The 72,089-nt window shown below is 44.8% G+C and overlaps 2 protein-coding genes and 1 pseudogene across 2 annotated transcripts in view; all 3 read left to right on the top strand.

Moving 5' to 3' along the window:
• Positions 1-17,800: 17,800 nt before the first annotated feature.
• LOC136484265 (calcium-dependent protein kinase 8) lies at positions 17,801-22,248 on the top strand. Its single transcript, XM_066481532.1, has 8 exons — positions 17,801-18,803; positions 19,312-19,435; positions 19,655-19,798; positions 19,885-20,037; positions 20,408-20,523; positions 20,901-21,068; positions 21,153-21,383; positions 21,875-22,248. Exons 1-8 carry the CDS (start codon positions 18,291-18,293, stop codon positions 22,022-22,024), a joined length of 1,599 nt encoding a protein of 532 aa, XP_066337629.1. The 5' UTR covers positions 17,801-18,290; the 3' UTR covers positions 22,025-22,248.
• Positions 22,249-23,753: 1,505 nt separating this feature from the next.
• LOC136454832 (tRNA (guanine(26)-N(2))-dimethyltransferase 1-like) lies at positions 23,754-29,793 on the top strand (annotated as a pseudogene).
• Positions 29,794-67,868: 38,075 nt separating this feature from the next.
• Positions 67,869-72,089, top strand: part of LOC136484195 (probable galactinol--sucrose galactosyltransferase 2) — an 11,947-nt gene continuing 7,726 nt past the window's right edge. The window contains 3 exon segments of the mRNA XM_066481438.1: positions 67,869-68,484; positions 68,742-68,998; positions 69,173-69,263. Of these exon segments, the coding sequence (XP_066337535.1) occupies positions 68,294-68,484; positions 68,742-68,998; positions 69,173-69,263 (539 nt within the window). The 5' untranslated portion in view covers positions 67,869-68,293.

Below are 72,089 nucleotides of genomic sequence, written 5' to 3'. Positions count from 1 at the left end.
GTGATGATCATTTTGTTTTTAATCTGAGACCGAGCGGAACCTTGGCTTACGTCAAGTTTGAGGCTTGACGTAGTGACCCCGTCTGTGTCGATTGAGGACCGTTCGTTGTAGGCCTATGTGTGGTTGAGATATTATAGTACTGGCCACATACTCCGGTAAGCCCGACACTCGGCTATTCCTTTATGAGAAAAGACAACTGTGCACTGGGAGTGTGGAGATGATGAGAGTAGCATATACCCATACTGAGTATCCACCAGTTGTGGCATAGGGAGGTGGAGTATTGTGCTCTCAAGTAGCGCAGACCATTTCATGTTTTGAAGGATCTGAGTAAGGGTTGATATATTTAGGTTTGGGTCTGGGCCTAGACCTGCATGTGTCGTGTGGTAAGGAAACCCCAGCTGGGCCAAATTGATTCGAATCGTCGTGCTTCTCGGAGAAGAAGACTCAATCCTCTGACCATACAACGTAGTTAATAACTGAAACCTTGGTACTTATGATCACTTTTTGAGACGGTTTAAGAAGTGTTTGGTTTAGAACAGGTGCTGATGAGAGACTTCTAATTATGTAACTTGAGCTAAAACTTTGAAAGTAAGGATCAACTATTAGTAAGTTTTTTCTGCAAAAGTTAATCTAGATTCTTGCTACAGACTTACCTTGATTCCCCTCTAGCCTGCATATCATTGGAGTCTTTCCTTTTCAATGGTTAAGTCTTGTTGAGTACCTTTGTACTCAAAGTTTGTTGAACCCTTGTTGCAGGAGGAGAGCCAGCAGTAGAAGAGTTTGTTGTGCACCCTTGGGCAGGGTGAACCTACCTTATGTGCTACTAGTGGTACCTGTCATGCTACCCTACTACCTTATTAGCAAAAGTTCATAGTTTGTAATAACATAATGAAAGATTATAAACTTGTGGTTATAAGTCTTTCGATATTTACTCTGATGTACTATTTTTTACAAACTATTGTAATACTATGATGTTATCTGTAATGGATCCGGCTCGAAAGAAAAATGTGGATAATTTGGGGTTCTCCGAGGACACCCGACAGACTATCGGAGTTGTCTGTCTCGCATGTGCTGCTATCAGAAGTCTAAAAGACAATGGTAGGTACATGTGGGCCTTATAACTTGGGCGGTTCTGCCACAGCTGGTATCAGAGCATGTTATTACAGAAGTATTGTAGTATTTTCTTAGAAAACTTCAAAATGAAATATGCAAATTAAAGTTTAAAAACTTTTGGGTCCAAAAGTTGCTTCTAACTCATCCTCTGCTTGATCAAATGTCTCACGGAAAGCTAATTGTTGTGACTCGGGCTAAAGGCACGGAAGGTTTTCCATCTCTTCTTTGAGAGATGATGTGGCGTGCCAATTTCTCCTACCAACAAGAGTACTTTGTCTATGCTCATCCTCTAGGTCCAGGCCTAGATGAGTGTTTGGCAAAGGTTGTTCTAACTCCTCGACTTGTTGAAGGGCCACCTAAAAGACCATTCTAGTATCATGGGGTGGGGAGTTATCCAGAAGCCGCCATCCAAGATGCTGCATGTCAGGCTATGGCAGGACTTAGGGTGCGATGTTTTGAGTTGCAGACTTCTTATGCTTTTGCCTACTTTCCTCGAAGGATTATGGGTCCTATTAATGGGATTTGTTATCCAAATCATGTTCACCCTGTCACCAACAAGATGCAGCGAGAGATTGAGCTAGTGAGAGGCTTAGATTGGGCTATTCGGTGCACTCGACAAGAGATACTTGAGAATCATCATGCTCTCAGGATGGTGCAGTCTGAGATCTAGAGTATTGAGGCTCTACATCCTGAGTCTGATGAAAATAGAGAGGAGTCTAGGATAGCCCCTGTGCATATCCTGCAGGCGTCACTTAGGTTTCCCTCCTTGGTTGGACAGGTTGTGCGTCCACCTAGATAGGAGTGTACCCGTTTCACTAGAGCTAGGGTAGGTACGATGCTTGGAAGGCCAATTCAGTTGTCTCATGTTTAGGCTCCAGGTGACAATGGGACACCTTCGTTCTAGAATCTGTCTTCCTTTCCGTCTGGTTTTATTAGGCAGCTGTATCGTGAGGATGGTGATACGATAGTGTACTGGTGTATAAGAGTGAGATAACATGTTTTAATATCGCACTATGATGTCTTGATGATTTGAATACCTTGCCGATGTGATATTGAGGTGGGACCAAATCTATTTGAAAGCTTATCAAATAAACTCTCCATGAAGTGCTCATGAACCTCAAACTTACTTCAGATGAAAGAGTTATGGCCTTCCCAAAGGAGTATTGTCGAGCTGCCGATGACCTAAAAGTTCAACTTTGATGGACTTACACTTTGAGACACCTTTGTACCTATAATCAAATAATGACATGTTGAAAGGTCCTAATTGTCTAGAGGAAGGGTGAATAGCCTAATTTGAAATCTACAAATTCACTTAGGCAAACTTATTAGATAAATATGAGGCGATAAAGATTTTTGCACTAGCTTCTAACAAGTGTTGCAAGCCACCTATCCCAATAATTCTAGTTGCTATAGTCTCAAACTCACACAAAGGCTAAGTCACTACTTTTACACTAGTGAGTAAGAGACAAGCTAAGCAACTACACAAGCTATAAGAACAAATACACAAGATGAAGCAACTAATGCAAGGTAGAGAGGTAATCTTTATACCGCCGTGTAGAGGACGTGAACCAATGAATCAACGAACGATATGATGGAGAACCAATCTCCAGGAGAATATCAACGGGCAACAGGTAATCAATTTTTCTCCCAAGGTTCACGTGCTTGCCGATATGCTAGTCCTCGTTGTGTCGACCAACACCTCGTGGTTTGGCGGCTAATCGGTAATCCAAAACCAAGCTCTCTCAAACAACACCGCAAGAACCTACCGCAAGTGTGGTAGCTCAATGACACGCGCAATCCACTAGAGTTGCCTTTGGCTCTCCGCTAGAGAAGCCACAAGAACCCCTCACAAATCACTAGAGCCAGCCATGAACAATCATCAACACGTGTCGGACCTCCACAAGTGCCACTAAATGCAATCTCACAAGCAAATGCACTAGGATCCACTTCCAATCTCACAAAGATGATGAATCAATGATGGAGATGAGTAGGGGTGTTTGCTTAGGCTCACAAGGATGTCAAGTGTGTCAAAATGCCAAGAGAGCTCACTTGGAGCCGGCCACAAACTATTTATAGGCGCCCCAAATAAATAAAGCAGTTGGCTCTCTACTTTCACTGAAATCAGGGGGATCGAACGCTCACGTTGAGCCGACCGGACGTAGCTTGAGCGTCCGGTCGCTACCTACCAAGCGCCCGGATGGACGCCATGCGTCCCCTATCAATCCTAAGTCGTTCGTCCACAATGATCACTTCGCTTAGCACTCGCATGGTTAAGTGGTGACCAGACGTGACGCTCTAACGCACCGAACACTGAGCTCGCGGCGTTCAGTCATGAACAGAGAGGTTCCAAAGAGGGATTTTGCTGATTGGACGCATATGGTTGGTGGTGACCGGACCCAGACAACGTTTGATTAGTTCATCTCGCCACAGCTCGCCTCTGCGCCATGCTGACATCACGTGTCCAATCCCCTAGGTCCAGTCAGCGCCAGGAAGTGACCGGACGTGCAGGTGCTTCGCTACTACTGTGCACGCCACAACTAACACTGACCGGATGCTCAGCCAGCGTTGTAAGGTCGAGATGGCGACTAGAGGGGGGGTTGAATAGTCCTTTTTAAAATTTAATCATGTTGGCTAACCGAAACAAGTGCGGAATTAAAACTATCGGTCTAGCCAAAATTATACCCCTCTATCTATGTTCTTTAGCACCTTTCAAAGATACTAATCAAGCAACAAAGGTGCCGGGCTAGCTAGAGCTCTCCTAACCAATTCTAGAAGCAAGATCACACAAACCTATGCCACTAGTACTTTAAGCAACAAGGGAGCTCCTATACATGCTAGTAAGCAAAAGCACAAAGCCAACTAAGCACACTAGCAATGCTCAATAACAAGGCAACCAATGCCAAATTAGAGAGCGCAATTACTTAGCTACACAAACTAATAATGTGACTAACAAGGTTACACAAACCAAATTAGCCACGCAAGGGAGCTACTTCTATGCTACACAAGCATGAAGGTAACTAGCAAGCTACACAAGCTAACTAATTACAAAAGCAACAACACAAGCTTAATATATATGAAAGTAAATGCAAGCTTGTGTAACGGGGATGCAAACCAATGGGAAGAACAAGGTTGACACGATAATTTTTCTCCCGAGGTTCACGTGTTTGCCAACACGCTAGTCCCCGTTGTGTCGACCGCTCACTTGGTGGTTCGGCGGCTAATTAGTCATCACCCGCTAAGCCCGCACGTCGGGCGCCGCAAGAACCTATCCCTTGAGTGAGGGTAGCTCAATGACACGCTTTACTAAAGTTGCTCTTCGAGACTCCCACGGGGCGAGCACAATGCCCCTCACAAGCTCTTCTCCGGAGCACCGCACAAGCTTCTTGCGGGCTTCGACGGAGACCACCACCAAGCCATCTAGGAGGTGGCAACCTCCAAGAGTAACAAGCACCACCGGCTTGCAACTCGATCACCTAGTGCCACTCGATGCAACCTCATGATGCAATCGCACTAGAATCGCTCACTCACACAATCAGATGATCACTATCAAGTATGTGTGAGATGGAGGGCTCCTAAGCACTCTCAAGCATGGACACAAAGTCCCCCTGAGGTGCTCAGCACCAGCCATGGCCGAAGGCCACTTCTATTTATAGCCCCAAGGGCTAAACTAGCCGTTACTCCTTTTACTGGGCAACTGTCGGGTTGATCGGACGCTCTGGTCATGTTGACCGGATGCTGGTCCTCAGCGTCCGGTCGCCCGATGACAACCACGTGTCACCTGCGTTCAACGGCATTCTTCCGATCTCAATGGTCATCTTCTGACCGGATACAGTAGCTTCAACTTGATCGGGCGCTGGACTTCAGTGTCCGGTCGTTTACAGTAAGTACCGACCTTGACTGGACGCGTCTGGTCACACGTGATCGGACGCAGCCTAGCGTCCGGTCACACTCTAGCTCCTACGTCACCATGCGTCAGCCTGACCAGACGCGCCCTGCCAGTGTCCGGTCACTTCCAATGCCAGCGTCCGATGCGCTCTATGAGACCATGTCTTTTCTGTGTAGGGCGCCGGTGGCATCGTCGGACTTCCGCACTCTATGGGCGGACACTCCGCCGGTGGAGTTTCTTCACCAAGTTGATCCACATCAACTCCAACTCCATCTCCTTTGTAAATGTGCCAACACCACCAAGTGTACACCACCATGTGTATGTGTGTTAGCTTTTCACAATCATTTCCCAAAGGATGTTAGCCACTCAACTTGCCACGCCACTCGATCCTAGCGACGATGCAAAGTTAGATCACTCGAGTGGCACTAGATGACCGATATGCAAACAAGTTTGCTCCTCTTGATAGTACGGCCATCTATCCTAAACCCGGTCATAAACTTCTCTACACACCTATGACCGATGAAATGAAATGCCCTAGGTTATACCTTTGCCTTGCGCATTCCATTCCATCTCCTCCAACGTCGATGCAACACATGCACCAACACGATCAACAATGATATGATCCACTTCATATCATCACGTGATCATATTGGTTCATCGATCTTGACTTCACTTGCTTTTCACCGTTGCCATTCGTCCATCGGCGCCAAGTCTTGCTCAAGCTTCACCGCCACGCGGTCCATCGCTCCAAAGCCTTCGACTTGCCCTTCACGCTTGCAACTGGTCCATCAAGCCAAGTCTTGTCTTGATCTTCTCCACCTTGATCACATGACTCAATGTCATGTCTCATGTGCAATTAGCTCCTTCATCATCACATGTGTGAGCTTTGCAACATCTCCAAGCCATTTTCACCTTCATGGCATATGTTGCTCACACACATGTACCTATGGACTAATCACCTGTGTATCTCACATAAACACAATTAGTCCACCTAGGTTGTCACTCAATTACCAAAACCAAACAAGGACCTTTCAATCTCCCCCTTTTTGGTAATTGATGACAACTCTACAAAGATATGGAAATTAAGCTCTTTTGGATTCATGTTGCTTGCCCAAGCAATTTTACCATGTGAAAATGATTTTGGACAAGTACCACAAACCTCGAAATGGTAGTATTAGCTCCCCCTACATATGTGCTAGAGTATTTAATTTGAAGCTTGCACATATGCATAGATTGAAATTATGGGAGAGTAATTACTACCGAATGATGCTAAGGTGTATAGAATAAACCTTTGAAGTGTGATACCAATCGGAGTTGCACCTTTAACTTCATCCTTAGCACCATGGTTAGCTAGATGTCACTTGGAAATAAAATCACTAGATACCTTGTGAGATCAACATTAAAAGCAAGGTACTAGCATTACTTGTAAAGCATACCAAGTGTCTAGCTATCATCCTATGTGTGCTAGTTATCAAATCATCGTTCAAGTTATACAACTAGCATACACCACACAAGCATGCATATTTGAATTTGAAAACTTATGCAATGCAAGCAAGCACATGAATATGCACATATCAAATGCAATCAATCAAAGTTCATGAGCTTGCTCCCCCTACTTGTGTGCTTCTCTTGTCCAAGAATTTTGATCCATCTCTTTTCCTTCAATGTTGCTCCCTCTTTGTCCATGTCCTAACCTCTATTTCTTTTATATCTCATCTCTCCCATTGTACAATCTCTCCCACATTCAATCAAGCTTTCATATCTTTGTACAATCTCTCCCCCTTTGTCATCAATTTCCATAAAAGGTGTGCTTCTCATTGATGCAAAGGTATGCATTTAGGGGTAGATGGTTGAGGCTTGAATCTTGCATTTTTTATGGACATCACTTGATTGTTGGAATGACACCATTTGTAAATACCACTTGTAGCTTGTACCACTTGTATCTTGTGTAGGGCTTCTTGAGATACGACACATAAGAGTTTTGATCTTGTGATCAATTTGTGGGACACCTCCCCCTATGTGATAGCATGGGTCATCCTATTTGATACACTTGAGCTCTTGTAGGTGAGGGATGCATTCTTCATTTGATGATCACTTAAAGTTGAGGATCACTTGTGGAACCATCGTCTTTCATGGTTGATACTATGTATAGATACCACTTGTAGGAAGTGAATACTATTTGAAAGAATCTTCTAGTATGGAACCACTTGTTTGATTTATCAATAAAGACCATTTCTTGAACATTTGCTATCTTCATGAGTACCACTTATAGGATATCACTTGTGAGTTGATCTAGACATCACTTATGAAATTCTTGATAAAATACTTGAGTCTAGATACCATTTGAAACAAACTAGATATCCATTTGCATTGTTGTCTTGTGCTTGTACTCTTATCACTATCATGAGCTTCTATGATTGACTTGAACTAAAATGATTTGCCTAAGCTTCCAAGTTCGGTTTGAACCAATGACAAGCTTCTTCACACCTCTTGCAAGGGTTATCTTGCCAATGTTGTACTTGTCACTTGTTAGCAATCCAAATTAGATCAAGTACTTGGGATTCACTAGCTCATGAACAAATTCATATACTAACCACTAGATCAAGTAATCATTCAAACAATAGTGGTAGGCTATGAATTAAACATTTCATTTGTTATGCATGATCCTATGAAGCATGTACTATATGCACTAACCGCATACTAGTAAGGGATGAAATGATCATGCACATTACAATGATACCTTTGCTATGTTGGAGTAGAGGATAGTCACATAGATTCCAATTCATTACTCCAATAGCAATGTGAAAGTCCAATTATAAGCTTGGTGAAGACCAATAGATACCATATTGAATTTATTCTTCACCCATATGAAGTGAATACCACTTATGATCAAGTGCACTTTCTTGTTGTGGTTGACTTGCTTTATCTTTTGATCTTTGCTTGCATGAGAGCATCAATTTGAGAATACCACTTGAAATATCATGATTAGCTCTCTTTTGGGTGTTGCTTGCTTTTCTTGATCAACCCTTTTGATTGCTTCAACTAAGCATCTTAAATGTTCCTCGGATCACCACTTCCATGTTAGCCTTCCAAGTACCACACTTGGTTTACCTACACATAGGCGGCAAGCCCCTACACTAGGGAGAAGTGACCTCTTTCCAAGAACCATTGTTGATACTCACTTGAAATAACTTGATTGATTGATCCAAGTGATGGACTTAACTTGATGAGTGAACTTGATTCCTTCTTTAAGTCCTTTTCTTTCTTCTTGTTTAAGTTCTTTTCTTTCTACCAAATGATTTCCAATAGTCACTAGAACTTAACCTTTCAACTTCATCTTGAGTTTGATCTTGATCTTTCAATTTGAGTACCGAATGTGTGCAAAGTACACTTCACAATCAAATGGCCTTGTACTCATATCTTGTCATGCTTCTAGATCATCTCAAAACCAAACTTAGGTACCTCAAACACTTGTAAACATGTTTCCAACTTGAGGACCTTTCAATCAAGGTGACTCTAGATCAATCCAACATTTGTCACTTTTCTGACAGATTTTGTACCCTTCAAAGAAATAAGCATATCTCCCAAAGTACAAATCCAAATACCACGAAATTTGGTGGAGGTGTGCAATTACTAAGTTATCTTAGCAGCTGTAAAAATTTGAGCTCATTTGACTTCTAGATTGCTGCCATATTTTAATTCTTCCACCACTGCTACATGCTGAAAACTGCTGCACTATAGCTGACAAGATCCACTCCAAAACTGAAGCATTTCTTATCCAATTCTTATGAAAATTTTACAGCATCTTATACCATAAGTCTAGAGCATGTACACCAATTTTCATGCCAATCCAATAAGTTTTGATTTCTCAAACATGGCTAAGTTCACAGCTAGCTCAGATTTTGCAATATAGGATAGATTTCAACAATTGAGCTATACTTCATCAAATATGAATCAAACTTGATACTAACTTGTTTGAATACTTCCATAAGACATATATCCATTCAAACCACTTACTAAAAGTCATCTCATGAATTTATCCAACACAAATCAATCCAAACTTGATTACTAAGCAATTATCCATTCAAACATCTCATAGCAAGCAACATTGCATATTTATCCAATTCAATCAACTCATATGCACCCAAATGAAATGATCAACAAGAGATATACCTTGGTTAGCTCATGATCATCCAACTAGCAAGCTTCAACTCAATTATTTGCAAGTCATCAAATATTCCAATAAATCACCACAACTTGAATATGACACTTGTATGTTGTAGCACTTGGACTTCATTCAATTTTCATTTAGCATTGGGTTAGATATGCACTAAGCTTCAATGCTTGATTCAACATATGATGATTAATATGAACACAATTGAATCAAGTCTCCAATGCCGATGGTACCTACAATCAATCATCCACTTTTTGATGGTACCCAAACAAGTTTGGGTCCTCTCAAGTTAGGAGCAACATACTTAGGCATAGCCTTAGTATGAATAGCGGGATGTTTTGCAATTAGCAACCAATGAGGTACCATTGCCATCCTTTCTAAGCACATTATTATCAACAATTGAAGTAGGCTTAGAAATATCACCTAGGGGACTATGAATGTGCCATGTGTCCCCTTTCCCGGCATGAGTAGCACTTTCTCTTTGCTTGAGCCTTCTCTTCTTTGCTCATGTGGTGCTTCTCATTGCCTTGCCTCTCATGGATTGCTTGAGCCTTCTTCTCAAGCTTGGTAGGACACTTAGAGGCAAAGTGTCCCATACTTCCACACTTGAAGCACTTGATGTGAGCATAATCTTTCTTCTCATCTTCATTCTTGCTCATCATCTTGGCATCTTGAGTTTGTATTGGATGCCTTGCCTTTCCACTCCTTCTTGTTTTCTTCTTCTTTATCATCAAATCACAATCTTCATGATTGATCTTGATTTGCTCTTGGGGTGTCTTCTCTCGCTCAACTTGTGGCTTTGGTTGAGGCTTCACTTGTTGCTTCACCAATTGCTTGGTTGGGCACATTGAGGTAAGATGACCCCAAGTATGGCACTTGAAGCACTTGACATGCTTTAGCCTCTCTTCTTCTTTTATATTCTTGAGCTTCTCAATGTTTGGGCAACCATTTGCAAGGTGTCCCGCTTCATGACACCTGGTAGCACATGGTATGAGAGAGCTTTCTTTGTTGTAGCTTCTTCATCTTCTTTCTCTCTTTCTTTCGCCCTTTGTCATCTTCTTCTTGAAGCCAAGGCCACACCTTGTCACCATAGTTTCTTTGAGTCTTCAATATGTGCTCAAAGGTGACTTTTGAGTTGTAGCACCTCTCTAACTTACTGCTCAATTTCTTCACTTCACTTTTGAGCTCATTGTTCTCCTTCAAAAGGTTAGTCTCACAAGACATAGAAGTAGAACAAGCATCTATTTAGTGAAGAGCATGGCATATCTAATAAATCATCACAAGAGGTGGATACATGCTTCTTGCCTACATCACAAGGGTTAGCAATAGTATGTGATTGATCAATTGACCCATGTGATGAACTCTCATTGTTTTTAAGTTTCTTTGTAAATACTTTAATGAGAGAAGCATGTTGTTCTAATAATTCATCATGAGATGCAAGTAGTGTCTCATGATTCAATTTAAGCTCATCAAGTGAAGATTTATATGCATCAAGTAATTTCTTATGTTCTTCACAAGAGTTCTTTAGAAATGAGTTTTCATTTTCTAATTTCAATGTTTTAGCTTTCTCATTTTCTAAAGACATGGTCATGCTAGCAAGTCTACTAACAAGCTCATCATATGAATCAACATGATCAACCACATCATTATTTGATACCTTAGTGTCACCTTGTGACATGAGACAATGTAGTGTGGTGGTTGGGCTTGTAGTAGCATCATCATGGCTTGAGCATGAACCATCATCACCATCAAGTGTGCATGGGGTAGCATCATCACTTGCAACACTTGTGGCATCATCATCAACGTTGTCAAGTGAACTTGTAGTAGATCGATCATCATCATCATCACTTGACCGTGAGGTGGAGCAATCTTTCACAATCACCAAATTGTGATCATGCTCGACACCCTCATGCACCTCCTTCTTGGGCTCATCCTCCTTCTTGAATTTGCCATCATCCCATGTGGAGGAATCACCGAAGGTTTCCTTGATGGACTCCCATATCTCACAGAGCGGTCCCCTTGTAGTTTACTTGCTTCATCAAATCAAAATGTAAAGCATCCAATAGAAAACAACAAGCATGTGCATCAAATTCATAGAGGACTCTTTGAGCTTTGGTTAGAGTTCTATGATCCAAGACATGGGTGAAACCACTAGTGACAACCCACCAAAATTTAGGTCCCTTTACACAAAAATGATCAAGCATGTGATTTTTCCAAAGTGCAAAGTTTGTGCCATAAAAAATGTGTGCCTCACAAACATCTAGCCCATTTAGACGCCATCCTCTTGGGTCGGTGAAGACCACAAATGAGAGACCAGGCTCTGATACCACTTGTAAGGGTCGAGATGCCAACTAGAGGGGGGTGAATAGTCCTTTTTTAAAACTTAATCACGTTGGCTAACAGAAACAAGTGCGGAATTAAAACTATCGGTCTAGCCAAAACTATACCCCTCTATCTATGTTCTCTAGCACCTTTCAAAGATACTAATCAAGCAACAAAGGTGCCGGGCTAGCTAGAGCTCTCCTAACCAATTCTAGAAGCAAGGTCACACAAACCTATGCCACTAGTACTTTAAGCAACAAGGGAGCTCCTACACATGCTAGTAAGCAAAAGCACAAAGCCAACTAAGCTCACTAGCAATGCTCAATAACAAGGCAACCAATGCCAAATTAGAGAGCGCAATTACTTAGCTACACAAACTAAGTAATGTGACTAACAAGGTTACACAAACCAAATTAGCCACGCAAGGGAGCTACTTCTATGCTACACAAGCAATGAAGGTAACTAGCAAGCTACACAAGCTAACTAATTACAAAGCAACAACACAAGCTTAATGTATATGAAAGTAATCGCAAGCTTGTGTAACGGGGATGCAAACCAACGGGAAGAACAAGGTTGACACGATGATTTTTCTCCCGAGGTTCACGTGTTTGCCAACACGCTAGTCCCCATTGTGTCGACCGCTCACTTGGTGGTTCGGCGGCTAATTAGCATCACCCGCTAAGCCTGCACGTCGGGCGCCGCAAGAACCTACCCCTTGAGTGAGGGTAGCTCAATGACACGCTTTACTAAAGTTGCTCTTCGCGACTCCCGCGGGGCGAGCACAATGCCCCTCACAAGCTCTTCTCCGGAGCGCCGCACAAGCTTCTTGTGGGCTTCGACGGAGACCACCACCAAACCATCTAGGAGGTGGCAACCTCCAAGAGTAACAAGCACCACCGACTTGTAACTCGATCACCTAGTGCCACTCGATGCAACCTCACGATGCAATCGCACTAGAATTGCTCACTCACACAATCGGATGATCACTATCAAGTATGTGTGAGAAGGAGGGCTCCTAAGCACTCTCAAACATGGACACAAAGTCCCCTGAGGTGCTCTACCCCAGCCATGGCCGAAGGCCACTTCTATTTATAGCCCCAAGAGCTAAACTAGCCGTTACCCCTTTTACTGGGCAACTATCGGGTCGACCGGACGCTCCGGTCGTGTTGACCGGACGTTGGTCCTCAGCGTCCGGTCGCCCGATGACAACCACGTGTCACCTGTGTTCAATGGCATTCTTCCGATCTCAACGGTCATCTTCTGACCGGACGCAGCAGCTTCAACTTGACCGGCCGCTGGACCTCAGCGTCCGGTCGTTTACAGTAAGGTACCGACCTTGACCGGACGTGTCCGGTCGCACGTGATCGGACGTAGCCCAGCGTCCGGTCACACTCCAGCTCCTACGTCACCATACGTCAGCCTAACCGGACGCGCCCTGCCAGCGTCCGATGCGCTCTGTGAGACCCTGTCTTTTCTGTGTAGGGCGCCGGTGGCACCGTCAGACTGTCCGTACTCTACAGGTGGACACTCCGCTAGTGGAGTTTCTTCACCAAGTTGATCCACATCAACTGCAACCCCATCTCCTTTGTAAATATGTCAACACCACCAAGTATACACCACCATGTGTATGTGTGTTAGCTTTTCATAACATTTCCCAAAGGATGTTAGCCACTCAACTTGCCACGCCACTCGATCCTAGCGATGATGCAAAGTTAGATCACTCGAGTGGCACTAGATGACTGATATGTAAACAAGTTTGCTCCTCTTTATAGTACGGCCATCTATCCTAAACCCGGTCATAAACTTCTCTACACACCTATGACCGGTGAAATGAAATGCCCTAGGTTATACCTTTGCCTTGCGCATTCCATTCCATCTCCTCCAACGTCGATGCAACACATGCACCAACACGATCAACAATGATATGATCCACTTCATATCATCACGTGATCATATTGGTTCATCAATCTTGACTTCACTTGCTTTTCACCGTTGCCTTCGTCCATCAGCGCCAAGTCTTGCTTAAGCTTCACCGCCACGCGGTCCATCGCTCCAAAGCCTTCAACTTGCCCTTCACGCTTGCAACCGGTCCATCAAGCCAAGTCTTGTCTTGATCTTCTCCACCTTGATCACATGACTCAATGTCATGTCTCATGTGCAATGAGCTCCTTCATCATCACATGTGTGAGCTTTGCAACATCTCCAAGCTATTTTCACCTTCATGGCATATATTGCTCACACATATGTACCTGTGGACTAATCACATGTGTATCTCACATAAACACAATTAGTCCACCTAGGTTGTCACTCAATTACCAAAACCAAACAAGGACCTTTCAAGCGTCCGGTCCTCACGACCACAGCGTCCGGTCAATGTTTCTCAGTGAGAAACACTACCGCGACATATCGCCACCTCTTGAACCCTTGCTCAAATATGCTAACCACCATGTGTATCACCTTGTGCATGTGTGTTAGCATATTTTCACAAACATTCTCAAGGATTATGTTAGCACACTAGGATTTTAGATGCAATGCATGATCAAATGACACCTAGTGGCACTCGATAGACCGCTTAGCCAAAGAATTCCTCTATTTATAGTATGGCTATCGATCCTAAACCACTCAAACCCTCTATGGTGTCTTGAGTGCAAAACAAAAATGGCCCTATGCTTATACCTTTGCCTTGAGCCCATTTTTATTTTTCTCTTTCTTCTTTTCCAAGTAGATCACTTGATCACCTTATGGTCATCACCATCATCACCATGATCATCTCTAGGCTCCACCACTTGGAATGGGACCATCCTTTCGTGTCTACACACTTAGCATTAGGATTAGTCCCTAGGTTTTATCAATTAGCCAAAACCAAACTAGGGCTTTTCACATGTACATGTGGAACCAAGTGAATTGTACCAAAAATCACTATGCAAATATAGGAACGAGCTCACCTTATAATCAATGGTGCTCCGGACGTCCAGACGCGCACATCTATGGTGAGGTGAGTTTTTTTAGAAAGGTTGGGGGTGAGTGGATGATACGGTTGTTGGGCTACGTCGCGGTCCACCATCGGTACGGTCCGGGAACGACTCTTCATCGCTTAAAAACTGAACCATGCATGGCATGTCCGTCAATAAAAATCCGAGCACGATCATGGCATGGCAGCTACTTCCTCCGTCTCACGAAAGAATGCAATTCTCATATCCAAAGAGTCAAACAATTCAAACTTTAACTACAATTATATAAAAAAGTACTAACACTTATGAAACAAAACAAGTATCATTACATTAGTTATACAATATATTTTTATAATAAATTTATTTGAAGATGTAAATGCTAATATTTTTTCTATAAACTTGGTCAAAGTTGACTTAGTTTGACCGGCATGCTTTCTATAATTGCATTCTTTTTGGACGGATGGAGTAAAACCAACCAACCGACGTGCATGTTTATGGACTGAACCTTGTGCTACCGACCTACACTCACCGTCGGATCCCTCACCGTCTGGGTCTTTTTCTGGACACCAGACTACCAGAGACGCGCACACACGCCATCGTCTCGTAAACCGTCTCGTCGACCGGTCGACGTCACTGTCTCATACCCCCTCCTGTAGAAAGCAGAAAGTCGGCATCCGATCCGATCGCGAAGCAAAAGAGAGAGGGCCACTAGAAGGCCGAACGCTGTCGATACGCAGAATTTCCGGAATAAAGTGCTGATATCTTTTCCACACGCGCGAAGCCTGAAAGTCTGAACTGAACTTTCATCTTCCACGCCGTATAACAGATGGTGATCCCCTGAATTGAAGCTTCTGCTCATGTCTTTGTCAGATGTTCAGAGTACGTAGTCCATATATGGCTCTAGAAAAGACTGAACTGAACCTCAACGTAGAGCATTTCGTTGCTAGCACACGCATGCCATTTTCCAATATTACTCCACTAATCTGCATCTCAGGTGGAGAGTTCTTCATCTCGGCTTTATGAGTGGAGCAATATGGCAAAACGAGGTTGTCGAGTGCCCAAGAAGCTGCACATGGCAAAACGAGGCCATCGAGTGCCTGCTGCTCTGCTTTCCGCAGAGACTCGGATCTGTCTCCGGAGTCCAGACTCCCGTGGGCGGTGGGCTCCTCCACTCTCCGGGAGCATCATGCCAGATTCGATTCCCCTCTTGCTCCCGCCCGCCAGAAATCATTCGCTTTCCTCTCCTCTGTCAACAAAAGTCCGCTCCTTGTCTCCGCAAATAAACAATCCAGGAAAGGCTGCTCGAGAAGAGGAGGAGAACAGATTCCAGGCCGGCTTCGGCGTCGGAATTCAGAAAACCAAACCAAAACTGCAGCAGCTCAGTTATCAGCAGTTTCAGCATCATCAGTCATCACTCAGGACGAAATGTACTACGCTTACAACAAGGAAGAAATGCACGATGCAGGCAGGATCAGAAACCTGAAGCTCTGAAATACATAGTAGCAGTATGGATTCTGGAAATCCTTTTTCTCTGAACTTTGAAGATTGAACAGCAGGCGAGCTCTGAATTCTCTGAACCGCGCCTCCTGTTTCCCTCGGGTGTTGATCGCACGCTTGATCCTGTCAGGTCAGTGAAGTCTGAACTGGACTGAACTGAACGGAACGGAAGCTTCTTTGGTCCCCTGGTTGTTGAACGTTGATCTCGTCAAGCAATCGCGCTGGTCAACAAATGACTGGCGATTAGAATAATCGATGACTCCATGGCGGCCTAGGTTCATGACCAAGCAAGTGTTTTTTTTTCTTCCATTAACAGATATAGACGCACGCTCACCTTTTGTTTTTTGTTGCATACATTCGTACAAACACTACCCTGATGACCTCTTAGACTACGGCAGATCTTGAGGTTGATGGGCATGTACAATGCACTTATATTGCAACTCCAGCTGAAACAGAATGGAGGTGTTCGATACAGCTGAAACAGAATGGCGGTGTTCGATGCAGCTGAAACAGCTGCTGCGGCTGTGGCTGTTATTAAGCCTGTTCGCTTGTTGGTTTCAGCCAGCCCAAATCAGCCAGCCAACAGTGTTTTCCTCTCACAACAAACCAGCACCAGCCAGCCCAAACCAGCCCAGAAAACAACCAACGAACAATGTCAGCCAAATACTACGTCAATGGCAAGATCTTGAGGTTGATTAAGGGCATGTACAATGCAAGAACACTTAAATTGGAGGTGTTCGATACAGGTGAAACAGCTGCTGCGGCTGCGGTTGTTATTATGTCAGCCAAATACTACGTTAATGGCAACAGCTTGCAGCAGCTGCTGCTTAAAGAGAGAATAACAGAAACAAAGCACTAGAGCCTCAACCTATCCCAGCCTAAAATGGGAAAAAGATTAAAAAAAGATAGCTCTTCACCAATTTTCAGTTACCATGCTGAAACTGTTATTTTTCACCCTGAAACAGCTCCAAGCGTGTATCCAAATGTCCACGCGGGCATGGAAAAATGAAAACCGCACGTAAGCGTCTAACTAAGTGTTCCTATACACGGCCAAGTAACCACAGTTGTTTCACTGTTAACATATATGTCGCCCTAACACAGAAAGTAGAATCTCTGAAAAATGTTCGAGCAAAGATAAGGTACTGAAACATGGGTGGTCAGAATTCACCAACGAAACCTACAAACTGAACAAGAGCATGGAAATTACAAGTTAGAGGTGATTGGTTTTCACCTCTGTTTTGTTTTTTCCCCCCTTCAACCGGTGTCATAAAAGGGGGATGGATTGCTTAAGGAAACATCGCTTTCTTGCTTACCAAACCCTCCTTCCAACCGTCGCTTCCAGGCCGCTTGTCGACGACGTCTAATTCCACTCTCTAAAGTCTCCCCTGACGGACGCGCTTTCAAACTTCAGGCTGTCGTCTTCACACCTTTTCCAGTCTTTTGTACAGCAGTAGTATTCCAAAAAGATCTCCTGCCGTTCAAATTTAAAATATCCCTTTCGTTTAGTAGAGTTAAGTATGCTGTTGAGGTTGTAAAAACGTTATTTTTTTTTTCTCCTTTCTATCGTCTAATAAAAATCCGACAAAAACTTTTCGCCTGCCTCTCGAAAAAAAAATCCCTTTTGTGAATCCTATGTTAACCCCATCCCATTCTACTCAACTCCACCCCTTTCAAAAAAATTGCTACTGCACTCCAGTCAGAATTTGTTTACGGCTTCAATAAAGTTTAAACAATTAGAACTAATTCGTTCTGAATTTTACAGTACTACTAGTCCGTGTATTGAAGAGGGCAAAAACTCTGAAAATGACTATAGAGGAGGGAGCATTATAAAGCTGACGGTCCCAATATAAACCGACAACTCTGTGGCCATGAAAAAAAATGTTCTTGGACACGAGCTGACCAGTGTTATTCCCCCTGCTCTGCTGACTCACGCATTTCCAGAGGCCAACTGCTCCATTCCTGGGATTATCCATACTAGTTCCGCTGAAATCCCCACCATCTCCCCGATATCCCCGAAAAAGGGCGGATCTTTTCGCTTAACCGGCAGTCTTCTCCACAAAAACCACGAGAAAGGTTGCAGTTTCCTCCTGCTAGTTTGCGCTGGCTGGCTTATAGTGCCCGCTTCTAGAACGCGTCCAGAATTCGTAGACTCGCCCCCGCCCCGCCCCAGCTCACACGCCAAGTCCCAGTACAAAGCCTACGGAATTTCCCCCAACCCCAATTCGAGTTGTTCTCTTCGCTTTCAGTCAGTCGCCGCCGCCAGCTGCTGAACTGAAAGTTGAAACCAGCTCTCCGGGGGTCCGATTTCCCCCAATTTTGTTTCTGCTAGGAGGCCGCGGCGGCGACCATGGGCAACTGCTGTGCCGCGCCGTTGACGGAGGGGAGCGGCAAGAACCGCCCCAAGAAGCAGAAGGCGAACCCCTACAACGTCGCGTACAACCGCGGGGCGGCGCCGCCGTCGGCGCGCCCGGGCCTGGTGGTGCTGCGGGACCCGACGGGGCGGGACCTCGGCGCGCAGTACGAGCTGGGCGGCGAGCTGGGCCGCGGCGAGTTCGGCATCACGTACCTGTGCACGGAGTCCGCCACGAGGGCGCGGTACGCGTGCAAGTCCATCTCCAAGCGCAAGCTGCGGACGCCCGTCGACGTGGAGGACGTGCGCCGGGAGGTGGACATCATGCGCCACATGCCGGCGCACCCCAACATCGTCAGCCTCCGCGCCGCCTACGAGGATGAGGACGCCGTGCACCTCGTCATGGAGCTCTGCGAGGGAGGGGAGCTCTTCGACAGGATCGTTGCCCGGGGCCACTACACCGAGCGTGCCGCCGCCGCCGTCACGCGCACCATCGTGGAGGTCGTCCAGGTGAACATCTCTTTCTTCTTGCTTCTTGATTCCTATTACTAGCTTCTTGTTTACTACTTAAAGTTGTATGATTGCTACTAGTAGTGTTTGTTACTCTGTTATATTCTTTTATGAAATTATAGTTCAGACTAGGAACCTCTTTGCTTGTCGCTCAAGTTGGCACTGGCTGATATTTTGATGATTTGGTGATTGGTCATGAATCATGAGCGGGTGTTGATCATTTTTGTCCTATTTGACGAGTACGAAACATGCTTTTCAATGGGTTTTCAACCTCTGGAGCTAGTTTTTTTAATAAATGATTAATCAGATTGTAATAATTATCTTTGAGGAGCTATTTTAGTCGAATACATTTTACTGCAAATATTTGTAGTAGGAGTCACATTGGCAAAGCAATATCATTTTTTTCTACTTTGTTCCTTGCACTATTTTTTTTAACATAAACAGTATATAACTTTATTTTTGCATCATTCATGTGTCGTGACATGAATCCTTGTTCTTTACTGTGCAGATGTGCCACAGGCATGGTGTCATGCACCGGGACCTTAAACCAGAGAACTTTTTATATGCAAACAAGAAGGAGAGTTCCCCCCTGAAAGCAATTGATTTTGGGCTGTCTGTGTTCTTCAGGCCTGGTAAGTTTTTAAGGACAACTAATGAGCAATCAATTATTTTTTCAACACATGGCATTTGTTGTGCCTATGGAAAATAAGAAAGTGGAGTGTCTATATGTAATTTCCCATTGTAATGTGCTTCATTTCCCAGCAACATAGAGCTAACTTCGTTGATGCAGTTTATTGGACATATGCATATCTTTACAGAAAATCTGAATAATTATTGGCTTTCGTATGTAGGTGAGCGATTTACTGAAATCGTAGGCAGTCCATACTACATGGCTCCAGAGGTTCTAAAGCGAAACTATGGCCCTGAAGTTGATGTCTGGAGTGCTGGAGTGATACTTTACATACTTCTTTGTGGTGTACCACCATTTTGGGCAGGTACTTTCAAACTCTGGTCTGGAATGCATGCATGTTAATAATAAGTTAGAACACGATCATAATCCCATATTCGTTATGCTCTGCAGAAACTGAACAGGGAGTAGCACAGGCAATTATACGATCTGTTGTAGATTTCAAAAGAGAACCATGGCCCAGAGTATCTGAGCCTGCTAAAGATCTTGTCAGGCGGATGCTGGACCCAAATCCATTAACACGGTTTACTGCAGCACAAGTACTTGGTAAGCCTCACTATCACCTATTCCTATTGCACAACGGGCTTAGGATGCTACCACTCTATGATTGTTATTTGTTAGGGAAAATTTGAATCTTAATTGGTGATGTGCCAGAATTATGTATTGGCTGTCATGAACCAGACTTTCCTTAAAATTCTCATTCTGGGAGTTATACAATACACAGAAGATTTATATGACTATGCAAGTGTGATTTGCTATTCGAAAGAGTTAATGTCCTGTACTTCTATCTTTCTACTATCATTCTGTTATAGTGTATTTTATTGAAATACGATGCTTGAATTATTATGATTTTACTAATTGTATGTATCAAATTATTTTATCATTGCTTTTCTGACAATGTTAGTTGAATGAGCAGAGCATCCATGGTTACATGACTCTAAAAAGATGCCAGACATTTCTCTTGGTGATACTGTCCGAGCAAGATTGCAGCAATTTGCTGCAATGAACAAGTTAAAGAAGAAAGCACTAAGGGTAAGATTTACTGCATGTTGGTAGCAAACATAATCACCTTCCTTATTGGACATGGCCCTGTTTGGATCCACCCAACTAATGTTTAGCCAGCTAAAAGTTCTCCTAGCTAAACTTTAGCTGGGGTGTTTGGATCCTCTAACTAATAGACTCAGCTAAATTTTAGCTGAGTTTAGCTAGGTTGAAGCAGCTAAACTCAGCTAAACTTTAGCTGGTCTTTTAGCAGGGCCTTTTGGATCCTAGCAGCTAAATTTAGCCAGCTAAAGTTTAGTTTGTGGATCCAAACAGGCCCATAGAAGGTGCATGCAAAATACAAGAAGAATGGAATATTGGGTATCATCTAGTTAAAGTGATTTAATTTTATGCTTAACCATCCGCAGGTGATTGCTGAGCATCTGTCTGTGGAGGAAGTAGCTGACATACAGCAAATGTTTGATAAGATGGATGTGAACAAGAATGGCAAGCTAACATTCGAGGAATTCAAGGCCGGCCTTCATAAACTGGGAAACCAAATGCCTGATTCAGATCTTCAGATATTGATGGATGCTGTGAGTTACTAACCAAAGATACTCTACACTAGTGCTAAATTATCTTGGACAAACTCGTTAAATGCTACTTTCAATGCTTTGCAGGCTGATGTTGATAAAAATGGGACCCTAGATTATGGGGAATTCGTCACTGTGTCTGTTCATGTGAGAAAAATAGGCAACGACGAACACATCGAAAAGGCCTTCACATACTTCGACAGGAATAAGAGTGGGTATATAGAAATCGAAGAGCTTAGAGAGGCGCTATCTGATGAACTGGAGGGAAATGATGAAGACATTATTAATAGCATCATCCGAGATGTGGACACAGACAAGGTCAGCAAAATCAACCTCCATAGGCCACAAATTTTAGTTTGTAGTACACTTATGCTGGTAAAATGCTAGTGTATTTGGTTTTTAACAATGCTAATAAATGAACTCATATCATCAACGGCGTACCTAGTATGGGAGTAGCGGAGAAAACCTATTGGGATGTTGTAGTTTCTGGATTAAAAGAAGTGTGCCTTGTCCATGGTCGCATGACACGGTCAAGGTTCAGGTGCTGCTAGTTGCCAGGCATGGACTTAATTTATTTGACTAAAGGATAGTTGACTGTAATAAATCTGTATTGTTTTAAAATAGACAGCATCTGGGACCGAGAGAGCGAGAAGGATAGGATAAGGCCATAAGGGCTTGTGATACAATGTGATTGGGGCTTTAGAGTAATTAAAAGTAGCAAGTTTGATCAGTTCAAATTCCCCTCTGGTCACAAGACCAACCTGTCCGGTCAACCTAACAACAAGGTGTTATCTGTGCTATTTTGTCAGGACGGGAAGATAAGCTACGATGAGTTCGCGGCGATGATGAAGGCCGGCACTGACTGGAGGAAGGCCTCTCGGCAGTATTCGAGGCAACGGTTCAGCAACCTGAGCCTGAAGCTCCAGAAGGACGGGTCCCTCGGCGCCGAGACACGATAGGCCGCCACCACGCCACCGAACGGGGAAGGCAAGAAGGCCATATGCTGATGTCCTGAGCTGAAGTGTGGTGGCTATTGAGTGTTCATCCGTTTGTTTGTTTGTTTTGCTGTGCGGGATTTGGTCAGTCAGTCAGGTTATTCGATTCCACGTTCCATTTTACACGGTGAAATCTACAGTTGAGCTGTAATTCTTGGGTTTGTGATTGTAATGATGGTGGTTGTGCCCGTACGTATTGTAGATCGATGCAGCAGCGTGTACTTACAAAGAACGCTGCAGTAGCACAAGTAGTCTTGCTTGTAACTTGTAAGTAGAATTTGTTTGTGTGATGCAACTGCATGATGGTTGCCGGCAAAACTGTGTGAATGCCTACAGCTGCCCCCAGCCCTTGCTGATGCAGTGCTGCCGATGGCTTGCCGGCGCTGCTTAGTGCTCTGGCACCAGGCCTGTATGTAGGGCAATACAAGAAACTGGCACGGTGTGGTTGTCCGTTGCCGGAGGCAATCCGCCGGCAACAGAATGGCGGTTGTGCAGTCTCAAATCCATGTTTTTTTTTGCCCTGTTCGCTCGAAGCTACTTCAGCAGTATTTTCCAGTGAACGAACAATGTTTTTCTCTCAAAAAAATCAGCATAAGCCAAATTTCAGTGAATAAACAGTGTTCTCAAGGAGACACTAGGCTGATATGGCTACGAAAGATACCCGTATGTTGCTGATACGTTTCATAGTGACCACTGAGATTCCTCAGGATCAACTTCCTCTATGCCACCCTAGGCATCGTGGATCTCAGCAGGCATCTCACTGCTCTCTTCAGGATTCAGATTCAAACTTGTAGCCCTCTTCAGATGGGCACCGATGTCCCTGTGGATTTAAGAGCAGCCCCAATGTGACATGCTGATTGGTACTTGTTATTCCCATTCTCCATGTTCGCATGGAGTTTTCATGTCATTTTTATCTTATTACTTGCAGTTAGTCTTATCCTGTATTAGATCAATATAACCTAAGACATAAACATATAAAAAGCCTGTTCGTTTGGCTGTGGCTTGTCGTAAACGATCGTAAATTTATAGCCTGGAACAGTATTTTTCTCTCACACAAACCAGCCAGCAGTACTTCTTCACGAAACAGCAACGATACGAACCAGCCAACCGAACAGGCTGAAAGTGTCTTGGTGTTGGGTTGTTCTAAAATATTCTTATCCTTCGTACCTCTATTAAAACATGAGACCTTAACTACAATGTAGAGATTACTACATGCGATAAAATTTAAACAACCAAACACCAAGATACTGTTGTATATGCTTACAGAAGCAGCAACTACCTCTCTATCAAAAGGTTGGACCACTTGAAGAATTCGCATTCTCTCAAGCTATTGGAATCTCACGTGTTTTCACAAGTTGAGAGGGAGACCCTTAAATCAAAGACTTACCTGACAAAAGCTAAAAAGTTACTCCTTAACAATCCGACAATTATCAATAAAAATCCATTATCTAAAAAACAATCTGACAATCGGATTCTTTCCCTTCCTAAGCTCCTCTTTCAAGTCTTTGATTTCAGTCCTCACGTTCCCAATCTCAAGTTTGATGTCACATACCATCTTCAACTCGGTAGGTGGGCCCGAATCATCCCGTGTATATTGTATGATATTCGTGTGAAAGAGGAAAGAATTGTAATGATATACTTCAAAATAGACTAAATAGTAATGATTAAATTCGCTGAAACTTTGATAATTATAATGGTGCCGAGCCAAATAATACCCTAATATAAAATTCCACGTATATTTGCCCAGCCATTCAAACTTGCCTCGTTCCCCTCCTCCTCGCATCCCTCTCGTCCGTACGCCGCCGCCGCCGCCTGCCTCGCACCGCCGACAGCGTCTCAGCCCAGATCGAACCTCCCCCTTCCCAAATCGGGTTCTAGTTGGGCTCCCGCCACCGCCGCCGCCCTACACCAGGTGCCGAGGCATTCGCCGGTGAAGAGCGCCCAGCAGGTATTCCGATCCCCTTCTCTTCCCTGTTTGCTGTGCGAAACCGAGTTCACAAACTACCTCAAGCTATTTGGTTATTCGATGCCTAGTAACTTCTAACTTTTTGCGAAAAGTATTGTCTTACATGTGTACACCCATGCCCCTCTACTAGATTCGCCCCTGGGTTTTGGATTTGGAGACATGGCAGAAGTGGATGACAAGCTTAAGGACTACGAGATCAGGAAGGAGGGAGAGGCAGAGATCCTCTTGCACAAGAGGAACGCCGTCTTTTACAATCCCGTGCAGGTCTGTTCGTGTTCCATTTTTCGTGTTTTTTTTTCTTTTTTATTCAAAAATAGGGGCGCTGCTCTATCGGTTCCTTATCTGCGTTAGCTAACAATCTGCACTCATGAATTTGTTTGTAGCAATTACTGCAGTGGCCTGTTGACTTCCAGTTGATCAGTCTTTACCGCTTGTAGAACTTCTGCTGGATTCCAAATTGAGCGTTGGGTCGTGATTGGTGTGGGATTGGGTCTGTAGGCTTCAAGTTTATCTAGTTCTACTATTCGGGTGCTTTGTGCCTTTTAAAACTATTTTGTTATCACAATTCATTTGCATTTACTAGTGCTTCGCATAGACTGGTAGCGGTTAAGCTTGCTATTACGCAGAGACCAAACAGCGAATTGTGTTTTGTGTATGTCTTGTTTATCTTTCTGTCAATTGAGTTTCTGTGGAGATCAATTAGTGATCAAGTTGTCCACTCCAAGTTTACCTCGTTCTACCAGTTTGTGCAGCTAAATGAATTTATCCATTTGACCTATTTGCTTATCATAGTGTATGGGAACAGTGTAAGTTTCAAATTGCTTAAATATATTGCAAACTCCTAACAGTAGATCGAGCTTCTGCATACCATATTCTGGTATTGGATTATGCACCTGGCAAAAAAAAGTCTAATGGTTTCACATCACAGTATTTATTATGGCTTCATTGAAGAAGATAACAGTTTCAAATTGTGATGTAACTCCCTGATTTTTTCCATAACAGATACATAGCTATGAAACATACTTTTTCTCTAGTGAAAGTAGTTACAGTTTGTTGACAGTCAATTTTGTTATTGTTTAAAGTTGATACGTTGAGGAAAAATCACATATGGCTCCAAAGTTAGGGATGATTTCCCAGTTGTACCATCATACAGATTTCTGAAAATTGAAGTTTACTGCTTTGATTAGGTTCACAACAGAGACATGTCCATTGCTGTTTTAAGGACCTTTGTTGCCAAGCGCAAGGAAGAACATGAAGCGTTGGTGGACAAGAGGAATACATCACATGAAAAAAACAAACAGAGTGAAACATCCAGTCAAAATGGAGAGGATGCGTCAACTGGCCAGCAAGATGAAATGGATGTTGTTTGTGAAAAGGAGCTAAATAAAGCTGAAGATCAAATTGATGATCTGTCAAAAGAAGCAACAAAACCTTCCTGGAAAGTAACCAGAGAGCTTAAGCCACCACTTGTCCTCGAGGTGAGACTTTCTCATAATAATATGGAAATTAGGTTTGAAAACGGATCGAATACGAACAAATATATATGGATATGAATACAGATAGTTATTTTTTATCGGATTCAGATTCGGACACAAATATTGTCAAGTGTGTTGGATACAGATTCTAATGGATAGCTTGGGTCAAGGGATAGTCGGATAATAATAAAATACTACATATCTGTATCATATACCAACTTGAATATCCATCTGAAAGGGGCATTGAATATCTGGGCTTGGTTACAGACAGATTAAATCCTTCGGAAGGATGGATAGATGGGAATATCCTTCCCACATTTCATCCCTAATGGAAGTTTCTGTGTACTTCTACATCAACATTAACTGATATCTAGTTTTTTTTTTTCAAATATCTAGTTTTCTTTTCATAATATCTAGGTTTGTAGATTGCACTGCTAATTTTTTTCCCCAGGCTTTGGCTGATACTGGGTTGCGATCTCTCCGGTATGCCCGTGAAGTTGAGGGCTTAGGAAAGGTAGTTGCTCTGGACAATGATAAAGGTAATGCTACAGTTTACTAAACTTGCTTCTTATGTTCCTAGCTGTTGACGCCTCTGCACTTGATTTCGCTAATTCGCTATGGTTCTTGTTTCTTCAGCTTCTGTCGAAGATTGCAAGCGAAACATAAAGTTTAATGGCGCTTCCACTACTAGTAAGTGGAAGCTTACTTGGTTGATGCTCGAATTCACATGCTGATGCATCCAAAAGAATTTGATGTGGTAAGGTATTCGAGAAAATATTTCTAAATCTGACATTTTGTTACCGTTATTTTTTCTAAGATGAAAACACAATGGATTCAATGTTGCTGTATACTGTATACATTAGCTTTTTGATTGGAATGATGCACTTGTGTGTGTCAGGGTGTGGGGGTTACCATTTATATGGTTATGTCTCTGGCTACTGACTCTAAATCTGAAGTTTCTGGTATTTATTATGCAAGGGTGAATCTTGTTCTTGGTATAAGTCAATGGACTGAAAAGTCACATGTAAATATGCCATGAAATAATTGCACTAAATGATAATGGTTGTTTCTATAAACATTGCAAATTATATTTAATATGATTTTACACCATATTTTCTTCTCATTGTTCTTAGGTTGATCTTGACCCTTATGGATCACCATCTATATTTCTCGACTCAGCTGTACAGGCTGTTGCTGATGGTGGTTTATTGATGTGCACTGCCACTGATATGGCAGTTCTTTGTGGTACCAATGGAGAAGTTTGTTACTCGAAGTATGTTAGTACTACGTCTTCAAGGAATGTTCTATCTGAGCAGTTTATAGTGTAATAATCAATTATGTTTTGTAGGTATGGTTCATTCCCAACCAAGGGCAAGTATTGCCACGAAATGGCTTTGAGAATCCTCCTTGCCAGTATTGAGGTACATAGGTGATTTACAAATTTCAATATATATATATACCGAGGGTAATGCTTGCCACTGACACCCTTCCCCAAACCCCGCACAGAGCGGGAGCTCTCTACACTGGGTACGCCCTTTATATATACTGAGGACTATAAACTACTTCCATTTCAGGATTTTGCTAAATGATGCATCAAGTTAATCTGCACTTCACATGCTTCATTCTTTGGGTATATTAGTTTCTCATGCCCTTAACCATTCTTTTCTTGCACCAGAGCCATGCAAATCGGTACAAGCGATATATTGTGCCTGTTCTCTGTGTGTTCATGGATTTTTATATCCGTGTTTTTGTTCGAGTATTCACGTGAGTTTCCCCCCTCTAGTTCCTAGTTTGTTTCATATTTGGTTAAAATGCTTTTTTCTAATGTGGCATTGTATATGGATTCCACGTGCAGTTCTGCAAGTGAAATAAAGAATACACCTCTTAAACTTTCTTACATATATCAATGTGTTGGCTGTGACTCTTTCCATCTTCAATGTCTTGCGAGGACTGTTCCGAAGGTATGTTTTGCATACCATTTAACTCTTTGATACAACATTCTTTCTGTTATATATTGACACTCTCTTGACTTTCCTCTTGTTTATTCTTCCTGTATAAGCAGAAGAATAATGGTGTGAAGCATGCACCTGCTATTGGACCTGTTGTTCCTCAAGAGTGCAGTGATTATGGAAAGAAATTTAATGTAGGTGGGCCAATATGGTCAGCTCCTATTCATGATCAAGACTGGGTAGTTTCTACTTTGACAGGTGTTAAGTCAATGAAGGATAGATATCCTGCATATGATAAAATTACTTCAGTTCTAACTACTGTGTCAGAGGTATCTCTACCCCCCTCCCTCCCCCATCAAATGTTAGGTGTGTTTTGGTCAGGGGAAAAGTGTTCCATAGTAGATTTTGACCCTTATTTTCTCTTGCAATTTATTTTCACTTGCCACAAAATCACTATAATCTTAAAGGCACTTTGAATACAAATTCATTGGTGCCACTTTGTATGCACCAAACATTCATATAATTTGACGAATTGTTGTTCAAAATTAAGTTTGACTTTCCCTACTCATGCCTTGTATTGATGCCTGAGGAGTATCAAATTGTTATTCTTGTGACTGTTAAAGGCCTATCAATTTCTAATATTATTTTGTATCGCGAACTCCAGATTTTTTTATGCTTTAGTAGATAGGTTAATTAAAGACAACGCTTGGAAGAGTTTTAAAGCAAGGTCAATGTTTTGATGACCTATTAATCATGGTTTACTGCTCAAGTCAAAGAAACAATGTAGGGGATTCCAAATTATAGTTCACTTTAGCTTTGTCTTAAGTTAAACTTCTAACTTTGAGTTTTTGACCCAACTGTTAGAAAAATATATTAAGATCTATAAGTTCAAATAAATGTACTATCAAAACATATTTCATGGAGAATTTAATAAACCAATTAGACATGGTAGATGTTGGTGTATTTTTCTATAAAATTGGTCACAGTTAGAGAAGTTAGACTTAGGACAAAACCAAAGTATAAGCTATATAATTGGGAACGGAGATATACAATCTAGATGTCAGGCCATTCAGTCAAGAATTTGGTTATCTAGCCAATAGGTTACCCAAGTGCTAATAACCATTTCTGGGCCTTTTTTTATTCCCCTTTTGCATGATAGAAATTGAATGATTGCAGCTAAGTTTTGGGAAGATTTTGCAGAAAGTTTGACTCTATATCTTAAAATTTGTCTTTTGGCAACCTATTATTTTTTTAGAGTGACTAACTGTTCGCCATTCACAGAGTATTTTGTATACTCTCTCAACACTCAACGTCATTTGACTTATTCTTCTAGATGCAGGAGTTACATGACATTCCATTGTTTTTCAGTCTCCATAACATAGCAGGCACTGTTAAGTGCACATCTCCATCTTTGGTTATGTTTCGGTCTGCAGTTCTAAATGCAGGGTATCGGATCTCAAGCACCCATGTTAACCCACTTGGGGTTAAATCTGATGCCCCTTGGGATGTTATTTGGGACATCATGCGCTGCTGGGTATGTTTGGATTGTTCCTATATCTATCATAAGTCAAAATCAGCATCTCGTGTCTTGCCTATATGAACTTCTAAATTACCGTACAAAATTTATTGCAAACCTCAACACAGGTGAAGAATCATCCTATTAAGGAACAGCCACGTGACACACCTGGCACGGCGATCCTTTCGAAATCACCAAAGCTAGAAGTATGTTGTCTATGAATTGGGCCTACAATGTTCCTTGTATGTTTTTTTTTTCTATGTAGGCTGCAAACGGTATATTTATTTATTATTCCTTTTGTGTGTGTGTGTGTGTTTTTATAGGCAAATTTTTCAAGAGCAGTTGCTGCCCTCAGCAAGGCTCAGGCAAAGAAGATTAAACGATTTCTTCCAAACCCAGAACGGCACTGGGGTCCGAAGGTCAGAGCAGGCCGGAAGATCACGAGCAAACATGTCTCTCTGTTGGGCCCTGAGGCTATCAATGGTGCTGTGAATGGTGGTGGTGACTGCCACAAAGAAGGAAACGGTACCGCGCCAGATAATACAGCCCCAGAACCCGAGGGGATCAAAGACGACGTTGAGAATGAACCCTCAAACAAACGCCTGAAACCGCGACGGCGAACCTTGATATGTTTATCAATCTTTCGCCTGGTTCCTTTGTGCCTGTGCTTTGCTTGTTTGTGGCTGATGTGTTATTTATATCACCTGTTAATGTTGAGGGAACAAATTTTGTGCCAATTTTTGCTTGATGTTGATAGCCTGGGGTTCAAATCTTGCCTGGTTGTAAACTTGCCACAGCCAGACAGAGATATGAGATCTAGACTCTAGGCTATCAAAATCGGTAATGCTACCATTAAGACGCCCAGAAGGTCAGACGTCTCGCTCCACCACATGCGCCGCTCGCTTAAAAAAAATATGACTCATCTAACAAAATCAACTTCCGCACGTCTTCCTCCGCTCCTGCCTTTACACCTTCCGCACTCCTAACCTCCTGCCGTAGCGCACCAATGCTCGGCGTCCTCCCCACCGGGAGCTCCCAATGCCTGCAGATCCAGTCGCCCTCTCCCTCACCCTAGCAAGATCTATGGAGCAGCAGCGAGATCTACTCACCTCCGGTGAGATCCATGGAGGTGGCGCGACGGTGTTGCAGTGGAGTGGGTGGCTCTTCTCCACCCCCGCGTGGCGCCTTCTCTCTTCCCGGCGACTGAGCTCCCCCCACCCCGGCGGCCATGGCGCTTCTCGCCTCCCATTCCCCACCGTCGCCGCCGAGCCAAGTCTGGTACTGGTGGCAGTGGTGCTCGTGCGCCGCCGCTCGCTGCCGGCTCCGACCCAGAAGGCTGGAATTGACTGACACAGGCTTTCCTTCCCTTATGTTGCAAAATATATGTTTGGTTTCAATCGTTTTTAAAGGTACGTTGCAGTTGTTTCTTATGGATATTGTAAAGTAGAACGAGGGATATTGCATATGTTGCAAGTGTTTCAGAAGCACGTTGTAAGTGTTTTAGAAGCACGTTGCAAGCATTTGTTCAAAATGTTCATCTATTTCCAGACGTATGCTGCAGTCGTTTTATCTAGATGTGGCATATGTTTTTACATATATGTTGCAACAGTATGTTCTAAATGTTTCAGCCGTTTCAGTCTTATGTTGCAGTAAGTGTTTTTTCATGTTGCAATTGTTTTATCTGGATGTCCTAAATGTTTCATCTATTTCAAATGTATGTTGCATTCAAGTGCATGTTGCAAGTGTAGACCGCCGGCGTTGGTGTCCATGAGGGTGGGCAGGGCCAAGCTGCGGCCATCGGCGCGCGGAGGAGGCGCAGGCCGCCGCCGGCGGTGTGGGGAGGAGGCACAGGCTGCGCGGTGCTGTTGTGGAAGAGGCGGGGGCGAGTCTTTCGGGCAGCCTAGAAAAGACAAGCGTCGCGCCAGTGTGGAAGAGGCGGGGGCGAGTCATCCAAACAGCGTGGACATCGGATCTGAAGCGAGCGGTTCAGATACGAGCGTGAAAACAGAGCTGGTGCGGCGTGGTGCGCAAAGCGCAAATTCGAGTTACGGGACGGAGCAGCCGCGGACGTCTGGACGGGCGCCAGTGCTGCCGTATCAAAATCCAACGCTTGGGAGATCTTACCTTCTTCTGATCTTCTCCACTCGGCACTCTCTCATGGAAGCCACTATTAGACGCTGCCATGTCCTGTTCGCTTGACTGACAAGCCATGGCTGAAAGTATTGTTGACTGATTTGTTGTGAGAGAAAAATATTATTCGTTGGCTGAAAAAGTACGACTTATAAGTCAAGCAAACATGACGTATTACTGCTGCTTCCTATCTTCCTATTACCTTTTTTAACTACAAGTCCACGCTCCACAATTACTCGTAATGGTGATCGATAGAGGTTACTACCCCTGTCCTCCATCTGACAGAGGTTACCAACGTCCTCGAAAAACCCTGCACCAGCTGGAAAAAATCATCCAGCGGCAGAGATCACAGACAACAGGATCTCCGGGGAAAAAAAGGCTTAACATGGTGCAGAGTTGGATACAAGCAAAGCAGGCTCCAGATTAAGAATGCCACTGCATGAGTTTAGCCTTTGGAAACCGCCGGCTGGCGTGGCCAGGGCCTAGACCCTTCGGTCGGTGCCATCAATCTTTGTCGGGGCGTTACACTAGTTTCCTTTCCGACCGTCAGAGGGTTCGAACAAATTTTTTTTCGCGACCGCGCTCAACTGAGCCCGTTTTTCATTAAGAGAGTAGCAAGACGATTACAGAACGCAAGCCACGGCTTAGCAACACGAAAGGTCAAACTGAAGAGAAGCGAAAAGGCGGTAAGAAAAGAAGGGCGCTAATACACTAAACCATTTTGCGACCAAGAAGCAACAAGGGGGCAATTCTTCTGAAGCCCGCCGCTACCCAAGCATTGCATTCATCGAGGATCTTTGGAAGTAGCCATGCCAGGCATGGTAGCAAACCTCTCGAAGACCCGGCTGTTGCGCTCCTTCCAAATGAGCCAGCAGACCAACAGGAATAGCGCATCGAAGCCTCTGCGGTGGTCTTTGGGTATGAGCTTCCTCTCACCGAACCATTGATCAACGGCCGTCGACTCATCATGAGCGGGCTGCACAAGAGAAATGGCAGCACATAGCCTGGCCCAAACCTCCCGCGTGTAGACGCAATCTGCCAGCAGGTGATCCATTGTTTCCGGAGCTTGGTGGCAAAGTGCACATAGGTCACAATCTTGCAACCCCCTCTTCTTCCTGCCACTTGCCGTCCAACACCTGTTGTGAATTGCAAGCCAGAAGAAGAACTTGACCTTTGGCGAGGTGGAGGCCTTCCACAGTTGCTTTGCCCCCCCCCCCCACCCCCCCCCCCCCCCCCCACCCCCCCCCCCCCCCCCCCCCCCCAGTTTTACCGAACCAATAAACATCGCCTGATAGGGCGATGACGCTGAGTAAACTCCATCCGCGCTGAAACGCCAGACGATCCGCGCTGAAACGCCAGACGAATCGAATCGATCTTGTATATCCGGCTGCAATTGGATCCCTTGCAACAGAACGTCGACGCATAGGTAGCCCAAGATCACCTGGACAGTCGGCGCCCCTCTTATGTCAGTGGCCCAAGCGCGGTTGTGCAGCGCCGAGCTGACCGTTCGGCGCCTCCAGCTGAGTCGGCACCGCCGCAAGGAGGGAGGGAGCAATATGTCCAATGGAGTGACCATTGATCCACCGATCAGTCCAAAAGAGTGTACTGGATCCATTGCCCACTTCGACGTGGACGGCGACCTGGAGAAAGCCCGAACAGCCCGCTCAGGGTGTGAAGGCAACGCGTGCCATGATCTGCCGGGGTCCGTTCGCCTGAGCCACTCCCATCTCAGACGAAGAGCGATCCCAAGGCGACGCAGGTCGACAATTCCAAGCCCTCCCAGAACCTTAGGGATGGAGACCATGCGCCACGCCACTCTGCACTTTCCTCCAGCGTCCGTTTGTGCACCGGCCCAGAGGAACGCCCTACGACTCCGGTCGATGCAGTCGGTTCGAACGAGGGCACGCTCGCTTGAAATTATTTATCGGTTTATCATCTATAATATTTTTCTTTCGCAACAAACCAGCTTCAACTGGCTTATCAGTCGGCTTTAATATCAGCCGAACAGACCTCAAATCACAAGGAGTACAAAAAGGCTAACGTAATGCTAATTAATTATGGTACTCTCTCTATTCTACATTATAAATCGTTTTGATTTTTCAATACATACTAAAAGCTATCGTCCCTGTTTGTTTGGGCTTATTTGGTTGATAAGTCAGTGGCTGAAAGTATTGTTGGCTAGGTTTTGTGTAACAGAAAAATATTGTTCGTTGGCTGATAAGACATAGCTTATAAGCCAAATACGACCAAAGTGAACAGGTTGTATATGCTTAAAAATGTATTTGTGTTTTTTTTTACTTTTTCTCTCTCTCTTAATTCTAGGGACAACCCAAGGTCACTGCCATCGCAGCATGACCAAACGTTTCAGTTTACAGTGCATGGTTACGTTACATAAAGCTACAGGAAATTGAGCAGCAGAACATATCTTAATAGTCCACCTATCAAATCTCCAATAATTAATATGTGGTCTTATGAAAAAAAAATCACCCTTCAACAATCCCACCAAAATCGGGATGACTAGCTGGAACGCCCCGACCCAGGAAGACAGCTAAGGCACATTCTACACGTTGAATGAATCACGTCCTGCTAATTAACTCTCTGTGCTTTCATCCTCGCTTCGCATAAAAAGAATCGATACGGAGTTAACAGCCTCGTAGGTCCAGGCTTTTAACTTGGTTCAGCTCTTCTTCAACTTCTGATGCTGGTACTCAAGTTCGATTCGCTACAGTGTTTTTCTGTGGTGCTACAGTCCCACACAACCTCGACCCGTCCCACAGCCTGTCGGTGCTACCGTATTGGACCTCTTTCCACATGGGTCTCACATACTCCCCTATTTAGGAAATTTGACGTCCTCGTCGAATGCTGAACCAAGCTACCTAGTAGGACAAATGTCTAGGACCGACTCTCTTGGCCACATTCGTATTTCCAGTTCCTCAACCCAAGTGTCATGCCCTCACAGGAGCCATGCACAACCTGTCCAGGCTTCCAGACCATACGCAATCGTGAAACTGCGAGAGTTGTCTCTGATACCATTTGTAACACCCTGACCCGGGAAGACGGCTAAGGCCCACTCTACACGTTGAATGAACCACGCCTGCTAATTACTATCTTGTGCTTTCGTCCTTGCTTTGAGCAAAAGAATCGATCCGGAGTTAACAGTCTCCCAGGTCCAGGCTTTTAACTTGGTTCAGCTCTTCTTCAACTTCCGATGTGGTACTAAAGTTCGGTCGCTATAGTGTTTTCCACAGTGCTACAGTGCCACATGAACTCGGAACCAGCCCACACCCTACCGGTGCTACAGTATTGTCCTCGTTCCACTAGGTCTCACACTAGCGCCCAGACGCAACTAAGACCCGCCCAATACTTGCCACAGGAGCCGTCCGATCTCAGCTATGGAACCACGAAATAGTGAAACAGAAGGAGCGCATGTCTGTCCGCCCGCCCGTGTAATGGAACCACGGAACAGAAGGAGCGCCCGCCCACACCACTTGCGGCAGCCCGTCCCCCACCGCGCCGCCAAGCATCGAGAAGAAGGGGAGGGGCGGCACCCGCCTACACCTTTGGTTCGGATGCCCAGCTGGCGCCGAGAGAAGGTAGAGACACTAAGGCGAGGCAATCAAAGGCGAGGAGGGAGCGAGATGCAACACCCGATCTACTTTTGAAATATCCAGATGCAACACTTGCAAAATACATCTGAAGGCAGATAAAACACTTAAAACATGTATCTGAAACACACTTAAAAAATACGTGAAAAACACTTGAATACCATTGTAATACATACACAATATCTAGATAAAACACTTGCAACATATGTGAAACATATGCAACATCCAAATAAACACGCTTGCAACATACGTCTAGGAAAAACTAGCTTGAAACATTAGGAATAAAAGCTTACAACATACGTGTACAACCTATTGCAACATATGCAACATCCCTGATCTACTTTTGCAATATTCACATGAAACAATTGCAACATCCAGATGAAACATCTAAAACACTTGAAAACATACTCTTGCAACATGTGTTTTCACCGTGCAATGTCACCTTGCTACTTGGACGAATTGTAGAGCTTGACGCCGGCGCGGAGGTCGGTGGCGGCGCATGGAGCTGGCCGGTGTGCCCCTGGGCAAGGACCTGCTCGGCTACCTGGGTAAGCACCTCCGCGAGGCGCGCGAGCACCCCTAGGTGAGCACCTGCTCGGCAGCATGCCTTGGCCAGTGCACCCTTGGCGAGCACCTGCTCGGCGACTAAGCGGTCAGCGCCTCAGCGGAGGCGGCTGTGGCAGCGTGGATGCCGTGGTGCAGGCGAGCAGCGTAGTGGAGCGTGGAGTGGGGAAGGCGGGCAGCGCGGAGGTCCGATGGAGCGGTGGGCCGTGACGGTGGAGGCCGAGTGCATAGAGAGAATAATTTTAAGGGGTGCGGACGGGAGCGAGCGGACAAAAAAGGTAGTGGGGAAGCCACGTCCGTCTGTCCTGGACGCCCGCAAGAGAGCGTTACTACACCAAAATTAACCCCTACGTTTGATGGCCCTTCAATCAGCCACCTCATATCCTTCACTGTATCTTTGTTTCAAAAAAATATATCCTTCACTATATGATCCATCTGGCATCCTGGTGACATCTCCTTGCCATCCCCGACGATCCAGCTACTCGTCCTGCTTTAAACTCTGATCCAACCCTGTGTTGTTTATAAAATGACATCTTTTTGTCATCATCGGAGGATTCAGTGATATTGTGCGCCGTGTCATTTTTTCCCCTCAGCTTGCTCTCTGATCTTTACTGGATGGTGTGGTGCTCTCTGATCAACTAATAATACGGTGCTTCTTCCATTTTGTTTCTTTGCATCCTAGGACCCAAATGAACATGTGTAACACATCTCATTATACATGTTAGTCCAATTTGATCGGTCGTCATTTAAATCACCAAAAAAATACCAAAAATCCATGACTAAGTATAGGATCTGTCTATTTGGAACTTGGGTGATTTGACCCCATTTGATCACTCAAGCAATTTGAGGGGACAAATCACACAAATCACACAAATAAAAAAATCTATGTAATTCAGGACCTACGGTCACACAAGTAATCCTAAAGCTCAAATAACTCAAAATTAACTATAACCAGAATTCAAGTTAAACAAATGATCAAATCACACGAATTATGGAATCACTTAAGAACATCTTGATGCACGAAAAAATTAACAAAAAAACTAAAATAAAATTTCTAAACCCAAACAAAAAACAGAAAAAAGAAAAAAAGAGTATCAATTACAAAAAAAACAAAAACAAAAAAAATTAAGCATTGCAAAAAGCAAAAACTTTCTGAAACCATTTGTTGAACCAAACATACCAAAATAAAGCAAAAAAACAAAATCAAATAGACAAAAGAAAAAAACAGTATCAAATACAAAAAAAACAAAAAGCAAAAATTTTCTGAAACCATTTCATGAACCAAACATACCAAAATAAAATAGAAAAACAAAATAAAAAAATTCATTACAATACAAGTTAAACTTGGTACTAGTTACTTCAAAAAAGGCTATGAATTACACATGATGAACAACTATAAGTGAAGTTCAAAAGTATTGTAAGTACAAAATTAATACAAATTAAATCCATAATAAATGAATAATTGTAGTAGAGAAACTATGACATTAAATCAAAAATACCTATTCATGGTCAATATCAACATAGATCTCCTAAACTGCATTTCCATCAACCCTACAAAGAAAAAAATGGAAAATGAATTCTACTGATCACCATAGATCATTACAAATCCTTGCCAAGACTACGTAACTTTTTATAAAGTACAGAAATCAAAAAATTTCTTTGAAATGAAAAAACATAAACTATCTGAGGCTATTGGGTGAACCAAACAAATAGAAAACAAATAACAAAAACAAAAATTCAAAAAATTCTATGAATAGCAAAATAAAAAATATTATGGCATTGATGCATACAAACATACCAGAACAAAAAACAAGAAAATGAGGACATTACCATCAAATTACACCACTCGGTTATGGCAGAACCGTCTAATCTAATATCTCCCAGGAGTACTTGTCTTCCATTAGACACTAAGTACTCAAGAGAAGACACTAAATTACGTAGTTTCGTCGAGCACACCCCAAGGGAGAACCCGAAAATCCATATTTTTCCATCAGGATCACAAATGAGAGAATAAAACTTACAACATTCTTAAATAATTTCTTACATCACTTTCCATGCAGCATCAGAGTATAATATTTATGGATTATAACAACAAAATATACCCCTATTATCAGAGTTATGAATAATTTAATTTAACAGCGGAATATAAACATGTGATCAAAGTTATAGCAGAAATAAATATCTATTCATGACATGATGAAGCATTGATAGATAAACTATAACAACAGATTATAAAACTTCTATTTATAAAACATTTAGCGAGAGTTATAAATAAAAACTATGATCGCAGCGTAAAGGAATCCTCTCTGAGCCCACCAGAAGGAATCTAGACCCAAGAGCCAGCTCTAGCATCCGCCTGTCACCTGTAATAGGGGAAAATAAAACCCTAAGTACTCAATTGTACTTAGCAAGACTTACCCGACAGGAGAAAAGAAAAGACTTCAAGAATATGCAAGGCTATCTGACTTGTGGGTTTATTGCATCTGCAGGAAGCATTACTAAGCGTACGTCCTTATATTCAATTTTATTAGCAGTTAGCATTAGTTCATTAACTAACCATTCTATGTAAGCACATGTGCTACTTTTAAGCAGGTGGTAAGCAATCATAATCATTTTACCATCTTTCATCTTCTAGTTCTGACTACGATGCTAGACTATAGACAAGTCGTATCGGATCGCACGGTGATTCATGAACCAATGTATCCCAGCTAGGTACCCTGAAACACATGCCCCGCTTATACCACAAACACAAGCAAGACCAACCCACTACCCTCTTGTCACGGGGTCTAGGTCCCCGTTGGACTCCAAGTCCCTACTCCTGGGTCCCAGACTTAGTGCGGTGCTTAGACCTCCACCATCCCCGTCTCCAATCAGTCGGTCTAAAAAGAGCCAGAACCTATAACAAGAGAGCAATGAGCCTTCCCGCGCTCATACATAAATATGTGTTCAGGATAATAAGTCTGTGACCTGCCTAGAACCCAATGCAACGGTCGGTCCTTAACTGACACTGGTAGAACAAATACAATCCGAGCCTCGCTCGAATGCCAAACCAAGTCCAGATCTAAAGTACCATTCCACCTGGTCTCTAATTATCATTCATATATATATTCCAGGTGATAATAATATACTAACAATAAGAATATATTTCCTATCTCTCGCGAGTGACTGGCAATCACTCAACTTGTACCGTAGTCCTATAGCATAGCAATCTACATGATCCTGTCATACGAGTAAGACTCATAGGATAAAGAAATATATCTATGCAAGTGGGTTTCATTCAACTCCTTAAAACTTAATGCACAAACATAATATAAAGTACAGAAAAGTAGGAGTTATGCACCAGGGCTTGCCTAGGTAACATATAACCAAAAGTTAGTATTCCATCTTTATGACCTGATCCCTGGCACCATCTTTTTAGCTACTCCGTTTGATACCATCGATCCACCGCCGTTCCTATTATGATATGTATTGATGCAAATACAGAGATGGCGCAATCAATCAAAAGGCAACAACAATTCTTAAAATACGAGTGCATAAATCAAGCTAACAAGCTAATTTTAATGACTAATATATTAGCTAAGTGTTAACTTCACTAAACAACGCATAATTTTCATCAACAAGTACTAATTCTTACCAAATCAAGTCTCTTTTTGATTTATTAATGATTTAATATACTCGAAACTAGGGCACATTAACTACTCTAGTAAATTAATTATTATTGGGCTACAAAAATTATAGAGAACACCTAATAACACTTCTAACCTACTGTAAAATTTTTAGAGCTAACACTATCACCGATTTATCACGGAAATTCCTACAAGTTTATGTCTTAACAATATTAAGCATGTTAAAATAATTAGAGAAACCCTAAAAACATACTAAACCTATGCAAACGAAATATCCTATTAGATAGATCATGATTTTAGAAACTTAACAAAATTGGTTTGGTATTTTTATGATTTTTCTACACTTTTTGGCGGATTTAGAAGTTTCTGCAAGTAAGAAAAAGGAAAATGAAATTTCCTCCAGGCACTGGGCTACGTGGCTAGCCCGTAGTCGCGGCGGTCCATGCGAACGCGTAGCCTAGGTGCACAGCACCCGCACATGGCCCAGGCACGGGCAACACAAAGCCGGCCCAGGCGGGGCGCGCGGCCGGCGGCCCTGGCGGTGGGGGAGGCCCATGGCCGAGCAGGACTCAAGGCCTAGCCAGCTCCCACACTCTCCCCACGACTTATGCAGAAAGGACCCCTTGGTAGCAAGAAATTGTTCTACACAAAAATAGAAAACTTCTCCTCTCTGGCATATTTACAGAAAACCCCCCAAAACTCCTCCTCCTTACCTCGAGCCCCCTGTTCCTCTCCCATCATATGAGAGCAGAGGGAGAACACCGCCGGCCATCCCAGCCTAGACAATCACAGCGGCCATGGCTGGGGAACAGAGGGCCTCGGATGGCCTCCCCGCGCCCGCAGCGGCCTCCCAAGCCATGTGCTTAGTTGACCGTGCTACGCATGCCGGGTTACTTCGCTGCGTGCCCTGCGAATGCCGTCAATGTCGGGTCCATTATCGTCCCGCTTTCGCGTGACCGCGACATCGTGCAGTGCTCGCCGTCTTTGTGCACTGTGCACTTCTCCTTTCCCAGCATCCGGTCGGCTCTCTACCCCGCGCCGTTGTTCACCGTACCGGACCCCCCCCCTTCCCCTCCCTCTTTTCTTCTTTTGTGAACATGGTCGCCCGCACGCCTGCCTCGTCGAGCGGACTCCCTCTCCTCTCCTTTATTTCCTCCTCTGCCGCTCGTGCAGGAAGCGCACCATGTCTCCGACTTATCTCCACAGCATGCACTGTCTGTGTATCCCATCCCCGCTGCATCCGCCTCCGGTGTGTTGCTTTCCCCTCTCCATCCGCCTATATAAGATACCCTTGGTCCTTGCTCTTCTTCTTCATCCCATTCCCCTCGCGTTCACTGTAGAGCTACGAAATCCAGTTATCGTTGTGAAGCTAGGTTCGACAGTCTGAGGTGATAGTGTGATCTGAGAAGAAGGAAGGATCCGATTCGTCAAAGAAGTTCAAGTTCCCTTTTTGGGTAGTCAATCTTAGGGTTCATAATGTTTTACTTCTCAGTCGACTGTTTCTGGATTTGTTGGTGCTACGCCATGTTTTGGATAATCATTATCTTGTTGTTTCTCCATTGTCCTCGTCTATCTCGACTTCTGGATTAGATCTCGGTTGTATCAAGTTGCTCTTAACCATGTATCCCTAGATCCCCGTGTGGTGTAGTATTCGAAGTCATGTAATCTCTCGTGTAACCCCTGATCTACGAATGTAATTGCGTTTCCCCTTTTTCTGGTTCTAGCTTCGAATCTCGGGACGAGATTTTTTTTAAGGGGGGTTGGTTGTAACACCCCGGTGTTACGATCTTGTTTAGCGCCACAATTTTGACCTAACAGGTTTTACCGAAACGAGCTTCACGGGCTTTAAAAGTCTTAACTTAGGTTTTAAAGTATCACTCATGGCAAGTTATATCGCACTAGCTAGTTGAATAGTTCTGGGATGCGGTCAAAACTAAAAGTTATAATTTCCTAAGTCAGAAATGATTGACAATGACGTGTTAGCATTTAAATTCTCGCTAAATCCTTAAACGCTAACTTTATATTATTATATCGCTGGTTGTATCATCGTAAGTGTTTTGGTTCGTAGAATGGTTGGACGTAGCGGGGTTATCCCAAGAATGGCTCGAAACTCTTAGAACGCACGAAGAGCTACGTTCGGTGCCCTGTTCGCGAACCGGCGCGCTGTGCGACGAACTCATGTTGGCTTTCTCGTATCTTTTACCCTTGTCGCTCTTTGGTCGCGCCGAGTGTTTCCCTAGCAAGTTGGTGGTGTGGACTTTGAGTTAGTGAGGTTGGTCGAACCTTAACCACACTGTTTGGCAGTTTTGGCGTCACTTTAAAAAGCGTGCATGATACTTGTTTCGGCCGATCAGCCGTCTATCCGTGATCACCACCTCTACCACGTCGCGCTGTCGCTTTCCGACGCCCTTCACGCATGTGCCGCGCCCGCCCTTGCTGTTGCCCTGGGGTTGCCTCGCGGGTGTGCTGTCACCGTTTGGCCGGCCCGTTTGTGCATGGTCGCGGCCGCGGGGTGGTGGGTGCGCGCTGCTGGAGGAGCTAGGCACGGCCAGGCCGGTGCCGTGGTAGAAGCCTTCGGGTCGACGTGGTTCCCGCCTCGCCACCCAATCCAGCTACCACCGAGCTATTTACCCCGCGACAACTGCCTCGCTCCGCTGTCGCGTCGTGCTACCGCCTTGTCGGGCTGTCGATGGCTTTCCCGCGCACTCGGTTGTCCATTTCCGCCGCTCGCGCGCAGGCAAGGCCAGGTGGTCCCGTCGAGTGGACGCCGTCTCCGCTGTCCCGTAGCGCCATCGCCTTGTCACTCGCACGCCACAGCAAGTCAGGCCCGCCCTGTGTCGCGCACTGCCGTCCCCTGTGCCCTGCCATGCCCTTATGCTGCGGTCGGCGGGCGCCGTTCAAATTCAACGGGTGGTCCGTCTCGAGTCGATTCTTCACGTCAGTAGCTAGGTCACGAAGTTAGCTAAACGCCCAACCCGCTTGGAGAACCAGAGGTGCACGTTTGCCGGCCAATTTGGCACTCCCGTCGCCGCCGGTCTGTTCACCGCTGCTACAGAGCAGGCTTGGGGGTAAGGCCCAGAGCTGAGGTAGCGGTTCGATTGAAGGTGATTTCTAACTCGCCTTATCCTGCTTATCCGTATGCTCATCTCGGCTTGGTCAGGATCTCCACCGGCGACGAGCTGACACGGCCACGCCACGCTCGGAGCGCTGCTGTCCTTCACCGTGCTCGTGGCCAGCCTAGCACGGGTCGTTTCCACTCCAGCCGATACCGTAGCCGTGTCCGGGGTAAGGTACTGTTGCTCTCACATCCTTTCGTTTCCATCTCCGAGGACGCAGGACGCCGGAACAGTTGCGCCACTATTGCTTGTAGCCGTCGGCGTGGTCAGAGCGTTAGAAGTCACCGTTCGGTCTCTACTCGGCATCTTGGGTTTCGTTTTGGCCCCGCGGTGCTCGTCGGCCTATTCCTTTGGTTGGCGCCTCGCTTTGCTGTCCGGCGTAGCGGGGCAGTGCCGGCCGGAGCCATGCCGTCGCGCCTGGGGTCGCCGGGGACTGGTGCGCTCAAATTAGGAGGAAGTCAGGGGGGCTGGGTGAAATTGTCAGAGAAAGAGAGAAATAGTGGAAGGACTATAGGTTGAGTTCGCTGAAAGCTAGGGTTGTTTCTGCGAAACGTTGGCGCGCGCGGGCCTCCTGGCCGCGTGGGCCAGTTTGCTGGGCCGCCCGCACCGTCGCTGACTGCCCCGCTGGGTCGGCCTTGGGCCGACACGCATTGGCCGCTTGCCCCACCTGGGCCGGCCTGTGCTGCGCGCGCTCGTGGGCCGCTGGCCTGCGTCCGCTGGACCTGACCGTGCTGGGCCATTGGGCCGGTTAGGGGCCGCCGGTTTTTCCATTATTTAAATGCTTTTCAAATATCGGTTTCTAGTTTAACTTGCAAAAATACAAATAAAATTATGTAGGTGTCCAAAAATGATGAAACCAGTTTTGTTAGTCTCCTAAAATAATAATCTACCTGCTAGTCTAACTTGTTCACAAAGTTGATTATATTCTTAGGAAGCTATATAATTAATTAGAGATAATTAATATTATAAAAAGGTAAACTTGTAGGAATTTGTATGGTAAATTGGTAATATTGCTGAATCTGAAATTTGTATAGTAGACTCCTAGCAGTAGTAGTTACTCACCGTAATTTTGGTAGCTCCAGAATAAGTAGTTGCTAATTAGATAATGATGTCTTATTTTGAATAGTGATAGAATAAAATATAGAAACACCGTCGGTTTATATAACTAAAATAGTTGTTGGGAAATAACGTCTTATTCGACAACATGGATACGTAGACCAGCGTTAGAACTAGCCCGTTAACTCGAGAGGCGTACGTCGTATTTTACGAGTCATGATTGCAGTTGATAAATTACATCTTTGCATGGCATTACATTGCATATCATAATAGGGACGTTGGTGGATCACGGAGTCGTCGGGAGTTGCTGGAGGAATGGTGCTTTTGGAGATCATGTCGCCATGATGGAAAGCTAACTTCTGATTATATCTTACCCAGGCAAGCCCCGGTGCACAACCTCTACTTTCTGCAGTTTAAATTATAATGGTGCATTAAGTTTTAAGGAGTTGAATGAAACCCACTTGCATATATATATCTTTATCCTATGAGTCTTACTAGTATGACAGGATCGTGTAGATTGCTATGCTACAGGACTCCGGTAGAAGTCGAGTGATTGCCTGTCACTCGCGAGAGATAGGAAATATATTATTGGATTACTATCATTTGGAAAATATGAAAATAGTGACCGGGCAGGGATATGGTTTGGGTATTGGTGGGTGTAAGAAGTTATGTCGCCGCGGAGGCGGGTCATAGCTTGGTTACACCGTTTCTCCCTGTCTGGTCGATTAAGGACCGATCGTGCATATGACTCTAGGCAGGTCACAGACTTATTATCCCGAGCACATACTTGTGTATGGGCGCTTGGAAAGCTTGTTGCTCTCTTGTCGTGGATCCGGCTCTTTCCGGACCGACTGTCAGGGTTTTATTTTGGTGGAGGAGGTCCTTGCACCGCACTGAGTCCGGGACTCAGGGGCGGGGGCTTGGAGTCCCAGTTTGGACTGGGGACCTGGACACCCGGGACAGGAGAGTGACGGGTTGGTCCTGCTTGTGCCTGGGGTACAAGCGGGGCGTGTGTTTTCGGGGTACCCAGCTGGGGGCATTGATTCGCGAATCGCCGGGCTATCCGGTACGGCTTGTCTACGGTTTAGCATCGTAGTAAGAACTGAAAGATGAAAGATGGAAGATGGACAAAGGAAATCTGATTGCTTACCACTTGCTTGAAAGTAGCACAGGTGCTTACATAGAATGGTTAGTTAATGAACCAATACGGCTATTAATAAAAATCAAACTATAAGGACGCACGCTTAGTAATGCTTTCTGCAAATGCAACCCACAAACCAGATAGCCTTGCATATCCTTGGAGTCTTTTCTTTTCTCCTATCGGGTAAGTCTTGCTGAGTACAATTGAGTACTCAGGGTTTTATTCCCCTTGTTGCAGGTGACAGGTGGACGCTAGAGCTGTCCTTTGTGTGTGGATTCCTCCTGGTGGGCTCAGCGAGGATTTCCTTTACGCTGCGATCGTAGTTGTTATTTATAACTCTCACCAAATGCTTTTATAAATGGAAGTTTAATAATCTATTGTCGTAGTTATATGTCGATACTTCATCATGTCATTAATAGAGGTTTATTTCCGCTGTAACTCTGTTCACATGCTTCTATTCCGCTGTTCAATTAAATTGTTTATAACTCTGATAATATGCTTTCATTCCGCTGTTATATTAATAAATACTATACTCTGCTGTTGTATTAAAAGTGATGTAAGAAATGGTTACTGAATGATGTAAGCTTTATTCTCTCATTTGTGATCCTGATGGCAAAAATGTGGATTTTCGGGTTCTCCCCTGGGGTGTGTCCGACGGAACCGAGTAATCTAGTGTTCTCCCCTCGAGTGCTTAGTGTCTAATGGAAGACAAGCACTCCTGATGAGGCATTAAATTAGGCGGTTCTGCCACAGGTGGTATCAGAGCACAAATGAGGAAACAAGGCTTCGAAAACCTTTTCTAAACTAAAATTTGACAACCCATTGTTGCAAAAAGTTAGGACGTTTATATGCGATGTTATATAAGTAGCCCTATTACTATGGTTATGTATCCAGGATAGATGGCACTCTGCTGACTCAGATAGGCTTGATCAAGTTTTCTGCAGGTACACTGACTCGAGCATAGTTCGATAGTATCGACTAGTTACAGGGAGAGAACGATGTGCCAAAACTCTAAGAACGGTTGCCCTATATGTTGGCAACAGTGGAAGGACGTATAGGACGTGCATTCATGCATATCTTGCCTATGCATTGTAGTACTCGTATTACTTGCAGATACGCCATCCATAGGTGTCACGCGTGTCGTATTGTGCACGACTAACTCGTCCTGTTCTAGAGTTAGGTCGGAACTGTGGCTTCGTGTTTCGCGTTCGCCCGTGGTTCGTGCCGGTCGTGACCCACGTCTCCCCGTACCCCCTTTCTGCGCTCTTGTCGGACCCTTGCCCTGCAGTCGTACTAGTCAGTAATGGCATCGCACGTCGCTCGCCTCGAACTCGTGGAATTTGGTCGATCCGCCGTAGTGATATCGCGCGGGAACCCTGGTGAACCGCGCCAGGACCACTGAATGCTCCGCCTTTATAAGTAGAGCCTGGCTTAGCCATTGGTACCACCACTCAGCGCACTTTAGCTCTCTTAGCTTCTCCTTGAGCCAGCTTTTCGCTCAGCCTTCCTTGCAACCACCGCCAAAGATGGCAGGAGCCTGGGTTAGTACCTACTGCATGAACATTGAGGGTTTCCCCAGAATCCTGCATGCCACCCTGCAAAAGCTCGGAGTCAATGATCGCCCCGAGTATGAGGGCCGTGAGTATGAGGAACATGGCACCGAGCGGTGTGAGGTTACCGTCTACATCGGGAAGAGTGAAGAGTTCCCCGACCTCACTGAAGCCTGGAGTGTGACCGCAACCGGGTTTCGCTTCGTCGACACCTACCAGGTTGTGGCCCGCAAAGCCTTGCGGTACCTCTGCCAGATCTATGAAGAACCCATTGCTCGTACCCCCATGCGGTTCTTTCCATCCTTTAGACAAGAATCGGCGGGCATGGAGGGCTCGCATGGAGGCTTTGCAAGGACGAGATGTGCAAGAGGACAGTCCCACCATGGTGCACTTGACCACGTACCTGCTCACTCTGGATGAGCAGTACGACCGTCAAGCCTTGGAGCTAAGGGCGTGCCTTCGGCGTGCCGAGGAAGCTGAGATCTTCAACCGGATGCTCCAGGTGCAGCTCGCCGACGCGCATGCCAGCGCTGCAGCTGCCGAGAGCCGGGAGGCTACCATGGAGGAATCTCTGAGGGAGGCTGAAGATCGGCATGTCCATCAGCTGGGTGAGGCCTATCTGTTCACTAGGGCCAGGCGGAGGTCGCTGGTTGATGGAAGGCAGGATGCCCCGATCTTGGAAGGGATCCCTCTCCACCCGCCAGAGAGAAGAAGAACCGGTGATGCAGTACCACCCGCACCTCCACCCTCAGAAGTGTTAGAAGCAGAGCCCTTGATTCCTCTCACTCAGCCATTGCCACAAGAAGATGTAGAGTAGTTGCCTTGGGATGCTGTAACCGTAGTAGTAGTGTTTTTCGTTGCTGTCCCCCTGTATTGTACTCTTGCCGTTGTTGTCGTCCGTAGTTGTTGAGATCGTCCGATCATAGATGAATGCTATGTCGTGAATGGGAGCATGAATGCCTATATGATGTACCCGTATCAGACCGTTGGAACATGCATTTTAATTATTTCGCTGTGTTTATTGCGTTCATTTACTTTAAAGCCTCGTTCGGCGTGCTCCAAGTTTTCAAGAGCGATGATAAGTGAGTTACAAGAGAAGTTGTACATTCAGATGCCAAGCAGATCAGTCGTGATTGGATGTTATTGGACACTGTATCGACTAACTTGTGGATGTCCCAACAGAACACTTGAATCTTTTTAAAACAAATCCGTCGTTGGATTTAAATTCCTTGTCCCTTGTTGTGGAGGGAAACCTTTGTTGTTTGAATTTTTCCCTTGCGATACCCCTTACTCTGTGGTCTATGACCCCACTGCCTTCATGGCGTGTAAGTTGGTGATAGTTGCCTGGTTAAAAGCTTATGGTGCCGCGACGAAACCGAGGGCTCCATGTGGAACAGCTGCCACATGTGACGCTGCTCGGCACGCGCTGGTATCGAGGTTGTTAACCAAGTACCTTTACCAAGTTACACCTGCCGTACTGTTTTGTTTTAAAGTTTTCTCCTTGAAAATGTTCAGGGTGTTCAAACGGGAAATCCATAATGGGGATGCAAAAGTGTCTTTCAAGGTAAAAAGGAGATGGTTTGGAGAAAGGAAGTATGACATGATCTGGGTTTACAGAAAAGACGGATGTGGTCAAGGAAGGTCAGCAGTGGTTAGTCAGGAGTAGTTGCAAAAGTCAGAGTGGACGTTTTGTCCCAAGCCCTGTGCTTAGTTGACCGTGCTACGCATGCCGGGTTATTTCGCTGCGTGCCCTGCGAACGCCGTCGATGTCGGGTCCATTATCGTCCCGTTTTCGCGTGACCGTGGCATCGTGCAGTGCACACCGTCTTTGTGCACTGTGCGTTGCTCCTTTTCCAGCATCCGGTCGGCTCCCGACTCTCGCACCTCGTCCCCGTACCGGACCCCCCCATTTTCCTTTCTTTTCCTTCTTCTTTTGGTGACACGACCGCCCGCACGCCTGCCTCGTCGAGCGGACCCCCCTCTACTCTCCTTTATTTCCCCCTCCGCCGCTCGCGCAGGAAGCGCGCCATGTTTCTGACCTTATCTCCACATCATGCACCGTCTGTGTATTCCAGCCCCGCCGCATCCGCCGTCGATGTGTTGCTTTTCCCCTCTTCGTTCGCCTCTATAAATACCCTTGGTCCTTGCTTTTCTCCTTCATCCCCATTTCCCCTCACCTTTGGAGCAGAACTACGAAATCCAGTCGATGTTGTGAAGCTATGTTCGTCTGTCTGAGGTGATGGTGTGATCGAAGAAGAAGGAAGGATCCGGTTCGTCGAAGAAGTTCGAGTTCCCTTTTGGGTAGTCAATCTTAGGGTTCACGATGTTTTACTTCTCAGTCGACTGTTTCTGGATTTGTTGGTGCTACGCCATGTTTTGGATAATCATTATCTTGTTGTTTCTCCATTGTCCTCGTCTATCCCGACTTTGGGAGTAGGTCTTGGTTGTATCAAGTTGCTCTTAACCATGTATCCCTAGATCTCCGTGTGGCTTAGTATTCGAAGTCGTGTAATCTTTCGTGTAGTCCCTGATCTACGGAATGTAATCGCGTTTCCCCTTTTCTGCTTCCAGTTTCGAATCTCGGGACGAGATTCTTTTTAAGGGGGGTTGGTTGTAACACCCCGGTGTTACGATCTTGTTTAGCGCCACAATTTTGACCTAACAGGTTTTACCGAAACGAGCTTCACGGGCTTTAAAAGTCTTAACTTAGGTTTTAAAGTATCACTCATGGCAAGTTATATCGCACTAGCTAGTTGAATAGTTCTGGGATGCGGTCAAAACTAAAAGTTATAATTTCCTAAGTCAGAAATGATTGACAATGACGTGTTAGCATTTAAATTCTCGCTAAATCCTTAAACGCTAACTTTATATTATTATATCGCTGGTTGTATCATCGTAAGTGTTTTGGTTCGTAGAATGGTTGGACGTAGCGGGGTTATCCCAAGAATGGCTCGAAACTCTTAGAACGCACGAAGAGCTACGTTCGGTGCCCTGTTCGCGAACCGGCGCGCTGTGCGACGAACTCATGTTGGCTTTTCTCGTATCTTTTACCCTTGTCGCTCTTTGGTCGCGCCGAGTGTTTCCCTAGCAAGTTGGTGGTGTGGACTTTGAGTTAGTGAGGTTGGTCGAACCTTAACCACACTGTTTGGCAGTTTTGGCGTCACTTTAAAAAGCGTGCATGATACTTGTTTCGGCCGATCAGCCGTCTGTCCGTGATCACCACCTCTACCACGTCGCGCTGTCGCTTTCCGACGCCCTTCACGCATGTGCCGCGCCCGCCCTTGCTGTTGCCCTGGGGTTGCCTCGCGGGTGTGCTGTCACCGTTTGGCCGGCCCGTTTGTGCATGGTCGCGGCCGCGGGGTGGTGGGTGCGCGCTGCTGGAGGAGCTAGGCACGGCCAGGCCGGTGCCGTGGTAGAAGCCTTCGGGTCGACGTGGTTCCCGCCTCGCCACCCAAATCTAGCTACCACCGAGCTATTTACCCCGCGACAACTGCCTCGCTCCGCTGTCGCGTCGTGCTACCGCCTTGTCGGGCTGTCGATGGCTTTCCCGCGCACTCGGTTGTCCATTTCCGCCGCTCGCGCGCAGGCAAGGCCAGGTGGTCCCGTCGAGTGGACGCCGTCTCCGCTGTCCCGTAGCGCCATCGCCTTGTCACTCGCACGCCACAGCAAGTCAGGCCCGCCCTGTGTCGCGCACTGCCGTCCCCTGTGCCCTGCCATGCCCTTATGCTGCGGTCGGCGGGCGCCGTTCAAATTCAACGGGTGGTCCGTCTCGAGTCGATTCTTCATGTCAGTAGCTAGGTCACGAAGTTAGCTAAACGCCCCACCCGCTTGGAGAACCAGAGGTGCACGTTTGCCGGCCAATTTGGCACTCCCGTCGCCGCCGGTCTGTTCACCGCTGCTACAGAGCAGGCTTGGGGGTAAGGCCCAGAGCTGAGGTAGCGGTTCGATTGAAGGTGATTTCTAACTCGCCTTATCCTGCTTATCCGTATGCTCATCTCGGCTTGGTCAGGATCTCCACCGGCGACGAGCTGACACGGCCACGCCACGCTCGGAGCGCTGTTGTCCTTCACCGTGCTCGTGGCCAGCCTAGCACGGGTCGTTTCCACTCCAGCCGATACCGTAGCCGTGTCCGGGGTAAGGTACTGTTGCTCTCACATCCTTTCATTTCCATCTCCGAGGACGCAGGACGCCGGAACAGTTGCGCCACTATTGCTTGTAGCCGTCGGCGTGGTCAGAGCGTTAGAAGTCACCGTTCGGTCTCTACTCGGCATCTTGGGTTTCGTTTTGGCCCCGCGGTGCTCGTCGGCCTATTCCTTTGGTTGGCGCCTCGCTTTGCTGTCCGGCGTAGCGGGGCAGTGCCGGCCGGAGCCATTGCCGTCGCGCCTGGGGTCGCCGGGGACTGGTGCGCTCAAATTAGGAGGAAGTCAGGGGGGCTGGGTGAAATTGTCAGAGAAAGAGAGAAATAGTGGAAGGACTATAGGTTGAGTTCGCTGAAAGCTAGGGTTGTTTCTGCGAAACGTTGGCGCGCGCGGGCCTCCTGGCCGCGTGGGCTAGTTTGCTGGGCCGCCCGCACCGTCGCTGACTGCCCCGCTGGGTCGGCCTTGGGCCGACACGCATTGGCCGCTTGCCCCGCCTGGGCCGGCCTGTGCTGCGCGCGCTCGTGGGCCGCTGGCCTGCGTCCGCTGGACCTGACCGTGCTGGGCCATTGGGCCGGTTAGGGGCCGCCGGGTTTTTCCATTATTTAAATGCTTTTCAAATATCGGTTTCTAGTTTAACTTGCAAAAATACAAATAAAATTATGTAGGTGTCCAAAAATGATGAAACCAGTTTTGTTAGTCTCTTAAAATAATAATCTACCTGCTAGTCTAACTTGTTCACAAGTTGATTATATTCTTAGGAAGCTATATAATTAATTAGAGATAATTAATATTATAAAAAGGTAAACTTGTAGGAATTTGTATGGTAAATTGGTAATATTGCTGAATCTGAAATTTGTATAGTAGACTCCTAGCAGTAGTAGTTACTCACCGTAATTTTGGTAGCTCCAGAATAAGTAGTTGCTAATTAGATAATGATGTCTTATTTTGAATAGTGATAGAATAAAATATAGAAACACCGTCGGTTTAAATAACTAAAATAGTTGTTGGGAAATAACGTCTTATTCGACAACATGGATACGTAGACCAGCGTTAGAACTAGCCCGTTAACTCGAGAGGCGTACGTCGTATTTTACGAGTCACGATTGCAATTGATAAATTACATCTTTGCATGGCATTACATTGCATATCATAATAGGGACGTTGGTGGATCACGGAGTCGTCGGGAGTTGCTGGAGGAATGGTGCTTTTGGAGATCATGTCGCCATGATGGAAAGCTAACTTCTGATTATATCTTACCCAGGCAAGCCCCGGTGCACAACCTCTACTTTCTGCAGTTTAAATTATAATGGTGCATTAAGTTTTAAGGAGTTGAATGAAACCCACTTGCATATATATATCTTTATCCTATGAGTCTTACTAGTATGACAGGATCGTGTAGATTGCTATGCTACAGGACTCCGGTAGAAGTCGAGTGATTGCCTGTCACTCGCGAGAGATAGGAAATATTACTATATGGATTATCACTTGGAAATATAAATGGTGAAGAAAATGGTGATCGGGCAGGGATATGGTTTGGGTATTGGTGGGTGTAAGAAGTTGTGTCGCCGCGGAGGCGGGTCATAGCTTGGTTACACCGTTTCTCCCTGTCTGGTCGATTAAGGACCGATCGTTGCATATGACTCTAGGCAGGTCACAGACTTATTATCCCGAGCACATACTTGTGTATGGGCGCTTGGAAAGCTTGTTGCTCTCTTGTCGCGGATCCGGCTCTTTCCGGACCGACTGTCAGGGTTTTATTTTGGTGGAGGAGGTCCTTGCACCGCACTGAGTCCGGGACTCAGGGGCGGGGGCTTGGAGTCCCAGTTTGGACGGGGACCTGGACACCCGGGACAGGAGAGTGATGGGTTGGTCCTGCTTGTGCCTGGGGTACAAGCGGGGCGTGTGTTTTCGGGGTACCCAGCTGGGGGCATTGATTCGCGAATCGCCGGGCTATCCGGTACGGCTTGTCTACGGTTTAGCATCGTAGTAAGAACTGAAAGATGAAAGATGGAAGATGGACAAAGGAAATCTGATTGCTTACCACTTGCTTGAAAGTAGCACAGGTGCTTACATAGAATGGTTAGTTAATGAACCAATACGGCTATTAATAAAAATCAAACATAAGGACGCACGCTTAGTAATGCTTTCTGCAAATGCAACCCACAAACCAGATAGCCTTGCATATCCTTGGAGTCTTTTCTTTTCTCCTATCGGGTAAGTCTTGCTGAGTACAATTGAGTACTCAGGGTTTTATTCCCCTTGTTGCAGGTGACAGGTGGACGCTAGAGCTGTCCTTTGTGTGTGGATTCCTCCTGGTGGGCTCAGCGAGGATTTCCTTTACGCTGCGATCGTAGTTGTTATTTATAACTCTCACCAAATGCTTTTATAAATGGAAGTTTAATAATCTATTGTCGTAGTTATATGTCGATACTTCATCATGTCATTAATAGAGGTTTATTTCCGCTGTAACTCTGTTCACATGCTTCTATTCCGCTGTTCAATTAAATTGTTTATAACTCTGATAATATGCTTTCATTCCTCTGTTATATTAATAAATACTATACCCTGCTGTTGTATTAAAAGTGATGTAAGAAATGGTTATGAATGATGTAAGCTTTGTTCTCTCATTTGTGATCCTGATGGCAAAAATGTGGATTTTCGGGTTCTCCCCTGGGGTGTGTCCGACGGAACCGAGTAATTTAGTGTTCTCCCTCGAGTGCTTAGTGTCTAAAGGAAGACAAGCACTCCTGTGAGGCATTAGATTAGGCTGTTCTGCCACAATGACCTAGTCCATACTTCGTGCCAACTCGTGGGAACAAAATATTAAAGCACTATTTTAAGTATTTTGCACATTAAAATTCTTTAAAAATGGCACTTTCTAATCATAAGCTATGTCACATTTTTATTTACAGAAATCGTTTTTCACATCGAACATCTAAATCAACTTATCCTATTTTTCTTATTAGAATTTCATAAGCATGTTTACACATTAATTGAACTAACTCGCAATATCCCGTTCGCTTCTCTTCTCATAGAAATGAGATCTACAATTTAATTATCCTTTCTTGTGAGTTTTAAAATTTTAACACCCAAAAACTTGTTTTGTTAATTTCTTTTAGGCCTTAATCTGAGTACTAAGCAAGATCGTAACACCAGAGGTGTTACATCGGTACAATAAATTACAATGAAAAAAAGACTATAAATCTAATAACAAAGCACTGTAACTGGATTCATTTTAACAATTATTCTAAAAATCAACTGAACCAACTATAAAAATCAACTAGGCACCTAACTAAGTTACATGGAACACCTTTTACAACTTTTCTTATGATCAAGTAAATCCGCAGGACCAACTTCCACATGCTAAATGAAACCATTTGATCATCAGGAACATTACTATATCTAGGACTACCCACAAAATTAAAACAACTACAAAAGATCCGGCCAACTAGAAAATTAACACAAAATTTGAGGTACTGCTCGGGCTACCTATAAGTCACATTGGCAAAGGGGTAGAAATACAGGAATAAACAACTAAAAGCATATTTTCATGGATCTGAATGACATTTCAATAACTAGAGGAAAACCTGAATTAATGCATGAAAAATAAACTTCAAACCACCACCTTGTCAATTAGTGGGATCCAACCAGTAGGACACAACTATACAAAGAAATCACTAATGCTGGTAACAGAACTAGATCTAATAGACAAGGAGAGGGGCCATGACCTAAAAAGTACCAACATATAAATGGAGCAAGATTTCAAAGAATACCTAAAGCTACGAAGCCAACATTTCAGAACCTAGAAGGCATCAAACCAATTGTAAAGGATGAACTACGTCAGCAAAGAATAAAATGATAACCGACAAACATCTCTAGAAGACAAATATTTAGGAGCAGTAGAGCAGTACCTCAAATTTTGAAATATCATGAACAACACAAAAAGACCATCAGCAACCACCTCCATCTTAGCCTCCGCCTGAACATCTCTAGAACACAAGATCAAAAAAGGAAGAAGAAAACATCACAAATAAAATGCAATTCGAGCAAATAGCAGCCGGATGTACAACTTCTATTCAAAAACTGAATGAAATACTCATCGACGAAAACAAATCAGCACCAGAAACGACTCCATCTCTTCCTCCTCCGCATCCAGCTCGGCCTGTAGATAAGAAGAACAGAAACAATGATTATACAAAAAGAGTTACATTCAAAGAAATACGTAATAATTTTTTTTGCATTTAGTACTAGTTACATCAATAATACCTAGGAATTACACATCATTAACTACTGTAAGTGTAGATGAACTTTAGTGTAACTACAAAATTAATCCATATTAACACGATAATACAAAAACCAAAACTAAAAAAATCAAATAAACCTAAATGACACAAGACAAGGACTAACGGTACACTAACAAGTACTAGATGTAGAAAATATATGTTCAACAAACAAAAAAATACAGAAAAAACAAAATCTGAATCAAGCAGTATAACTAAAAAATATACAAATAGACAAACACTATTAAACCAAAATGATAGAAAATCAGTATTAACAACAATAGAGAAATACAAACAAAAATATGAAAGAATATAAAAATATTCAAAGAAAGGAAAACAAAGAAATAATCGGAAGACAAAAACCAAAAAAAAATCTATGAAATGCAAAATCTAATGAATCCTAATAGCATTGATCAAACAAACAAATCAAATTCAGGATTGTCAGGGCATTGCATGAACCAAAGAAACAAAGTAAATATCAAAAGACAAAAAAATTCTATGGAATGCAAAAACCAAAAACTTTTTTAGGGCAGTGAACCAACCAAACATATCAAAGTAAAAAAAATGCAAAAAACAGATCTTTTCTATGGATTGCAGAAACAAAAAAAATATGAGAGGATTGCATCCAACAAACAAATCAAAGTAAGTATACTTAATTCAAATTATGACAAATACATGTGCCTAATAAACTTTTTCACTTAGTATAGTTGACCTAGCAATTACGCCAATAATACCTAGCAATTACACTAGATCAAACACTGTAAGTATAGATGAACTCTAGTGTAAATAAAATTAATTCATAGTTCAAAGTGAGACGGGCGAAGAAGACGATGCTCAAATGAAACAGTCGTAGAAACCATAGGCGACTCCTAATTTTTTAACATGAAAAGAAATTTGACAATTACACAACTCAAGTTCTGCTACATGTCCATCCCATTTTCTAAGGTAATGCTGCTCAACCGACAATTCAACACTTATTATCAGTTTATAAATGCACACATTTCACACAATCAAAGTGCAGTTCCGATTAAGTCACAAGCTTGCAAGTATAGCATTTAGCTAACACGAGGCATGAATCAGAGTTACTGCTAAGTTGTCTACCAATGTTGGTCAAAACTTGCAGTCTCAATAAGAGAGCAGGAGTAAGTAACAGATACGAACGAAGACTGGGGGCGCCTCCTCTGCCTCCTCATTGTTCCAAAACTTCACCTTCCGGAAGAAGATCTATGCGCTGCCCTTGGGCACCTCGCCGCGGTCTGCACCACCCCCACAAAAGGCCGCACAAAGTCTCCAACCCAATCAGCTAGCTAAGGATCACAACATTCAAATCGGGCGGCGGAGGACGGGACATGATCTAGATCTTACAGTCATGGAAGACGATGTGGTCGCCGTGCTGCGACAGAACGAAGAACTGCGAGATCACCCCACCACGCCGCCGCTTCTGCTCCTAGAGGCCGCATGCCCTGGTGCGCAGCACCTTCCTTCCTTCCTCCGCCTTCGCCTGCGCACACCAAAAATAGAACCAAAATGATGAAAATCAAACCACAATCAAGCCTACAGAAATGGGATCTACGATATCTGATAAAAAACTAGTAGGATAACTCACCGACGATGGCAAATCGATGATAGAGATGTTAGATAATTAGGCATTTTCATGGTTAATTTAATCCAGAAATAAAATATCAGCAGGTTCGTGACGACATATATGTGCATGTGTATATCTCTAACAAACGCTACAGCATGCAAATATGATATACTGATCGATACAGTAAGTACGCAAAGTACTGTAATCACAGAGATAAGAGTGTACCCAGTGGAGGGCCCCATGCCGAGGGTATCAGAGGCTCCATTCGCACCAGACATAGTGCGTTGCTCGAAGTCGTGGACCACAGTCGATGCAGGAAGATGTTCACAGTGTAGTCCCACGAACAGTCACCAGGAAGAAGACGGGTTCCACGAGCGATCACTAGGAAGAAGACGTCGAACTAGAAGTCACGGAATTGCTCCCCAAAAACCTAATCGCTGCACACCCTATGCAAGGTTCGTAGGCGGACGAGGGTTCTGGAGGCACCTGCTCTCCCGCTACTCCGTGCGCGCAGAGGTACAGGACGAGGGAAGCCAAAGGGCGGCTGAGATGTGGTCTCTCAGAAGCAAAGGAAGGGGCAGAAGACTGACGGAGGACTCTATTTTATGCCTACGGCCGGGAGAGAGAGCCAGCTGAGGAATTTAGGAGTCGGAGACACGGAGAGACGGTAACTGGCGCAATCAACTCACTTCCACCATCAAGGAGAGAAACTCCCATAATTATGTGGATTAAGTGGCAAAACCTGGCCACACCCACCCGTTCGCTCGCTCGCCGCCCACATGCCTCGCCACGCCACGCCCACGGCCACGGCTCACGGCCACGGCCTCGGCCTCAGCCCGGCCCTGCCCGGCCGGCGACGGCGGCGCGTGCGCGCGTGTGGCATTCCTTTGTTCTTTTCTCAGCTTCTCAATTAAGATGGATAATTTCCAACCAAATAAGTTGAGTAAACGTTCAGTTGAAATCTCATACGGTATTAAACCATATAACGCTTAATGTTACGTATCATAGAGTTTTATTTGATTTATTAAATATTATACGGGCACTGTTCGCCTAAACGGTCGTTTAGCCCGTTGAAACACCGTGTAAACGCTACACGGTGGTGCGCCGTTTCTGTTTAATCACCCGTTTACCCCGTTTAATTGGCCGTTTAGCCCGTTTAATGGGACGTTTTGCCCGAATAATGGCTAAACGATAGGTGACCGACTGTTTACCGTTTAGCGTTTAGGAAAACAGTGTATACGGGCCAAGCCCATAATATATCCAACATTCCCCACCAAATTCTAGGGTTTGTAACAAAGTAGTCTCAAAACCACATTTTTTTTATATACCAGTGTTTCGAAGGAGACTGTTAAGTTGAACATCCATATAAGGCAATAGTTTCACCCAGTCACAATTGAACAATGGACTAAGCCTTGAATTGATAGTTTTGTGTGAGGTGAATGTCACTAAAGTCCTTAGCTGATACTAGGCTGCAAAAGGCATCCCCTCTATTTGAAGCATATAAGTCATACTTCAGTGCCTTTAATGAGTATTTAGAGATTACCCAAATCTCATAGACTATGACCAGCAGTCTGACTCATATAGGTGTATTCCTTAAAAGATATTCTGTAGGACAACATCTTTGCTTTAGCAAGTCACTTGGAACACATTAAGGTAAAAACCAACCTACCTTAAAGAAAAGAAAGAGATGCATCAGAAATGAGTCTTACTAAGGATCTTTCCTCACAATTTACTACTAGCTTGTTTCACCATCCTACTTTATGGGATCTTCGATCACATAGAACAGGTTATCACTATAGTAAATTTCATGTGGGTCTCAAACCCATCTCTCTTGATGCACTTTCTATCACATTGCGTGACAGACCCTTAGTGAACTGATCTGCCGGATTGTTAGACATGTGAACATAGTCCAACGCTATTACTCTAGAGTTTTCAATAAATACACATAGCAAAATCTAGTACAATCATCTATAAATGTCATAAAGTATCGTTTACCGCCTTTAGTCAATTCGTCATTCATTTCGCATAAATTAGAATGAACGAGTTCTAATGGTGCCAAGTTCCTCGCCTCAGCAGCCTTGTGAGGCTTGCGCGGTTGCTTTGATTGCACACACACCTAGCACTTAGAATCTTTGACTAAGTTAAATTTCAGGATTAAATTTAGCTTTGCAAGCCGTGTGAGACAGCCAAAATTAATGTGACAAAGTCATGAATATCGTATATTCAACTCATCCAAAACATTAACATTGTTCACTACTTTATTACACACATCGTCAAGCAAAGATAAGCAGAACAAGCCTCCGCAATCATAACATTTTCCAACAAATGTTCCATGTCTCGACACAACACACTTATTGGACTCAAGCACAATTTTAAAGCCATCGCGACACATTTGAGAACCGCTAACAAGATTCTTCTTGATGGAGGGGACATGCTGCATGTTCTTTAATAGCACCATCTTTCCCAAAGTAACTTCAGAACGACCGTACCAGCACCAAGAACATGCACATGCGAACTGTTTTCCATCAGCAAGCCTCCAGTCCTCCCGGCCTAATAGGAAGTAAACAAAGAAACATTAGCACACACATGAATATTAGCACCGCTATCCATCCATCACTTAAGTGAAAGACAAACTAAAAGAACAAAGGGTAAAGAATTACCATACCCAGATGTTCCTCCTCCAGCCTTGCTAATCACCACGTTTGTTGATTTCTTTTCTTGCTTATATTTGCAGTCTGGGCACGCACTTGCCCAATGCTCATCACTCCCGCAAATAAAGCAACCTCCACCTTTCTCGCTGTTTTTCTTCTTAAACTAAGCAATTTGCTTAGGCTTTTTATTGTTGTTCTCTTACATGTTCTTCTTCTTTTTATTATGGGATGCAAATGAGTTTTTCTTCTACACCATATTGGCAGCGGAGACTCAACTCCTTTTTCACGGTTGTCTTTTACTCTCGCCCTCTCCTCAATATCAAGAGATACAATAAGCTCAGTCACGCTAAACTCTTGTCTCTTGTGTTTTAGAGAAGTAGCAAAATCCCTCCAAGAAGGTGGCAGCTTTACGATTATACCACCGGCCACAAACTTGTCGGGTAACAGACATAGAAAATGTTCTAGTTCATTTGCTAGCACCTGTATCTCATGAGCCTGTTCCACTACAGAATAATTTTCAACCATTTTATAGTCATACAGCTGCTCCATAAGGTACTGCTCACTACCAGCATTAGAAACTCTAAACTTTGCCTCAAGAGCATCCCATAACTCTTTGCCTGATGTGCAAGATATGTAGTTTATCTCATACTTACTATGAAGTGCACTAATCATGACACCTCGAAATAGGTTATCGGCAGTGTGGGGGTATGGCCCCCAAGACATGGGCCGCACCATCGGAGGTGGCCCAGCCCACAAGATCAAGGCGTGCACGGCGCTGCTCGGCGTGCACCGCAAGACATTGTATAGTACCAAATATGATACTTTACTTATAACCCTGTCTCTCTAGACTATATAAGGAGAGGCAGGGGTTCCCTAGCGGATAGGCTACATCAAGCTACTTGGTCGTCCAGATCAATACAATACACCAAAGGCACAGGACGTAGGGGATTACGTCGATCAGACGGCCCGAACCTGTCTAAATCGCTTTCTCTGCGCCTTGTGTCACCATCCGGTTCCTGATTACGCGCACCTCCACCGACAAATCTACCATCGTGGGATACCCCTCGGTGGACTACCGAGCATATTCTGTCGACAGTTGGCACGCCAGGTAGGGGTGTGTGCTTGATCTATGGCGAGCCAGATGGACCTCAAATCAACAATGCGTTATCGTCATCAATCTCATGGAGATCCATGCCGATCCACGACGACGATTCATCGCTGGCTACGCCAGCCCCTGTGATAGCAGATCTGATCTTGGAACCACCTCTGAGGTCGTCTTCACCAATAACTCACCGCCTGCCAGGTGCTCGCCGTCAACGCTAACCAAATAGCGCCATACGCCGCTGACCAGACGCTCCGTCCAAAGCTAAGTCACGCTTTAATATTTTTCTAAATATTCTCCAGTCTCCATATATCGCCGCAACGTTTCTCCGAACTGTTTTCTCTATGTTTGCTCTCCAAACGATTTTCTGAACCCCCGAACAGTCATGTTGATGCTCGGACGCCTCCAGAGACGACCCTATCTCCGGCTCCTCCCTACACATGCACGAGCGTCTGCCCTCTACGTTATGGGTGGTCGGTAGCGGCTCCTTGGTGACGCCTGTTCCTCCTACACGTGCACGAGCTCCGCGCTCCGCGTTATGGTTATCGGGCTAGCTAGGGCTGGAGACTCAGCTACACACTAACTGTTCGGGCGGTTTATATTAAACATAAATATATTTTCACGCCAACTGATCGCCGAACTGCATACGTCATTTCATCACCATTGCTGATTTTTCTCTGGAGTTTATTTATTTGTGCGTCATGTACTACCCGTTCTACATGTTTGCATTGTAGGATCATCGTCTAGGTGATTGGATCACCTGGTGCTCGGGCTTCTCCACCGATCAACTGGTCAGACCGCTTGGTTCATGGACTCCGTCGCTGACCAGTTGATCAGACTGTTCGTCGGTCGCTTCTACTCAATGCTCACTTCGCCGCCGACCAGTTGACCAGACTGCTCGCCGCTCGTGCTTCATCGCCAGCTACGCCGGTTACTCCTCAACGCTCGGATTCTTCGTGCTCGAGGACTAAGTGGGCACACTTCACTGCATGAACATCGCCAGCTACGCCGGGGACTCCTTGGTGCTCGAACATCACCGCCTACGCCGGGGACTCCTCGGTGCTCGGTCATCGCCAGCGACACCGGGGACTCCTCGCTCCTCGGTGCTCGGTCATCGCCAGTGATGTCGGGGACTCCTCGCTCCTCGGCGCTCGGTCATCGCCAGCGACGCCGGGGACTCCTCGCTCCTCGCTCCTCGGTGCTCGGTCATCGCCAGCGACGCCGAGGACTCCTCGCTCCTCGGTGCTCGGTCATCGCTAGTGACGCCGGGGACTCCTCGCTCCTCGGTGCTCGATCATCGCCAGCGATGCCGGGGACTCCTCGCTCCTCGGTGCTCGGTCATTGCCAGCAACGTCGGGGACTCCTCGCTCCTCGCTCCTCGGTGCTCGGTCATCGCCAGCGACGCCGTGGACTCCTCGCTCCTCGGTGCTCGGTCATTGCCAGCAACACCGAGGACTCCTCGCTCCTCGGTGCTCGGTCATCACCAGCGACGCTGGGGACTCCTCGCTCCTCGGTGTTCGAACATCGCCAGCGATGCCGGGGACTCCTCGCTCCTCGGCGCTCGGTCATCGTCGCCTACGCCGGGGACTCCTCGATGCTCGGACATCGTCGCCTATGTCAGGGACTCCTCGCTCCTCGGTAGGGATGAAAATGGATCAAATACGGACGGATATCACCGATATTACATTTGTTTTCATATTTCTGTCCAGATTCGGATTTGAATACGGATAGTGTCAACTATGTCGGATATGATACGATTGGATATCAACATCATAAATATGCGATTTGAGTATTCGGATATGGATACGGTATCGGATGTTGGATATCTGGACTCGGATACGGACAGATCTCAACCCCTCTAAACGGATTCGATTTCGAATACGGTCAGAAAATATCTGTATCGTTTTCATCCCTACTCCTCGGTGCTCAGACATCGCCAGCGACGTCGGGGACTCCTCGCTCCTCGGTGCTCGGTCATCGCCAGCGACACCGGGAACTTCTCGCTCCTTGCTGCTCGGATCTTGCTACGTCTCGTCGGTGTGCTATCAAGCTGCTCCATATTGTTCGGATCAGGGTGCTGATCTTGGGCAGCACGTCTGGGGTCTTGATATGCGCATGTCAAACGACGTCGGCAAGGTTTTAGACTTCTTTGACCCTGCTACAAGATTCATTCTTCATCTTCCAGCAGGCTCGGGGACTAAGTGGGCACACTTTACCTTGCGGTGAATGTGCTTGTTCTCATCTCGAGGCTACGCTCGGGGACTGGCTGCCGGCTCGGCTGGTCTTCTACTTTATGACTCTGGCACCACGTGACTGCGTCACCTACTGTCAGGCTCGGAGACTAGCTGTGGGGGTATGGCCCCCAAGACATGGGCCGCACCATCGGAGGTGGCCCGGCCCATAAGATCAAGGCGTGCACGGCGCTGCTCGGCGTGCACCGCAAGATATTGTATAGTACCAAATAGGATACTTTACTTATAACCCTGTCTCTCTAGACTATATAAGGAGAGGCAGGGGTCCCCTAGCGGATAGGCTACATCAAGCTACTTGGTCGTCCAGATCAATACAATACACCAAAGACACAGGACGTAGGGTATTACGTCGATCAGACGGCCCGAACATGTCTAAATCGCTGTCTCTGCGCCTTGTGTCACCATCTGGTTTCTGATTACGCGCACCCCCACCGACAAATCTACCATCATGGGATACCCCTCGGTGGACTGCCGAGCATATTCTGTCGACAGGCAGCCAAAAACTTTTGCTCCTCCTCAGGAGTAAATTGTTCAGGTTCCCCTGTGCGGCATGATAGCAGTTCATAGCAGTCAACCATAATACCATCTTGGCACGTCATATCATGAAATTCTTGCCATCAAAATTATTTGGCTTCAAAGCAGCAGCAAAACCACTGACAGAAAATTGCCTAACATTAGATTTTTGGATTGTTAGATAATTAGATATTTTCATAGTCAATTTAATCCAGAAATAAAACATCAGCAGGTTCGTGACGACATATATGTGCATGTGTATATCTCTAACAAACGCTACAACATGCAAATATGATATACTGATCGATACAGTAAGTACGTAAAGTACTGTAATCATAGAGATAAGAGTGTACCCAACGGAGGGTCCTATGCCGAGGGCATCGGAGGCTCCATTCGCACAAGACATAGTGCGTTGCTCAAAGTCATGGACCACAGTCGATGCAGGAAGTTGTTCGCAGTGCAGTCCCACGAACAGTCACCAGGAAGAAGACAGGTTCCACGATCGATCACCAGGAAGAAGACGTCGGACGAGCAGTCGCGGAATCGCTCCCCAAAAAGCTAATCGCCGCACACCCCGTGTAAGGTTCACAGGCAGACGAGGGTTTCGGAGGCACCTGCTCTCCCGCTACTCCTTGCGCGCAGAGGTACGGGATGGGAAAAGCCAAAGGGCGGCTGAGATGTGGTCTCTTGAAAGCGAAGGAAGGGGCAGAAGACTGACGGAGGACTTTCTGTTTTATGCCTAAGACCGGGAGGGAGAGAGTCAGCGGAGGAATTCAGGAGTCGGAGACACGGAGAGACGGTAACTGGCGCAATCAACTCGCCTCTACCATCAATGAGAGAAACTCTCATAATTATGTGGATTAAGTTGCAAAACCTGGCCACGCCCGCCTCGCCACGCCATGCCCACGGCCTCGCGCGTGCGTGTGGCACTCCTTTGTCCTTTTTTCAGCTTCTCAATTAAGATGGATAATTTCCAACCAAATAAGCTGAGTAAACGTTCAGTCAAAATCGCATACGGTATTAAACCATACAACGCTTAATATTACGTACAATAGAGTTTTATTTGATTTATTAAATATTATATGGGCCAAGCCCATAATATATCCAACAGGAGAGCCCCTCCGCCTCCGCCTCGGCCACTGACGGGAGAGATGAAATGAAATGGGGATAGGAAGATCTGACATGTGGGACCCGAAAGTCCGAGAGAAATGAGGATGTAGGAGACAGACGCACGAGGCGGCAGGAGACGGACGACGCAGATCCAACGGGAAAAAATAAACCTTGTGACAAGGACAGACGAATCACACGAGCAAAGGATAGCTTTTGTGTAAGTATATGGTCATGTTCTCTACAATCTCCTCTCTCTCTCTTTTTCTTTTCTTTTTGCGATTGATGACAGCACACTAAAGCACAGTTTTAATACCACCTGAACTCAAAGCAATCTAAATTCACTTGCATTGTGCTTACGCGTGCTTGCTTTGGATATCTTACCAATCATCTATTTCAGTTTTTTTTGGTACCTGAAGCTCTAGATAATGATAAGCATATTACTCCAACTCTGGGTTGTTCTCCCCCGATGTCTATATGACTACTGAATTCCACTTTGTTTTTCTCTCGTATTTAGACAGTAAACTTATGTAATGTATTTTTTTTTCATGAAGACGTTTTTCTATAAATGCACCCATATCCATCTATCTATTTAACTCTAACCCACATGGACCGAGGTTGGAGCCTTTGTACATGCCGACCCCGGACCGTCTGCCCCAAATCACCCAATGCAACGTGAACGTGACAGGCCCAAGTGGTAAGATATCCTACTGTACGGCCGCCGCACGTTCGGTGGCAGCGACGCGGCACACGGTTCCAATACTCCGAGACCTCTCGCCATCCGTCTGCCAGTCGCGAGCCCAGAATTTCCATGCGGCTGGCTGCTGCTCCGTGCGTGCCACTCGTGTCAGTAGACGACGACCAACCACGGCTGATCCCGCGGCATTTTGGATGCGTCCACGGACCACGACGCTGGAAAGAGAGAGCACGAAAAAAAAACGTGGTTTCGGAGCCCAGATTCCGTTATCTAAAACGAATGAACGACACCCGTCCGGTTGGTCGCCGGAGAATTGACTGTTATTGCCACGTGCTGCGAGCCTAGAGACAGTCAGCATGTTCGCTCTTTGGTTTTAATCAGGGTTTATCGGTTATTCTGTTTGCTTGGCTGATAAGTCATAGCTAAAAAAATTGTTGACTGATTCGTTGTGAAAGAAAAATATTATTCATTGGCTACAAAGATACGGCTTATAAATTAAACGAACATAACAAATATTTTTCTCTTAAAACAAACCAGGATCAACAGAATTTATCGTCCCAGCCGAGAAACCCACCGGCAAACAGCTCGAGTGGATGATGTCCGAGTAGTAGTAACCCAGAAGCCGGTGCCGCGGCAATCATGGGTTCCAAACTGCAAACGTACTACAGGGGATTGGTCCAGCGAGGCGGCATTTTCATCCGAATCCGATGGCAATTGGCAATATCAATCAATCATGCACCGCTGCGGGCTGCGGCGGACGTCCCACTCCCACCGACGTGTCTCTGCTGCACGCCTTGGCCTTGCTTGTCATATCTGGATTTGGAATTTGGATGCACGCGTCCGATACTCCGGAGTACGGTGATTGATGGATCATGAGGCCAGTCATTCGGTTCAAGAAAATAAAATTTACTGCATTCTACTACACACCAAGTCAATTTTCCGTGAATTTAGTGATTTATGCCTCTGAATAGTAAATACAAATATATTTCTATGATAACGATACATATTTATATTGTAGACGTTATTAGTTTTTTTTACCGATTTACAGTTAAATTGAAAAATAATTATTTGATTCCTTAAAAAATGAGAATTACATGTCTGAATGAAATACAAAACATGTCTCGCATTTATCCATCGACGATTTCGAACCAAGTGTCAGCATTTGCAGAAGGCTGAGTACAGAGCTTGCGCTAAGGCATTATTCTATCTCAAATCAAACAGGTTAAGCATAAGCATGCATGGAATGTGATTCGTTCCCAACAGCAACAGGCCTAAGAGCCGATTAAAAAGGATTGGTTTGCATTTCAAGTTGGCTGAGAAACTGGAATTAATTAACAACCAGCGAAACCTCGTCGTGTCAGACAGACAGACACATGGTCAATCAATCAGAGGAACAGAGCTACTCATGTGTAGTAGGTAGTACCGTATGGAGATGAAGTGCTAAAGATTCCAATCAATCATGGCCGAGACCGGTGTTTGCGTACACGTCGTCGACGCTTGGCGTCTGCTCGACCGTTGGTACAAAGATTTGACTTGTTAGAGTAGAAAAAAGATGAATGATTGAGCTAGGGTTGGTTGGCTTCTGATGAATGTTTTTTCCGAGAAAAAAAATGTTACTACCTCCGTCTAAAAAAACAGTTCCTAGAATCACCAAGTCAAACTATCTTAAATTTGACCAAATTTATATGAAAGGATAACAACATCCATGACACCAAATGAGTACATTATGAAAATATATTTCATGATTCATTTAGTGATACTAATTTGGTGTCATAAATATTGGTGCTCTTTTTTATAAAGTTAATCAAACTTAAAATACATTTAGTGTCATAAATATTGGTGCTCTTTTTTATAAAGTTAGTCAAACTTAAAATGCTCCAGAAGTTTATTTAATTTGAGACTGAGGAGTATTCCCTCGTTTCAATGTCACTTAGTCCTTCCATAAATGATGAGCGTGTTGTTAAAATATATGAATTTTGATCAACAACCGTTCAATTTACAAAACATCATCTATGAAATGGAATTAATTTTCTTAGCAATTGAATAACATATTGTATGAGAAATTAAGAGTCAAGATCTATGTCGTATGACTTCTCCGTAGTTAAGATGTACTTATCATTTCTAGACAGAGAGGGTATATGCCCCTTTAGTTTTGTCCTAAGTAAAACTTCTCTAACTCTCATCAAATCTATAGAAAGAAGTACACCAACATCTAAACATCAAATTAGTTTTATTAAAGTCTTGATGAATTGTTGTTGACCTGCATGCACCGACAATTTGAACTTAAACGTTGGGGTTGATTTACATCAAGGTTCCTTTAGGCCTCAAATGTGAAAATAAGAGTTGATTGTAATTATTTTATGCAATGCTGCCAAGAAAACTCAACCTATTGAGAAATGGTGGACAATTCACTTATACTTAAACAAATAGTACTCTTAAACAAATGTCGTGATAACATATTTATTCAAACTTATAGGTGCTAATATATATATATTTTTTTTTAAAAAAAACTTGTTTAGAATTAGAGAAGTTTGATTTGAAATAAAACTAAGTGACCTATAGTTTAGGATGGAGGTAGTAGACGTACTAACAACATAAAAATTGGTTATGCTTTCTTTGCAACCTAAGGTTTCCAAAGTACTGCCTCTGTTTTTTTAATAGTTGACGTTGGATAGTTTGTAATTGAAGTAGCCAAAATTATCATTAAAGATTATCAAAGAATTGAGGGAGTATTAAATAAAGTAATTTTGTGAAGCAAAGTTGTGTAACTTTGCGCTAAGAGAATCTAGCTTATTACTGTAAATCTAGCGTGTATATATGTCTCTAATGAGTAATGACGCATTGGTCTTGGATGGGAAAAAAGTTTAACAAGACTATTTTTTTAGGAAATAGGAGGGGCTTGCACCCCTATTGAAGAAGAGATATATTCACCACAAAAGAGTTACAAAAAGGTGATATATAAGAGGTTACAGTTTCTAATTGCTTTAACGCGTCTAAGAAAACGTAGCAAGCTGTGGCTACTTTAGCACTCTCTGTCCATTCACTATCAGACAGTGCAGTGGTGCTCTTTATTTATTCAAATGTTCTTCAGACAATGCCACAGAAGAGAGTAAATAGTGCCGGAAACAACAGCAAAGCACACTCCAAGTCTCAGCAAAATGGTTTGGTCTCTCTGGTGGCCAGTGCGATATGCAAGTTTCCAAGTTGGACACTTGAACTTCTCTCGCAACCATCAGTTTTCGCTAAACGTAGTAAGCTGTTGCTAGTTATAATCTGTCTTTTTGGTATCAGACAGTGGTGTTCTTGTTCAAAGGTTCTTCAAACAAGGTTTTCCGGACAATGCAACAGAAGAGAGTAATAGTGCCTGAAAGTAGCAGCAAAGCACACTCCAAATCTTTGCAAAATGATCTGGTCTCTCTGGTGACCAGTGCGATGTGCAAAGTTTCCTCTGGAAAGAAACCCGTTCTTGATTTGCAGATAATCCGCCAAAAAAGGAGTAATGCCTCAAAAATACAGCAAAGCACCGTCCAAAGCTTCAGCAAAACGATTCCAACAGCGGGCTGACAAGACAACCAAGATACACGAAAATCAGGCACAGATCATCATGGATTCATCATAGCAGGAAGGCTGGAACATTCACTCTGGATCCTTCACGAGGGACACCCAAAAAGAAGCACCACACATAAAATCTCTCCTCCGGGGCCCACACGCCAGTTAGATTGAGAGAGTACACAACTAGAGCTGAGTAGCCTGTATATTCTGCAACCATCTCCCAAGATCCCCATCCTTCGTCACCAAATCTCATGGCTGGAGCACGCGAGAGAGGCCAAGATATTTCTCCTCCAGAAGCATGAAGTGCACCGGCAAAGCCTCGCCGGAGTAAGGGTAGAAACATCTGTTTTTACCATCGCCGGCGCGCCACGTGTCTGCCCTGCACGGCACAAGACACCCTCAGCCCCGGGCCCCGGCTATATAAAGCTCACCCCTTCCCAGCGCCCTCCACTCCTCTCCCAGTCCTGATTGCGAGGGCTTCTCATCATCACTAGCCAGCTAGCTAAGCGTGATTAACCACGACTGGAAGCTAATCACACACAGTAATTGGCGTGTGACAAAGGAGGGCAGGGTAATTTAATAAAGATACAAGTATATATTCCAGTGCGTGGCGTCCACTGTTCGCTGCCCGGGCGAGCGAGCGAGTCAGAGAGAGAGAGAGATGACGGTGACGCCGAGGATTACGGTGGGGGATGGGCGGCTGGTGGCGCACGGGCGGACCATCCTCACCGGCGTGCCGGACAACATCGCGCTCACGCACGCCTCCGGGGCGGGGCTCGTCGACGGCGCCTTCGTCGGCGCCACGGCCGCCGAGCCCAGCAGCATGCACGTCCTCACCTTCGGCACCCTCCGGTGAGCTCCTGCTCTGCTCCTCTGTAATCTGGAATTTTCTTGTGCTTATTGTTGGGAAGTCGCGAGATTCCCGGGCCCAGAGCTCCGGAACGTTCAGGACACTTGGCTCTCAAGCTCCATGTGACCTCGTTTCGTCGCATCTCTTAGCCATTTTTTATCTGCTTGCTCTTTTTCATCTTCATGTCCATCTAAAAGAAGTTGCTGTATTTACTTTTGTATTTTTAATCGCGAGGTAATTACTGTGCGTTGCGTGGCAGGGACCTGCGGTTCATGTGCTGCTTCCGGTTCAAGCTGTGGTGGATGACGCAGCGCATGGGCACCTCTGGCCGCGACGTCCCGCTGGAGACGCAGTTCATGCTCCTGGAGAGCCGCCCGGGCACGGTCGGCGGCGGCGGCGGCGACGGCGACAGCGGCGAGGTGGTGTACGTGGTGATGCTGCCGCTGCTGGAGGGCCAGTTCCGGGCGGCGCTGCAGGGCAACGACCGCGACGAGCTGGAGATCACCCTCGAGAGCGGTAAGCATACACCGACCTGTCTGTGTCTGCCTACTACCACTTGCAGCCGCTTTCGGCTCTTTCTTTTCTTATCTGCTGCTTCACGTGAGGCCCAGACTGAAGCCCAGACTGACGTGCGTGCGTGACTGGCGTTGGGTGGCCGGCGCCGGCGATATTTTCCGTGACCGTGAGCAGGGGACAAAGCGGTGCAGACGGCGCAGGGGACCTGCATGGTGTACGTGCACGCCGGGACCAACCCTTTTGACACCATCACTCAGGCCGTCAAGTGCGTTATTACCTCGTCTCTTCTTCTCACTCTGTCCGTTGTTCCCTGTACTGCTAGACTGAATTCACCTGCTTTCAGATTAGTCACTGTCATTTCCACGGGTAAAACCGAGTACTGTAGAAACAACAGTATATTTTTTTTAGAAAAAATGTAAATTTTAACAAACAACATTCTGATGCAACAGCAACAACAACGACAAAGCATTTAACTCACAAACAAGTTGGGTAGGTTAGAGTTAAAACCCAGCAGAAGCAATTAAGGTTCAGGCACGTGAATAACTGTTTTCCAATCACTACTATGTAAGGCTAAGTCTTTGGGTATATTTCATCATTTCAAGTCTTCTTTTATTGTCTCTACCCAAGTCTACTTCGGTCTTCCTCTGCCTCTCTTCACGTTAGGGCCTGTTTGGTTCCTTGGACTGAATTTTAGTCCATGTCCCATCGAATGTTTGGACACATGCATGGAGTATTAAATATAGACTAAAAAATAACTAATTACACAGATTACGACTAATTTGTGAGATGAATTTTTTAAGCCTAATTAGGCCATGATTTGACAATATGGTGCTACAGTAAATATATGCTAATGATAGGTTAATTATGCTTAATAAATTTGTCTCGTAAATTAGTCTTCATCTGTGTAATTAGTTTTATAATTAACTCATGTTTAGTCCTCCTAATTAGCATCCGAACGTCCGATGTGACATGGACTAAAATTTAGTCCGTGGAACCAAACACCCCCTTACTATCCTGGCTTAAAATTCCACTACGCACCGGTGTCTCTGGAGGTCTCCGTTGAACATGTCCAAACCATCTCAACCAGTGTTGGACAAGCTTTTCTTCAATTGGTGCTACCCCTAATCTATCACGTATATCATCGTTCCGAACTCGATCTCTTCTCGTTTGACCGCAAATCCAACGCAACATACGCATTTCCGCGACACTTATCTGTTGAACATGTCGTCTTTTCGTAGGTCAATATTCTGCACCATACAACATAGCAGGTCTAATCATCGTCCTATAGAACTTGCCTTTTAGCTTCTGTGGTACCCTTTTGTCACATAGGACACTAGATGCTTGGCGTCACTTCATCCACCCTGCTTTGATTATATGGCTAACATCTTCATCAATATCCCCGTCTCTCTGTAGCATTGATCCTAAATATCAAAATATATCATTCCTAGGCACTATTTGACCTTTCAAACTAATATCTTTCTCCTCCCGAGTAGTAGTGCCGAAGTCACATCTCATATACTCAGTTTTAGTTCTACTGAGTCTAAAACCTTTGACTCCAAAGTCTTCCGCCATAACTTCAGTTTCTGATCGACTCTTGTTCGGCTTTCATCAACTAGCACTACATCGTCCGCAAAAAGCATACACCAAGGGATGTCCCTTTGTATGTTCCTTGTGATCTCATCCATCACTAAGACAATCAGATAAGGGCTCAAAGCTGACCTTTGATGTAGTCCTATCCTAATCGGAAAGTCATCCGTGTCTCCATCACTTGTTCGAATACTAGTCACAACATTGTTATACATGTCCTTAATGAGTTCGACGTACTTCGTTGGGACTTTATGTCTGTCCAAAGCCCACCACATAATATTTCTTGATATTTTATCATAAGCCTCCTCCAAGCCAATAAAAATCATGTGTAAGTCCTTTTTCTTCTCCCTATACCGCTCTATAACTTGTCTTATTAAGAAAATAGCTTCCATGGTTGACCTTCCGGGCATGAAACCAAATTCGTTCATAGAGACCCACGTTATTGCTCTCAAGCGATGCTCGATAACTCTCTCACATAGCTTCATAGTATGGCTCATCAACTTAATTCTCGGTAATTAGTACAACTTTGAATATCCCCTGTATTATTATAGATCGGTACCAATATACTTCTCCTCCACTCATCAGGCATCTTATTCGATCAAAAAATATGGTTGAACAGCTTGGTTAGCTATACTATAGCTATGTCCTCGAGGCATCTCTACACCTCGATTGGGATACCATCCGGTCCCATCGCCTTACCTTCTTTCATCATTTTCAACGTCTCTCTGACTTTAGATTCTTGGATTCTCCACACAGAGCGTCTATTGGTGTCATCAAAAGAGTCATCCAACTGAAAAATTGTGTCTGTATTCTCACCATTGAATAATTTGTCAAAATACTATTACCATCGATGTTGGATCTCATCATCCTTCATCAAGAGATGCTCTATTTCATCCTTAATGCACTTAACTTGGTTGAAGTCTCTCGTCTTTCTCTCACGAACCCTAGCTGTACTATAAATATCCTTCTCTCATTCCTTCGTACTCAAATATTGGTAAAAGTCCTCGTACGCTCTACCTTTTGCCACACTTACAGCTCGCTTTATAGTCTTCTTTGTCACATTGTACTTCTCTATGTTGTCCACACTCCTGTTATGGTACAAGCGTCTATAGTATTTTTTCTTCTTCTTAATAGCCCTTTGAACTTTCTCGTTCCACCACCAAGTATCTTTAGTCTCGCCTCCACTTTCTTTGGTTACTCCACACACCTCTGAGGTCACATTTCGAATATTGGTTGTCATCTTCTCCCACATGTTGTTTATGTCCTCTTCTGACTTTTAAAAGCCCTATTTGATAACACTTTTTCTGAATACCTCTGACGTCTTTCCTTTCAGTTTCCACCACTTTGTTCTTTTAATCTTAGCTTGTTTATCCCTACGGATACGCACCTGAAAATGAAAGTCTGCCATCAAAAGCTTATGTTGAGAAACAACATACTCCCCTGGTATCACCTTGCAACCCAAGCATGCTCGTTTATCCTTTCTTCTTGTGAGGACAAAGTCAAT

Source organism: Miscanthus floridulus, chromosome 1 (genome assembly GCF_019320115.1).
Source record: "Miscanthus floridulus cultivar M001 chromosome 1, ASM1932011v1, whole genome shotgun sequence".
NCBI lineage: Eukaryota > Viridiplantae > Streptophyta > Magnoliopsida > Poales > Poaceae > Miscanthus > Miscanthus floridulus.
The sequence above is the reverse complement of the archived record's forward strand: the minus strand, read 5'-3'. Positions and strand labels throughout refer to the sequence as shown.

What these genes read in the sequence shown, in the direction of transcription:
- LOC136484265 (XM_066481532.1), top strand. Translation starts at nt 18,291, where the DNA reads ATGGGCAACTGCTGTGCCGCGCCGTTGACGGAGGGGAGCGGCAAGAAC. An exon ending in GTCTGTGTTCTTCAGGCCTG is followed by an intron (nt 19,436 to 19,654) that starts GTAAGTTTTTAA and finishes TTTCGTATGTAG; the next exon opens with GTGAGCGATTTACTGAAATC. An exon ending in TGTACCACCATTTTGGGCAG is followed by an intron (nt 19,799 to 19,884) that starts GTACTTTCAAAC and finishes TATGCTCTGCAG; the next exon opens with AAACTGAACAGGGAGTAGCA.